General features: G+C 54.9%; 1 protein-coding gene across 1 annotated transcript; it reads right to left on the minus strand.

Annotated features, from left to right (window-relative positions):
* Positions 1-1912: 1912 nt before the first annotated feature.
* Positions 1913-48026, minus strand: ube2s (ubiquitin-conjugating enzyme E2S). Its single transcript, XM_059957543.1, has 4 exons — positions 47943-48026; positions 11478-11625; positions 3992-4182; positions 1913-3892 (listed from the first exon to the last, which is right to left on the minus strand). Exons 1-4 carry the CDS (start codon positions 47949-47951, stop codon positions 3611-3613), a joined length of 630 nt encoding a protein of 209 aa, XP_059813526.1. The 5' UTR covers positions 47952-48026; the 3' UTR covers positions 1913-3610.
* Positions 48027-72089: the final 24063 nt, after the last annotated feature.

The following is a 72089-nucleotide window of genomic DNA, read 5'->3' on the forward strand; positions in this document are numbered from 1 at the left end:
CAGGGTGTGGTAACGGAATGAGGACTGTGGGACAACAGAAGGATCTGGGAATTCACTGAAAATGGGTTGTTCAGAAAGGTTCTGGCACGTTGTCCGTCAGAAATCAAAGTACTGAGTACAGGAAATGGTGTTATCTTGAAGTTGTACAAGACATTGGTGAGGCCTATTTGGACCCGGTCTTGGTCAGCTATCTATAGAAAAAGTGTAAATACAGTTGAAAGAGTAGAGTGAAAGTTTATAAGGATATTGGCGGGTCCGGAGAACCTGAGTTATGAGGAAAGATCGAGCAGGTCAGGACTTTATTCCCTGGAACATAGAAGATTTAGGGAAGATTTGATACAGGGATACAAATTTAATGGGTTTAGATAGAGTGAATGCACTGTGAACAGTTCGTCTCCATACACCAGAAGAACCATGCAGTTCCCATCTCCATATCCCCCTGGGTCAAACCACACCCGGATCACCGTGCACAGTTCCCATCTCCATATCCCTGGGTCAGACCCACACTGGGATCACCGTGCACAGTTCCCATCTCCATATCCCTGGGTCAAACCACACCCGGATCACCGTGCACAGTTCCCATCTCCATATCCCCCTGGGTCAGACCACACCGGGATCACCGTGCACAGTTCCCATCTCCATATCCCCCTGGGTCAAACCACACCGGGATCACCGTGCACAGTTCACATCTCCATATCCCCCTGGGTCAAACCACACCGGGATCACCGTGCACAGTTCCCATCTCCATATCCCCCTGGGTCAAACCACACCGGGATCACCGTGCACAGTTCCTGTCTCCATATCCCTGGGTCAGACCCACACCGGGATCACCGTGCACAGTTCCCATCTCCATATCCCTGGGTCAGACCCACACCGGGATCACCGTGCACAGTTCCCATCTCCATATCCCCCTGGGTCAAACCACACCGGTAGCACCGTGCACAGTTCCCATCTCCATATCCCCCTGGGTCAAACCACACCGGGATCACCGTGCACAGTTCCCATCTCCATATCCCCCTGGGTCAAACCCACACCGGGATCACCGTGCACAGTTCCTGTCTCCATATCCCTGGATCAGACCCACACCGGGAGCACCGTGAACAGTTCCCATCTCCATATCCCCCTGGGTCAGACCCACACCGGGATCACCGTGCACAGTTCCCATCTCCGTATCCCCCTGGGTCCGACCCACACCGGGATCACCGTGCACAGTTCCTGTCTCCATATCCCTGGGTCAGACCCACACCGGGAGCACCGTGCACAGTTCCGATCTCCATATCCCTTAGTCAGACCCACACCGAGATCACCGTGCACAGTTCCCATCTCCATATCCCTGGGTCAGACCCACACCGGGAGCACTGTGCACAGTTCCTGTCTCCATATCCCCCTGGGTCAGACCCACACCGTGAGCATCGTGCACAGTTCCTGTCTCCATATCCCTGGGTCAGACCCACACTGGGATCACCGTGCACAGTTCCTGTCTCCATATCCCTGGGTCAGACCCACACTGGGATCACCGTGCACAGTTCCCTTCTCCATATCCCCCTGGGTCAGACCCACACCGGGATCACCGTGCACAGTTCCCGTCTCCATATCCCCGGGTCAGACCCACACCGGGAGCACCGTGCACAGTTCCTGTCTCCATATCCCCCTGGGTCAGACACACACCAGGAGCACTGTGCACAGTTCCCATCTCCATAACCCCCCAGGTCAGACCCACACCGGGAGCACCGTGCACAGTTCCCATCTCCGTCTCCCTGGGTCAGACCCACACCGGGAGCATCGTGCACAGTTCCCGTCTCCATATCCCTGGGTCAGACCCACACCGGGAGCACCGCCCCAGAGGCGGGGGGAGAGAAAAGTCTTGGTGTACCCTGACCACACAGACAAAAATACCTTGCAGCAGATAATGTTTAATATAAACAGAATGTATCCATTTCTTTATTTACAGGTGCAGAGAGGGGAATTGGGAATGAGGAAGAACCTGACTGTAGAACTGCCCCTCCGGGGGGCTGTTAGCTCCGGAACAAGTCACTGACTAGGATGTGGAATGAGAACAAACCAGAATGTGAGATGAGATGGGACATGGTCACTGGGGAAATGTCTCTGTATCCCAGGGTCAGACACAAAGTGAATCTCCCTCCACACCGTCACATCACACACTCCCGGGGTCAGACAGAGTGAATCTCCCTCCCCACAGTCCCATCACACACTCCCGGGGTCAGACAAAGTGAATCTCCCTCCACACCGTCCCATCACACACTCCTGGGGTCAGACAGAGTGAATCTCCCTCCCCACTGTCTCATCACACACTCCCGGGGTCAGACACAGAGCGAATCTCCCTCCACACTGTCCCATCACACACTCCCGGGGTCAGACACAGAGTGAATCTCCCTCCCCACTGTTCCATCACACACTCCCGGGGTCAGACACAGAGCGAATCTCCCTCCACACCGTCACATCACACACTCCCCGGGTCAGACACAGAGTGAATCTCCCTCCACACCGTCCCATCACACACTCCTGGGGTCAGACACAGAGTGAATCTCCCTCCACACCGTCCCATCACACACTCCTGGGGTCAGACACAGAGTGATTCTCCCTCCACACCGTCCCATCACACACTCCCGGGGTCAGACACAGAGTGAATCTCTCCACACCGTCCCATCACACACTCCCGGGGACAGACACAGAGTGAATCTCCCTCCACACTGTCCCATCACACACTCCCGGGGTCAGACACAGAGTGAATCTCCCTCCAAACCGTCCCATCACACACTCCCGGGGTCAGACACAGAGTGAATCTCTCCACACCGTCCCATCACACACTCCCGGGGTCAGACACAGAGTGAATCTCCCTCCAGACATTCCTGGGCACAAAGGAGGGAGTCAGAGAGGGAAGGGAGGGATAGGGGAGAGAGTGAGGTGGGAGACAGGTCAGTGGGATTGGAGGATGTAGGATGATGAAGAGCTGGAGAGGGTTGGTAAAAGGAAGCAAGGGAAGAAAGTTGAGAGTTAATAATGAAATGCACGAGATGGCAAGAGGGGGCACAAATGAAATTGTGAGTATGGGTTGCAGTTGAGATGCCCAGGACGGGTGAGTGTCCTGGGGGTGGGGGGTTGGGGGTGGCATCTGTAATAACTTATGTAGAGTGGTCAGACCTTTTAATTCTTGGGTGGGTGGGGAGAGGAACTTGAGGGGTGGGGTGTGAACTTTGTATTTTTGTTACAAAAGCAAACGAGGCAACCATATCTTCTGCTCCAGCTCTCCCCGTGGGTCAAACGGATGCCCAGGCTGACGGAGAATGGTGAGCCGCAGGGTCCTGGAGCTCAACAGCTGGGGCCTGGTAGGACACCGCACCGTCCTGGAGCCAGTCTCTGCAGGGAGGGCTCCCGGTGCCCTGCAGTCAGTACCGTGTAGTTGCTGGGGGTGCTGCAGGCTCCTTGGGTGTCTCAGTTGCTGGTTGAAGAGAGCGGCCACAGTGCCCGGCTTGAAGGGGTGCCGCAGGGTCCTAGTGCCCAGTAGCCAGGTGGTCGTGTCCAATGGTGTGAGGATTACCTTAGTGCCTGGCGACCCGTGGGGACGGAGAGAGGGTGGAGATTGCAGGTTCTAGAGACGACGGAGTGCCCGCTTCTTCTCACCCTTCTTCTTGGGGGGCTTCTTATCACCGGCATGCTTTTTGGGGAGGGGCCCATCAGGGGGTCGGGGCTGGGGTGAAGCGGATGAGGAAGGTGGCAGAGGGGAGGGGTCATTGTCACGGGCGCGGGCGTGAATCTCGGTCAGCAGACGGGCACGCGATGCGTACTCGCTGTACTCCTCCAGCAGCAGACGACCAGCTTCCTCATTGAGGGCTGACTCCGGGTTGGGCTGGATCAGCAGGCACTTGATGGTCTGGAGCAGACAGAAATAGGAGGGTGGGGTTAGTAGAGGGAGCTGTTGTGGACCAGGCAACCTCCCCCCCCACCCCACACCTCACAGACAGACACCCACCAGCAGCACGTGGCGAATGCCCAGCTCCGGTCTCCAGTCCCGCTGCAGGACATTGACGCAGATCTCTCCGCTGGGGCTGACGTTGGGGTGGAAGATGCGGGTGATAAAGAAGGCCTTGGGAGGGCGGGCAGGGAAGTCCTTGCCCAGCACCAGCTTCATTCGGAAAAGGCCTCCTGCGTAGGGTGTCCCATCTGTGGGGAGAATAGAAGGAGAGTGCCTTTATAAACAGAATCCGCTGCACTTGCCTACAGGCCAGGAGTGTGAGGGACTAAAAACAAACCCTCAAGACACTGCATTGCCTAGCTGAATGAAGATGGATGACCCTGGTGTGCTTTCTTTACGCACGCGCCAGGATTTTGTGCGAACCTCAGGCCCGACAGGTCTGACTAGCCATTCCATTCCTGTCCATTCCCCAGTTTCTTCCCCCACACTCACAATGGACGAGGGGGAATCTACAGCGGTCAATTAACCCAGTGACACCAGCCAAGATCCCCATCTTCTCATATTTGACACTTATCCCTCTGAACCTTTCCTCTCTGGCACAACCCTCTGCCCTTGGTTCCCTGTTAAATCCCTCACTCCTCCCATGTGCCGCCTGGTTCCTGACTGCCGAGGCTGTGTGCATTCACCACGTCTGTGTGGTTTTGAACACCTCCGTAACGTCTCCTATGCGCCGAAATAAAGTCCCAAGCTGGCAATGTGTTCAAAGAATACTCTCCAACTTCTCCCTTAGAGCAGGGAGACCGAAGCTGACTGTGGTAGGGGTGTGTGTGTCTGGATAGAGAATATGTATGTATATAGGACCGGTTATACTGTTGCTCTGTCAAGCATTCTGGGTATCCTATGTTGATGCAGGAATTTATGTTGAACCTAGTGGGGTGTTAATGCAAATGACACACTTCTCTGTAGTTTTCCACTTATATGTGAAATGTAAATACACAGCTGAAATAAAACTCCACGGAGGAAGGAGTTTCCCAGCCTCACATGGAGAAACTCTTCCCACACTGTCTGAGAAGACTGTGACCTCATGCGTCCAGAGATCAGGGTTTGGCCCTCAACCCCAGTGCTCCCCCACCCAAGGGTGCTTTGGTTTTCCTCCTGGAGGACGGAATGGGGATGGGACTCCTCCCATGCTCAGAGGTGAGTATCACAGGCAGTGAATTGCCACCCTGACCCCCCAGGACATCGACGGAGCGTGACGCTGCCCCCATTCATGTGCGGCCACATTCAACTCTAACTCCACCTACGTGTTTGTAGATGAACCACCACAGTATCTCAAATAATGACAGGAAGGCCCCAGACAGCCAACTGACAGGAACCTATCCCTTTCTGTCAACAAAAGACCTCACTGAGCTCAGGAAGGGGGTGCACGCACTCCTGTCTAATTCAACGAGGATGAGGTCGAGTGGGTTCAAGACTTCAAGTTCCTCAGTGTGAAGTCAGCAGCTGGAGACGCTCATGGAGTGAGTACCATTTTGGATTCGCTCCATAACCTTTACTTTTTTTAACCTTTGATCACCCTTATTCAGCTTATTTTTACCTATATCGAAAGTTTCTTTATTCTTTTTTTTGGATTTACTGCCAAGAGTTTGTTGTGAACTTTTGAAGATATGCAAACAGAAATGTCTCTCAGGTCTAAGGGACGGGATCCCGGACGTAATCCGAACAGTAACGGAAAAAAGCAGGCTCTGACACAACAAACACAATTAACTTTTGAATTGTTTATGGAGGTTTTGGATAAAAAATTTACTGAACTAAAACAATTTTTTAAAGAAGATATAAAGGCTTTTCAAGAGTACATGGTTAAGACGGATTTAGTTATTAAACAGCAACAAGCTCTTATTGCGTCTCTGCAAGAAGAAGCTCGGAAGTGAGACTTGACTATTGGAAAACTGCAACAGGATTTAATTTCGACCATTAAGCTGATGGAAGCCCTTAAAGCCAAGAGTGACGATTTTGAGAATCGGTCCAGAAGACAGAACTTACGTATACTTGGTCTTCCAGACCGTTGATGGCTGAATGTTATGAGAAAAATCTGAAATCTGCGCTTCTATACCCTGCGAAGCTTCGAATTTCTCCGTCGAATCCTCCACGACAGGTTTTCATTTCAACTTCAGAAGTGAGAAAATATCTGGAGGAGAACTTCCCTACTGCTACAGACACTAGTCTTTAATAAATGAATGATTCTGATCGTTCTCGATGGTTCTGATGGTTCTCGATCTCTTAAACCAGAATTATAATCTGGTTATTGGTGTAGGTTCATCCTACACTTTATACTTAAGTTAAAGTGTGTTTGCGTCATGTTAATTGTTTTGCCTTATTCACTTTAATCATTTAACTACATACTTGTCTATTAACTTTGTTCCTTCGAAGGTATATTTTTAATTCTTTGAAGGTAAATTTTTCCTTGATTAAGATGGTGGTTTTTTGGAAAAGATTTTTGGTTTTGCTTAAGATGGCATTATGTTTATATTTTTCGCGTTTCTTTCGTACAATGCATCGCTTATCTTAGCAAATATTTTTTGTTTTGTCTGGGCTAGAGCCCGAGTTATAATTGTTTTTTAGTGATTATATTTTTATTCTTTTTACAACTAACTATACTTAGAAATATGGTTTTTATTATAGCGATTTTATTTTTAAAGTTGGGGTGATTCTTTTATATATATCCTTTTTATATGGAGTGTTCTTCAGCTGACATGGGGGTAGGATTAGTCTTACTTTTTCTCTTTTTCTCGGGGGGTGGGGGGATGGTCTGTTTTCTAATTCTTTTTTTTTGTACCAGTTTGTGTTAGTTTTTTTATTTGGGCTGTTTTTGAACTTCAAATATGTCTGTGTTGTCGTCACTTCCGGGTCTTCTCTTTACTTTTGTTCCTCTTCCGGGTGCATGAGTTTATAAGTTGGTTAACCCTTTCTATACCAAAGGGTTGATTATAGAATTATGGCTCAGACCATTAATTTTGTGTCTTGGAATACTAATGGTTTAAATCATCCAATTAAACGAAAGAAGATTTTCAAAGTATTCCAAAGACTTAATGCTCATATCATTTTTGTACAAGAAACTCATGTGAGGAGGGAGGACAAATTTCGTTTTTTTAGATTTTGGCGGGGTCAACAGTATCACGCAAATTCGAATGCTAAAGTAAAAGGAGTTTCAATTTTTATTGACTCCTCTATTTCATTTGTTCAACATGATATTTTTTCAGATCCGAATGGCAGATTTTTGTTAATTACGGGTTTACTTTGTAATAAAAAGGTTGCTTTGGTTAATGTTTATGCTCCAAATGTGGATTGTCCTGACTTTTTTAAGTCTTTATTTACTTCTTTACCCAATCTAAACGAATATAAGTTAATAATGGGTGGTGACTTTAATTGTTGTTTAAATCCTCTGATGGATAAATCTTTATCTATTCAGACTTTACCTAATAAGTCGGCCACTTGTATTAACTCTTTTTTGACTGACAATGGAGTTTTTGATATTTGGAGATTCCGGTATCCTAAAGACAAAGAGTTTTCTTTTTTCTCACATGTTTATCACTCTTATTCAAGAATTGATTATTTTTTTTGTAGACTCTTGTTTTATTCCATTGGTAATCGGTTGTAACTATGATATTATAGTTATCTCTGATCATGCTCCGTTATTACTTTCTATGAAATTTACGGATACAGCTTCTAATGCCAGACAATGGCGATTTGACTCTACCTTGTTGCAAGACTCTGACTTTATAAAATTTATGGAGGAGCAGATCGACTTCTTCTTTTCAACTAATTCTACAGATGATATTTCCTGCGGAACACTTTGGGACACTTTTAAAGCTTATATACGTGGACAGACTATTTCTTATTCTGCTGGTTTGAGGAAACGTATCAAGATGGAAACTCTTTTATTGGTTGATAAAATTAAAGAGATTGATAAGAAATATTCGATTGCTCCTAGTAAGGAGCTTTACAAACAAAGGGTTGAACTTCAAATGGAACATAGTTTATTACTTACATCCTCGATTGAAAATCAATTAATGAAAACTAAATCTGATTTTTATATACATAGTGATAAATCTGGTAAACTGTTAGCTGGTCAATTGAAGGATGCTCTGGTTAAACGTCAAATCACTAAGATTGGTCAGCAGAATGGGAATCTGACAGTTAATCATGATGAGATAAATAAGGCATTTCAAGATTTCTATACCTCCCTGTATCAATCTGAATTTCCTCAAGATTATAATACCATGTCTGATTTTCTTGGAAAATTAAATTTTCCAAGGTTATCATCTGATGATCTTTTGATATTGGATACTCCTATTGTGGATGTAGAAATTAAGGGGGCTATTTCCTCAATGAATTCTGGGAAAGCACCGGGTCCAGATGGTTATACAGTTGAATTTTTAAAATTTTTTTCCGCTACTCTTTCCCCTTGGTTAGGTAAGGTTTTTGAGGAGGCCATTAGATTAGGGAATTTGCCACAATCTTTTTATAGAGCTTCCATTTCTCTAATATTGAAGTAAGATAAAGACCCTACTAATTGTGCTTCTTATAGACCTATATCTTTATTGAATGTAGACTCCAAGATTTTTTCTAAGTTACTGGCATCTAGATTGGAGAAGGTATTACCCAAAATTATTTCAGATGATCAAACTGGCTTTATTAAAAATCGTTATTTTTTTTTAACATTAGGAGATTGTTGAATATTGTTTATACTCCCTCACATGATACTTCAGAATGCGTGATTTCATTAGATGCAGAGAAAGCATTTGACAGAGTTGAATGGCCTTACTTATTTAATGTGTTGGAGAAGTTTAATTTTAGTCCGATATTTATATCAAGGATTAAATTGATTTATCATACTCCAGTAGCCTCAGTGGTTACCAATAATCAAAGATCTCCCTTTTTTCGCCTATTTCGGGGCACTAGACAAGGATGTCCTCTTAGTCCATTACTATTTAACATTGCCTTAGAACCTTTGGCAATTGCCATCAGACAATCACAGGATATTTTGGGTATTAATCATGGGACAGATATTCATAAGTTATCTTTGTATGCAGATGATTTATTATTATTCATTTCTAACCCGGAGAAATCTATTCCAGTAGTTTTATCATTATTGGCTCAATTTAGTGAGTTTTCTGGGTATAAGTTAAATCTTAATAAAAGTGAATTGTTTCCATTGAATAAACGGGTCCCAATTTATGGAAATTTACCCTTTAAATTAGTTAATGACTCTTTTACTTATTTAGGGATCAAAATCACAAAAAACCATAAAGATTTGTTTAGATTTAATTTTTTACCCTTAATTGATCAGATTAAAGGTTTGTTTACTAAGTGGTCACCTTTGTCTCTATCCCTAATAGGTAGGATTAATGCTATTAAGATGGTTATTTTACCTAAGTTTTTATATATTTTTCAAGCGATACCAATTTTTATCCCGAAATCTTTTTTTTACTAATGTTGACTCTAAAATTTCTTCATATATATGGCAGTATAAAAATCCCAGGTTAGGTAAAACATATTTACAGAAGACAAAAAAGAAAGGCGGGTTAGCATTACCTAATTTCAGATTTTACTATTGGGCAGCTAATATTAGATATTTGTTATGCTGGTTGAAAGATGGGGGTGGATCTTTTGGCCCTTGTTGGGTGAGTTTAGAAACTAAATCGGTATCAGCTTATGCTTTGGGTTCTATTTTAGGGACTTCTCTCCCTTTTGCTCTTTCTAAATTGCCGAAACGAATTGACAACCCGATAGTTAAACATACATTGCGTATATGGTTTCAATTTCGGAGATTTTTTGGGTTGACTCAATTCGTTTTAAATAGTCCTATTGTATCTAATTGTTTTTTTCACCCTTCCATTATAGATCAAGCTTATTCAGCTTGGAAAACTAAGGGATTACTAAGATTTTCTGATTTATTTTTAGATAATTGTTTCATGTCTTTTGAACAATTATCCAACAAATATAACTTGCCGAGATTTCATTTTTTTAGATATTTACAGATTAGACATTTTTTAAGTTCTGTACTCTCTACGTTTCCAAATTTTGTGCCTTCAGATACTTTGGAGAGTTTATTTGAATTAGACCCTTTTCAAAAAGGGCTTATTTCAAAACTTTATAATATAATTATGAAGATACGTTCAGAGCCTCTTTATAAGACTAAATAGGATTGGGAAAGAGAGCTTAGTTTTAGTATTTCTAGTGAGAATTGGGATAGAATTCTTCAATTAGTTAATACATCATCGTTATGTGCCAAACATTCACTAATACAATTTAAGGTCGTACATAGGGCCCAGATGTCCAAGGATAAATTAGCTCATTTTTACTCTCATATAAGTCCTATTTGTGATAGATGTCATTCTGAAATTGCGTCTTTAACTCACATGTTTTGGTCGTGTTCATTTTTGGAGAAATATTGGAAAGATATTTTTGATATTATTTCTGCGGTTTTGAATATTGATTTACAACCTCATCCTATTACCGCAATTTTTGGTTTACCAATGTTAGATTCACAGCATTTATCTTCTTCAGCCCGTCGAATGATTGCATTTCTAACTCTGATGGCTAGAAGATCTATATTGTTGAATTGGAAAGAAATTGATCCTCCCACTATGGTTCTCTCAAACTATGTTATGTTTAAATTTAGAAAAAATTAGAAGTGGTACTTTTGAGACTTCTATTAAATTTGAAAAGTTATGGAGACCATTTATTCAACATTTTCATATGATGTAATATGACCCTGTGCCAAGTTCATTTGATTTCCCAGTTTTCAGCTTATGTATTTTGAGAGGACCGGAAGTGACGGCATTGATGAATACTTATTTTTGTGAGATATTATAAACAGCCCGTTTTTTTTTCCTTCTTTTTTGTTTTTTTTCTTTTATATTACTTATTAGATTAGATTAGCTAGTTCAGCATTATATAAATTTTTTTTTTGTTTTTTTTTTCTTTTTTCTGTTTTTTTTTATATTATACATTATGAAATATTTAGATTTACTATGTCCATACATATATCTTATGGCTTATGTTTTGGTAAACTCATTTATATTGTAACTATTATGTATGTTTTTTTTTCATATGTAATGGAATGTGTATGTTGGTAATTTCTTTATCAATATATCATCTGTATTCTGTCCATATTACTAATATTAATAAAAAGATTTAGAAAGTTCCTCAGTGTGGACATCTCTAACAGTCTGTCCTGCCCAACCACATAGACTTCCCAGCCACCAACACCCCTACTTCCTCAGCACGTCCCCATCGACCCTCACCGATGCCCCACAGAAAGCATCTGATCCGGAAGCGTCACAGCTCGGAACGGCAACTGCCCCGCCTGGGACCGCAGGAAACCGCAGAGAGTTGTGGACACACAGCTCAGCACAGCACGGAAAACAGTCTCCCCTCCATGGACTCCGTCCACACTTTCCAATGTCTCAGTAAAACAGCCAGCGTGATCAAATACCCCACCCACACCGGACATTCTCTCGTCTTCTCATATCCCTACCTGGCCCCTCAATGGTTGCCTGTAGGTCTGTGATGTCCTCCTCATTGGTGAAAATCTTGATCCCCTCCGGGGGCTCCGCAGACAGCGTGGATACCTCCTTCCACACCTGCCGGATGATATGCGGAGGGAGGTTCTCAACATTGGCATTCTGAGAGCAGGAAGAGAGGCAGGGTTAGGACAGCAGCGTGCTGGAGCGCAGTATCTCAATTCCACAGCTCAACCTAAAACAATCCCAAAGAAATCCCAGTACCCCACTCTCTGCCCACAGTCCTGTGCCAATCCCAAACTAATCAATACCCACTCTCTGCCCACAGTCCTGTGCCAATCCCAAACTAATCAATACCCACTCTCTGCCCAGTCCTGTGCCAATCCCAAATTAATCAATACCCACTCTCTGCCAATCCCAAACTAATCAATACCCACTCTCTGCCCACAGTCCTGTGCCAATCCCAAACTAATCAATACCAACTCTCTGCCAATCCCAAACTAATCAATACCCACTCTCTGCCCACAGTCCTGTGCCAATCCCAAACTAATCAATACCCACTCTCTGCCCAGTCCTGTGCCAATCCCAAACTAATCAATACCCACTCTCTGCCCAGTCCTGTGCCAATCCCAAACTAATCAATACCCACTCTCTGCCCAGTCCTGTGCCAACTCCAAACTAATCAATACCCACTCTCTGCCCACAGTCCTGTGCCAATCCCAAACTAATCAATACCCACTCTCTGCCCAGTCCTGTGCCAATCCCAAACTAATCAATACCCACTCTCTGCCCAGTCCTGTGCCAATCCCAAACTAATCAATACCCACTCTCTGCCCAGTCCTGTGCCAATCCCAAACTAATCAATACCCACTCTCTGCCCAGTCCTGTGCCAACCCCAAACTAATCAATACCCACTCTCTGCCCACAGTCCTGTGCCAACCCCAAACTAATCAATACCCACTCTCTGCCCACAGTCCTGTGCCAACCCCAAACTAATCAATACCCACTCTCTGCCCAGTCCTGTGCCAATCCCAAACTAATCAATACCCACTCTCTGCCCACAGTCCTGTGCCAACCCCAAACTAATCAATACCCACTCTCTGCCCACAGTCCTGTGCCAACCCCAAACTAATCAATACCCACTCTCTGCCCACAGTCCTGTGCCAACCCCAAACTAATCAATACCCACTCTCTGCCAATCCCAAACTAATCAATACCCACAGTCCTGTGCCAACCCCAAACTAATCAATACCCACTCTCTGCCCACAGTCCTGTGCCAATCCAAAACTAATCAATACCCACTCTCTGCCAATCCCAAACTAATCAATACCCACTCTCTGCCCACAGTCCTGTGCCAACCCCAAACTAATCAATACCCACTCTCTGCCCACAGTCCTGTGCCAATCCTAAACTAATCAATACCCACTCTCTGCCCACAGTCCTGTGCCAATCCCAAACTAATCAATACCCACTCTCTACCCAGTCCTGTGCCAATCCCAAACTAATCAATACCCACTCTCTGCCAATCCCAAACTAATCAATACCCACTCTCTGCCCACAGTCCTGTGCCAATCCCAAACTAATCAATACCCACTCTCTGCCCACAGTCCTGTGCCAATCCCAAACTAATCAATACCCACTCTCTGCCCAGTCCTGTGCCAATCCCAAACTAATCAATACCCACTCTCTGCCCAGTCCTGTGCCAATCCCAAACTAATCAATACCCACTCTCTGCCCAGTCCTGTGCCAACCCCAAACTAATCAATACCCACTCTCTGCCCACAGTCCTGTGCCAATCCAAAACTAATCAATACCCACTCTCTGCCAATCCCAAACTAATCAATACCCACTCTCTGCCCACAGTCCTGTGCCAATCCCAAACTAATCAATACCCACTCTCTGCCCAGTCCTGTGCCAATCCCAAACTAATCAATACCCACTCTCTGCCCAGTCCTGTGCCAATCCCAAACTAATCAATACCCACTCTCTGCCCACAGTCCTGTGCCAACCCCAAACTAATCAATACCCACTCTCTGCCCACAGTCCTGTGCCAACCCCAAACTAATCAATACCCACTCTCTGCCCACAGTCCTGTGCCAACCCCAAACTAATCAATACCCACTCTCTGCCCACAGTCCTGTGCCAACCCCAAACTAATCAATACCCACTCTCTGCCCAGTCCTGTGCCAATCCCAAACTAATCAATACCCACTCTCTGCCCACAGTCCTGTGCCAACCCCAAACTAATCAATACCCACTCTCTGCCCAGTCCCGTGCCAATCCCAAACTAATCAATACCCACTCTCTGCCCAGTCCTGTGCCAATCCAAAACTAATCAATACCCACTCTCTGCCAATCCCAAACTAATCAATACCCACTCTCTGCCCACAGTCCTGTGCCAACCCCAAACTAATCAATACCCACTCTCTGCCCAGTCCTGTGCCAATCCCAAACTAATCAATACCCACTCTCTGCCCACAGTCCTGTGCCAACCCCAAACTAATCAATACCCACTCTCTGCCCACAGTCCTGTGCCAATCCCAAACTAATCAATACCCACTCTCTGCCCAGTCCTGTGCCAATCCAAAACTAATCAATACCCACTCTCTGCCCAGTCCTGTGCCAATCCCAAACTAATCAATACCCACTCTCTGCCCACAGTCCTGTGCCAACCCCAAACTAATCAATACCCACTCTCTGCCCACAGTCCTGTGCCAATCCCAAACTAATCAATACCCACTCTCTGCCCACAGTCCTGTGACAACCCCAAACTAATCAATACCCACTCTCTGCCAATCCCAAACTAATCAATACCCACAGTCCTGTGCCAACCCCAAACTAATCAATACCCACTCTCTGCCCACAGTCCTGTGCCAACCCCAAACTAATCAATACCCACTCTCTGCCCACAGTCCTGTGCCAATCCCAAACTAATCAATACCCACTCTCTGCCCAGTCCTGTGCCAATCCCAAACTAATCAATACCCACTCTCTGCCCAGTCCTGTGCCAACCCCAAACTAATCAATACCCACTCTCTGCCCACAGTCCTGTGCCAATCCAAAACTAATCAATACCCACTCTCTGCCAATCCCAAACTAATCAATACCCACTCTCTGCCCACAGTCCTGTGCCAATCCCAAACTAATCAATACCCACTCTCTGCCCAGTCCTGTGCCAATCCCAAACTAATCAATACCCACTCTCTGCCCAGTCCTGTGCCAATCCCAAACTAATCAATACCCACTCTCTGCCCACAGTCCTGTGCCAACCCCAAACTAATCAATACCCACTCTCTGCCCACAGTCCTGTGCCAACCCCAAACTAATCAATACCCACTCTCTGCCCACAGTCCTGTGCCAACCCCAAACTAATCAATACCCACTCTCTGCCCACAGTCCTGTGCCAACCCCAAACTAATCAATACCCACTCTCTGCCCAGTCCTGTGCCAATCCCAAACTAATCAATACCCACTCTCTGCCCACAGTCCTGTGCCAACCCCAAACTAATCAATACCCACTCTCTGCCCAGTCCCGTGCCAATCCCAAACTAATCAATACCCACTCTCTGCCCAGTCCTGTGCCAATCCAAAACTAATCAATACCCACTCTCTGCCAATCCCAAACTAATCAATACCCACTCTCTGCCCACAGTCCTGTGCCAACCCCAAACTAATCAATACCCACTCTCTGCCCACAGTCCTGTGCCAATCCCAAACTAATCAATACCCACTCTCTGCCCAGTCCTGTGCCAATCCAAAACTAATCAATACCCACTCTCTGCCCAGTCCTGTGCCAATCCCAAACTAATCAATACCCACTCTCTGCCCACAGTCCTGTGCCAACCCCAAACTAATCAATACCCACTCTCTGCCCACAGTCCTGTGCCAATCCCAAACTAATCAATACCCACTCTCTGCCCACAGTCCTGTGACAACCCCAAACTAATCAATACCCACTCTCTGCCCAGTCCTGTGCCAACCCCAAACTAATCAATACCCACTCTCTGCCCACAGTCCTGTGCCAATCCTAAACTAATCAATACCCACTCTCTGCCCAGTCCTGTGCCAATCCAAAACTAATCAATACCCACTCTCTGCCAATCCCAAACTAATCAATACCCACTCTCTGCCCAGTCCTGTGCCAATCCCAAACTAATCAATACCCACTCTCTGCCCACAGTCCTGTGCCAATCCCAAACTAATCAATACCCACTCTCTGCCCAGTCCTGTGCCAATCCAAAACTAATCAATACCCACTCTCTGCCCAGTCCTGTGCCAATCCCAAACTAATCAATACCCACTCTCTGCCCACAGTCCTGTGCCAACCCCAAACTAATCAATACCCACTCTCTGCCCACAGTCCTGTGCCAATCCCAAACTAATCAATACCCACTCTCTGCCCACAGTCCTGTGACAACCCCAAACTAATCAATACCCACTCTCTGCCCAGTCCTGTGCCAACCCCAAACTAATCAATACCCACTCTCTGCCCACAGTCCTGTGCCAATCCTAAACTAATCAATACCCACTCTCTGCCCAGTCCTGTGCCAATCCAAAACTAATCAATACCCACTCTCTGCCAATCCCAAACTAATCAATACCCACTCTCTGCCCACAGTCCTGTGCCAACCCCAAACTAATCAATACCCACTCTCTGCCCAGTCCTGTGCCAATCCCAAACTAATCAATACCCACTCTCTGCCCACAGTCCTGTGCCAACCCCAAACTAATCAATACCCACTCTCTGCCCACAGTCCTGTGCCAATCCCAAACTAATTAATACCCACTCTCTGCCCAGTCCTGTGCCAATCCAAAACTAATCAATACCCACTCTCTGCCAATCCCAAACTAATCAATACCCACAGTCCTGTGCCAACCCCAAACTAATCAATACCCACTCTCTGCCCACAGTCCTGTGCCAACCCCAAACTAATCAATACCCACTCTCTGCCCACAGTCCTGTGCCAATCCCAAACTAATCAATACCCACTCTCTGCCCAGTCCTGTGCCAATCCCAAACTAATCAATACCCACTCTCTGCCCAGTCCTGTGCCAATCACAAGCTAATTCCAATATCGTGCGGTCTGCCGCAGTCTCTTCTGCCTACACATTGCCCATCTGCTCCCTGCACATCTTTGTACATGTCTCAGACTCTTAAAAACGTTTATTGTATCTGCCTCCACCACCACCCTAGACAGTGCAAAGTACAGGCTGTCTACTCTATCTGTGCCTCTCATAATCATATAAACTTCTATCAGATCTCCTCTCAGCCTCTATCACTCCAGAGAACAACCCTGCCCTCAGATCTTGAGCCCTTCTATGCTGTCTCTCTGCAATCTCCACATCGGTGATGGATGTGATGGCAGATGAGGACCTCAACACAATAGCTATCACTAGACAGGTAGTGCTGAGCAAATGTTTGTTTCTAAAGGTAGACAAGTCCTGATGGAATTCATCCCAGGAAAGAAATGGCAGATGAACAATTTACCAATATTCTCTGGACTCTGGGCAGGTTCCGGCAGATTGGAGGACGGCGATTGTTCAGAAATAGGGATGTAGGCAAAAGGTAGGTGCCACATAGAAGACTTATCCGTAAGACAAGGAAGGGTGATGTATTAGTATGGATAGAGGATTGGTTAACCAATAGAAAACAGAGAGTTGGGGTGATATATTAGCATGGATAGAGGATTGGTTAACCAATAGAAAGCAGAGAGTTGGGGTGATATATTAGCATGGATAGAGGATTGGTTAACCAATAGAAAGCAGAGAGTTGAGGTGATGTATTAGTATGGATAGAGGATTGGTTAACCAATAGAAAGCAGAGAGTTGGGGTGATGTATTAGCATGGATAGAGGATTGGTTAACCAATAGAAAGCAGAAAGTTGAGGTGATGTATTAGCATGGATAGAGGACTGGTTAACCAATAGAAAGCAGAGAGTTGGGGTGATGTATTAGCATGGATAGAGGACTGGTTAACCAAAAGAAAGCAGAGAGTTGGGGTGATGTATTAGCATGGATAGAGGATTGGTTAACCAACAGAAAGCAGAGAGTTGGGGTGATGTATTAGCATGGATAGAGGGATTGGTTAACCAATAGAAAGCAGAGAGTTGGGGTGATGTATTAGCATGGATAGAGGATTGGTTAACCAATAGAAAGCAGAGAGTTGTGGTGATGTATTAGCATGGATAGAGGGATTGGTTAACCAATAGAAAGCAGAGAGTTGGGGTGATGTATTAGCATGGATAGAGGGATTGGTTAACCAATAGAAAGCAGAGAGTTGGGGTGATGTATTAGCATGGATAGAGGGATTGGTTAACCAATAGAAAGCAGAGAGTTGGGGTGATATATTAGCATGGATAGAGGATTGGTTAACCAATAGAAAGCAGAGAGTTGAGGTGATGTATTAGCATGGATAGAGGACTGGTTAACCAATAGAAAGCAGAGAGTTGGGGTGATGTATTAGCATGGATAGAGGACTGGTTAACCAAAAGAAAGCAGAGAGTTGGGGTGATGTATTAGCATGGATAGAGGGATTGGTTAACCAATAGAAAGCAGAGAGTTGGGGTGATGTATTAGCATGGATAGAGGATTGGTTAACCAATAGAAAGCAGAGAGTTGTGGTGATGTATTAGCATGGATAGAGGATTGGTTAACCAATAGAAAGCAGAGAGTTGGGGTGATGTATTAGCATGGATAGAGGATTGGTTAACCAATAGAAAGCAGAGAGTTGGGGTGATGTGTTAGCATGGATAGAGGATTGGTTAACCAATAGAAAGCAGAGAGTTGGGATACATGGGTGTTACTCTTTTGGCAATCAGTGGTGAGCGATGTGTCACAGGGGTCGGAGCTGGGCCAGCAACTGCTCACGATACTCATTAACGATCTGAAAGAGGGGACCGAGGGTAGTGAGTCTGAGTTTGCCAAATTGAGTGGAAAAGCAAATTGTACAGAGGATATGGAGAGTCTGCAGAGGGATATAGATGGGTTAAGTGAATAGGAAGGGTCTGGCAGATGGAGTTGTAAACGTTAGTAAATGCGAGGTCATCCACTCTGGAGGGAAAAATGGAAGATGATTATTATTTAAATGGTGAAAGATTGCAGCATGCTGCTGTGCAGAGGGACTTGTGCATGAATCACAGAAGTTTGGTTTGCGGGTGCAGCGGGTTATCAAGAAGGCAAATGGGACATTGGCCTTCATTGCTGGGGGGGATTGAATTGAAGAGCAGGGAGGTTATGCTGCAACTATACAGGGTACTGGTGAGACCGCACCTGGAGTACTGTGTGCAGTTCCGGTCTCCGTACTAGAGGAAGGATATACTGGCTTTGGAGGCGGTGCAGAGGAGGTTCACCAGGTTGATTCCAGAGATGAGGGGGTTAGTCTATGAAGAGAGATTGAGTCGACTGGAACTGTACTCACTGGAATTCAGAAGGATGAGAGGAAATCTTATAGAAACTTATAAAATTGTGAAAGGGATAGATAAGATAGAGGCAGGAAAGTTATTTCCACAGGGAGGTGAGAACCTCAAGATTCGGGGAAGCAGATTGAGGACAGAGATGAGGAGGAACTGTTTTTCCCAGAGTGGGGAATCTGTGGAATTCCCTGCCCAATAAAGCAGTGAAGGCTACCCCAGTAAATGTACTTATGACAGGGTTGGATAGATTTTTCCATAGTTGGGGAAAGGCAGGTAGGTGGAGATGAGTCCATGGTCAGATCAGCCATGAACGGCAGAGCAGGATCGACGAGGCCAGATGCTCTAATGTGATGGAGAAAATTCCTGAGATGTACCTCCTCCCCTTGCAGGGAAGAAATTCGCCCCATCTCTTTGAATTTACAGCACAGCACAGGCCATTTTGCCCACAATGTTGTGCCAAGCTTTTAACCTAATCAAAGATCAAACTAACCCTTCTCCTACACAGCAGGCCAGGCAGCATCTATAGGGAGAAGCACTGTCGACGTTTCGGGCCGAGACCCTTCTCTCCTACACAGCCCCACACACAGAATGCTGGTGGAACACAGCAACCAGGCAGCATCTACAGGGAGAAGCCCTGTCGACGTTTCGGGCCGAGACCCTTCGTCAGGACTAACTGAAAGGAAAGATAGTAAGAGATTTGAAAGTAGTGGGGGGAGGGGGAAATGCGAAACGATAGAAGACCGGAGGGGGTAGGATGAAGCTAAGAGCTGGAAAGGTGATTGGCAAAAGTGATACAGAGCTGGAGAAGGGAAAGGATCATGGGACGGGAGGCCTAGGGAGAAAGAAAGGGGAAGGGGAGCACCAGAGGGAGATGGAGAACAGGCAGAGTGATCCCACCCCCATCCCGTCTTCTCCTATCATTTCGCATTTCCCCCTCTCCCTCCTACTTTCAAATCTCTTACTATCTTTCTTTTCAGATAGTCCTGATGAAGGGTCTCGGCCCGAAACGTCAACAGTGATTCTGCTTATCGATGCTGCCAGGCCTGCTGTGTTCCACCAGCATTTTGTATGTTTTGCCTGAATTTCCAGCAGCTACAGATTTCCTCGTGTTTGCTCCTACACAGCCCTCCCATTTTCTATCATCCAAGTATTTAAGAGTTACTTAAATGTTCCTAATGTACCTGCCTCTACCATCGCCCTAGGCAGGGTTCCACACACCTACCACTCTCTAACTAGCCCCATGCTTTCCTCCATTTCCACCCTGTCTCGGCAAGAGTCATGAGTGACCATAGACATCTTCTGCCCATCACTGAGGGAGGGTAGCATTTCACAGTGAGTGACCCAGGTTCAATACCCGCTGCCTACTTTCTCTCTGCTTAGTTGTAACTGGGCAGTAATCTAAAGGCTGCTGTGCCTCCAAGTCAAAGATTAAATCCACCCTTCAGTCCTTTGCAGCCACACAAAAGTCTGCCGATTAGCCAGGCAGGAGGGACAGGGTAGTGAGGGAGACCCTCCCACAGATCCCCACACCTCAGAGTCCCTCCCCAAGTCCTCCTTCCAGATCCCCAGCCACTTCTTCCTACCCACATCTCCCTCCTGCTGATACTTCAGGGTCCCGGGTTCCCGCATCTCCCTCCTGCTGATACCTCAGGGTCCCGTTCCCTCATCTCTCTCCTGCTGATACCCCAGGGTCCCGAGTTCCCTCATCTCTCTCCTGCTGATACCTCAGGGTCCCGAGTTCCCTCATCTCCCTCCTGCTGATACCTCAGGGTCCCGTTCCCTCATCTCTCTCCTGCTGATACCTCAGGGTCCCGAGTTCCCTCATCTCTCTCCTGCTGATACCTCAGGGTCCCGAGTTCCCTCATCTCCCTCCAGCTGATACCTCAGGGTCCCAGGTCCCCGCATCTCCCTCCTCTGGGGATCGGGGCTTCCTCCCTCCAACCGCTGCCTCCACCTCCTATCCACCCGCTGCCTCCCCACTACACTCTCTCACCCCTCCACCTCCTATCCACCCTCTGCCTCCCCATTACACTCTCTCACCCCTCCACCTCCTATCCACCCTCTGCCTCCCCATTACACTCTCTCATCCCTCCACCTCCTATCCACCCGCTGCCTCCCCATTACACTCTCTCATCCCTCCACCTCCTATCCACCCGCTGCCTCCCCACTACACTCTCTCATCCCTCCACCTCCTATCCACCCGCTGCCTCCCCACTACACTCTCTCACCCCTCCACCTATCCACCCGCTGCCTCCCCACTACACTCTCACCCCTCCACCTCCTATCCACCCGCTGCCTCCCCACTACACTCTCTCACCCCTCCACCTATCCACCCGCTACCTCCCCACTACACTCTCTCACCCCTCCACCTCCTATCCACCCGCTGCCTCCCCACTACACTCTCACCCCTCCACCTCCTATCCACCCTCTGCCTCCCCACTACACTCTCTCACCCCCCGGGCTCCCTCCACCTCCTATCCAGCCGCTGCCTCCCCACTACACTCTCTCACCACCCGGGCTCCCTCCACCTCCTATCCAGCCGCTGCCTCCCCACTACACTCTCTCACCACCCGGGCTCCCTCCACCTCCTATCCACCCTCTGCCTCCCCACTACACTCTCTCACCACCCGGGCTCCCTCCACCTCCTATCCACCCTCTGCCTCCCCACTACACTCTCTCACCACCCGGGCTCCCTCCACCTCCTATCCACCCTCTGCCTCCCCACTACACTCTCTCAACACCCGGGCTCCCTCCACCTCCTATCCACCCGCTGCCTCCCCACTACACTCTCTCACCCCTCCACCTATCCACCCTCTGCCTCCCCACTACACTCTCTCACCACCCGGGCTCCCTCCACCTCCTATCCACCCTCTGCCTCCCCACTACACTCTCTCACCACCCGGGCTCCCTCCACCTCCTATCCACCCTCTGCCTCCCCACTACACTCTCTCACCACCCGGGCTCCCTCCACCTCCTATCCAGCCGCTGCCTCCCCACTACACTCTCTCACCACCCGGGCTCCCTCCACCTCCTATCCACCCTCTGCCTCCCCACTACACTCTCTCACCACCCGGGCTCCCTCCACCTCCTATCCACCCTCTGCCTCCCCACTACACTCTCTCACCACCCGGGCTCCCTCCACCTCCTATCCACCCTCTGCCTCCCCACTACACTCTCTCACCACCCGGGCGCCCTCCACCTCCTATCCACCCTCTGCCTCCCCACTACACTCTCTCACCCCCCGGGCTCCCTCCACCTCCTATCCACCCGCTGCCTCCCCACTACACTCTCTCACCAACCGGGCTCCCTCCACCTCCTATCCACCCTCTGCCTCCCCACTACACTCTCTCACCACCCGGGCTCCCTCCACCTCCTATCCAGCCGCTGCCTCCCCACTACACTCTCTCACCACCCGGGCTCCCTCCACCTCCTATCCACCCTCTGCCTCCCCACTACACTCTCTCATCCCTCCACCTCCTATCCAGCCGCTGCCTCCCCACTACACTCTCTCACCACCCGGGCTCCCTCCACCTCCTATCCACCCTCTGCCTCCCCACTACACTCTCTCACCACCCGGGCTCCCTCCACCTCCTATCCACCCTCTGCCTCCCCACTACACTCTCTCATCCCTCCACCTCCTATCCAGCCGCTGCCTCCCCATTACACTCTCTCACCACCCGGGCTCCCTCCACCTCCTATCCAGCCGCTGCCTCCCCACTACACTCTCTCACCACCCGGGCTCCCTCCACCTCCTATCCACCCTCTGCCTCCCCACTACACTCTCTCATCCCTCCACCTCCTATCCAGCCGCTGCCTCCCCATTACACTCTCTCACCACCCGGGCTCCCTCCACCTCCTATCCAGCCGCTGCCTCCCCACTACACTCTCTCACCACCCGGGCTCCCTCCACCTCCTATCCACCCTCTGCCTCCCCACTACACTCTCTCACCACCCGGGCTCCCTCCACCTCCTATCCAGCCGCTGCCTCCCCACTACACTCTATCACCACCCGGGCTCCCTCCACCTCCTATCCAGCCGCTGCCTCCCCACTACACTCTCTCACCACCCGGGCTCCCTCCACCTCCTATCCACCCTCTGCCTCCCCACTACACTCTCTCACCCCCCGGGCTCCCTCCACCTCCTATCCACCCTCTGCCTCCCCACTACACTCTCTCACCACCCGGGCTCCCTCCACCTCCTATCCACCCTCTGCCTCCCCACTACACTCTCTCACCACCCGGGCTCCCTCCACCTCCTATCCACCCTCTGCCTCCCCACTACACTCTCTCACCACCCGGGCTCCCTCCACCTCCTATCCACCCTCTGCCTCCCCACTACACTCTCTCACCACCCGGGCTCCCTCCACCTCCTATCCACCCTCTGCCTCCCCACTACACTCTCTCACCCCCCGGGCTCCCTCCACCTCCTATCCACCCTCTGCCTCCCCACTACACTCTCTCATCCCTCCACCTCCTATCCACCCTCTGCCTCCCCATTACACTCTCTCATCCCTCCACCTCCTATCCAGCCGCTGCCTCCCCACTACACTCTCTCATCCCCCGGGCTCCCTCCACCTCCTATCCACCCTCTGCCTCCCCACTACATTCTCTCACCACCCGGGCTCCCTCCACCTCCTATCCACCCTCTGCCTCCCCACTACACTCTCTCATCCCTCCACCTCCTATCCAGCCGCTGCCTCCCCACTACACTCTCTCACCACCCGGGCTCCCTCCACCTCCTATCCACCCTCTGCCTCCCCACTACACTCTCTCATCCCTCCACCTCCTATCCAGCCGCTGCCTCCCCATTACACTCTCTCACCACCCGGGCTCCCTCCACCTCCTATCCACCCTCTGCCTCCCCACTACACTCTCTCATCCCTCCACCTCCTATCCAGCCGCTGCCTCCCCACTACACTCTCTCACCACCCGGGCTCCCTCCACCTCCTATCCACCCTCTGCCTCCCCACTACACTCTCTCACCACCCGGGCTCCCTCCACCTCCTATCCACCCTCTGCCTCCCCACTACACTCTCTCACCCCCCGGGCTCCCTCCACCTCCTATCCACCCGCTGCCTCCCCACTACACTCTCTCACCCCACCTCCTATCCACCCGCTGCCTCCCCACTACACTCTCTCACCACCCGGGCTCCCTCCACCTCCTATCCACCCTCTGCCTCCCCACTACACTCTCTCATCCCTCCACCTCCTATCCAGCCGCTGCCTCCCCACTACACTCTCTCACCACCCGGGCTCCCTCCACCTCCTATCCACCCTCTGCCTCCCCACTACACTCTCTCATCCCTCCACCTCCTATCCAGCCGCTGCCTCCCCATTACACTCTCTCACCACCCGGGCTCCCTCCACCTCCTATCCACCCTCTGCCTCCCCACTACACTCTCTCATCCCTCCACCTCCTATCCAGCCGCTGCCTCCCCACTACACTCTCTCACCACCCGGGCTCCCTCCACCTCCTATCCACCCTCTGCCTCCCCACTACACTCTCTCACCACCCGGGCTCCCTCCACCTCCTATCCACCCTCTGCCTCCCCACTACACTCTCTCATCCCTCCACCTCCTATCCAGCCGCTGCCTCCCCACTACACTCTATCACCACCCGGGCTCCCTCCACCTCCTATCCAGCCGCTGCCTCCCCACTACACTCTCTCACCACCCGGGCTCCCTCCACCTCCTATCCACCCTCTGCCTCCCCACTACACTCTCTCACCACCCGGGCTCCCTCCACCTCCTATCCACCCTCTGCCTCCCCACTACACTCTCTCACCACCCGGGCTCCCTCCACCTCCTATCCACCCTCTGCCTCCCCACTACACTCTCTCACCACCCGGGCTCCCTCCACCTCCTATCCACCCTCTGCCTCCCCACTACACTCTCTCACCCCCCGGGCTCCCTCCACCTCCTATCCACCCGCTGCCTCCCCACTACACTCTCTCACCACCCGGGCTCCCTCCACCTCCTATCCACCCTCTGCCTCCCCACTACACTCTCTCACCACCCGGGCTCCCTCCACCTCCTATCCACCCTCTGCCTCCCCACTACACTCTCTCACCACCCGGGCTCCCTCCACCTCCTATCCACCCTCTGCCTCCCCACTACACTCTCTCACCACCCGGGCTCCCTCCACCTCCTATCCACCCTCTGCCTCCCCACTACACTCTCTCACCACCCGGGCTCCCTCCACCTCCTATCCACCCTCTGCCTCCCCACTACACTCTCTCACCCCCCGGGCTCCCTCCACCTCCTATCCACCCTCTGCCTCCCCACTACACTCTCTCACCCCTCCACCTCCTATCCACCCGCTGCCTCCCCACTACACTCTCACCCCTCCACCTCCTATCCACCCTCTGCCTCCCCACTACACTCTCTCACCCCCCGGGCTCCCTCCACCTCCTATCCAGCCGCTGCCTCCCCACTACACTCTCTCACCACCCGGGCTCCCTCCACCTCCTATCCAGCCGCTGCCTCCCCACTACGCTCTCTCACCACCCGGGCTCCCTCCACCTCCTATCCACCCTCTGCCTCCCCACTACACTCACTCACCACCCGGGCTCCCTCCACCTCCTATCCACCCTCTGCCTCCCCACTACACTCTCTCACCACCCGGGCTCCCTCCACCTCCTATCCACCCTCTGCCTCCCCACTACACTCTCTCAACACCCGGGCTCCCTCCACCTCCTATCCACCCGCTGCCTCCCCACTACACTCTCTCACCCCTCCACCTATCCACCCTCTGCCTCCCCACTACACTCTCTCACCACCCGGGCTCCCTCCACCTCCTATCCACCCTCTGCCTCCCCACTACACTCTCTCACCACCCGGGCTCCCTCCACCTCCTATCCACCCTCTGCCTCCCCACTACACTCTCTCACCACCCGGGCTCCCTCCACCTCCTATCCAGCCGCTGCCTCCCCACTACACTCTCTCACCACCCGGGCTCCCTCCACCTCCTATCCACCCTCTGCCTCCCCACTACACTCTCTCACCACCCGGGCTCCCTCCACCTCCTATCCACCCTCTGCCTCCCCACTACACTCTCTCACCACCCGGGCTCCCTCCACCTCCTATCCACCCTCTGCCTCCCCACTACACTCTCTCACCACCCGGGCGCCCTCCACCTCCTATCCACCCTCTGCCTCCCCACTACACTCTCTCACCCCCCGGGCTCCCTCCACCTCCTATCCACCCGCTGCCTCCCCACTACACTCTCTCACCAACCGGGCTCCCTCCACCTCCTATCCACCCTCTGCCTCCCCACTACACTCTCTCACCACCCGGGCTCCCTCCACCTCCTATCCAGCCGCTGCCTCCCCACTACACTCTCTCACCACCCGGGCTCCCTCCACCTCCTATCCACCCTCTGCCTCCCCACTACACTCTCTCATCCCTCCACCTCCTATCCAGCCGCTGCCTCCCCACTACACTCTCTCACCACCCGGGCTCCCTCCACCTCCTATCCACCCTCTGCCTCCCCACTACACTCTCTCACCACCCGGGCTCCCTCCACCTCCTATCCACCCTCTGCCTCCCCACTACACTCTCTCATCCCTCCACCTCCTATCCAGCCGCTGCCTCCCCACTACACTCTCTCACCACCCGGGCTCCCTCCACCTCCTATCCAGCCGCTGCCTCCCCACTACACTCTATCACCACCCGGGCTCCCTCCACCTCCTATCCAGCCGCTGCCTCCCCACTACACTCTCTCACCACCCGGGCTCCCTCCACCTCCTATCCACCCTCTGCCTCCCCACTACACTCTCTCACCCCACCTCCTATCCACCCTCTGCCTCCCCACTACACTCTCTCACCACCCGGGCTCCCTCCACCTCCTATCCAGCCGCTGCCTCCCCACTACACTCTCTCACCACCCGGGCTCCCTCCACCTCCTATCCACCCTCTGCCTCCCCACTACACTCTCTCACCCCCCGGGCTCCCTCCACCTCCTATCCACCCTCTGCCTCCCCACTACACTCTCTCACCACCCGGGCTCCCTCCACCTCCTATCCACCCTCTGCCTCCCCACTACACTCTCTCACCACCCGGGCTCCCTCCACCTCCTATCCACCCTCTGCCTCCCCACTACACTCTCTCACCACCCGGGCTCCCTCCACCTCCTATCCACCCTCTGCCTCCCCACTACACTCTCTCACCACCCGGGCTCCCTCCACCTCCTATCCACCCTCTGCCTCCCCACTACACTCTCTCACCCCCCGGGCTCCCTCCACCTCCTATCCACCCTCTGCCTCCCCACTACACTCTCTCATCCCTCCACCTCCTATCCACCCTCTGCCTCCCCATTACACTCTCTCATCCCTCCACCTCCTATCCAGCCGCTGCCTCCCCACTACACTCTCTCATCCCCCGGGCTCCCTCCACCTCCTATCCACCCTCTGCCTCCCCACTACATTCTCTCACCACCCGGGCTCCCTCCACCTCCTATCCACCCTCTGCCTCCCCACTACACTCTCTCATCCCTCCACCTCCTATCCAGCCGCTGCCTCCCCACTACACTCTCTCACCACCCGGGCTCCCTCCACCTCCTATCCACCCTCTGCCTCCCCACTACACTCTCTCATCCCTCCACCTCCTATCCAGCCGCTGCCTCCCCATTACACTCTCTCACCACCCGGGCTCCCTCCACCTCCTATCCACCCTCTGCCTCCCCACTACACTCTCTCATCCCTCCACCTCCTATCCAGCCGCTGCCTCCCCACTACACTCTCTCACCACCCGGGCTCCCTCCACCTCCTATCCAGCCGCTGCCTCCCCACTACACTGTATCACCACCCGGGCTCCCTCCACCTCCTATCCAGCCGCTGCCTCCCCACTACACTCTCTCACCACCCGGGCTCCCTCCACCTCCTATCCACCCTCTGCCTCCCCACTACACTCTCTCACCACCCGGGCTCCCTCCACCTCCTATCCACCCTCTGCCTCCCCACTACACTCTCTCACCACCCGGGCTCCCTCCACCTCCTATCCACCCTCTGCCTCCCCACTACACTCTCTCACCCCCCGGGCTCCCTCCACCTCCTATCCACCCGCTGCCTCCCCACTACACTCTCTCACCACCCGGGCTCCCTCCACCTCCTATCCACCCTCTGCCTCCCCACTACACTCTCTCACCACCCGGGCTCCCTCCACCTCCTATCCACCCTCTGCCTCCCCACTACACTCTCTCACCACCCGGGCTCCCTCCACCTCCTATCCACCCTCTGCCTCCCCACTACACTCTCTCACCCCCCGGGCTCCCTCCACCTCCTATCCACCCGCTGCCTCCCCACTACACTCTCTCACCCCACCTCCTATCCACCCGCTGCCTCCCCACTACACTCTCTCACCACCCGGGCTCCCTCCACCTCCTATCCACCCTCTGCCTCCCCACTACACTCTCTCATCCCTCCACCTCCTATCCAGCCGCTGCCTCCCCACTACACTCTCTCACCACCCGGGCTCCCTCCACCTCCTATCCACCCTCTGCCTCCCCACTACACTCTCTCATCCCTCCACCTCCTATCCAGCCGCTGCCTCCCCATTACACTCTCTCACCACCCGGGCTCCCTCCACCTCCTATCCACCCTCTGCCTCCCCACTACACTCTCTCATCCCTCCACCTCCTATCCAGCCGCTGCCTCCCCACTACACTCTCTCACCACCCGGGCTCCCTCCACCTCCTATCCACCCTCTGCCTCCCCACTACACTCTCTCACCACCCGGGCTCCCTCCACCTCCTATCCACCCTCTGCCTCCCCACTACACTCTCTCATCCCTCCACCTCCTATCCAGCCGCTGCCTCCCCACTACACTCTATCACCACCCGGGCTCCCTCCACCTCCTATCCAGCCGCTGCCTCCCCACTACACTCTCTCACCACCCGGGCTCCCTCCACCTCCTATCCACCCTCTGCCTCCCCACTACACTCTCTCACCACCCGGGCTCCCTCCACCTCCTATCCACCCTCTGCCTCCCCACTACACTCTCTCACCACCCGGGCTCCCTCCACCTCCTATCCACCCTCTGCCTCCCCACTACACTCTCTCACCACCCGGGCTCCCTCCACCTCCTATCCACCCTCTGCCTCCCCACTACACTCTCTCACCCCCCGGGCTCCCTCCACCTCCTATCCACCCTCTGCCTAACCACTACACTCTCTCATCCCCCGGGCTCCCTCCACCTCCTATCCACCCTCTGCCTCCCCACTACATTCTCTCACCACCCGGGCTCCCTCCACCTCCTATCCACCCTCTGCCTCCCCACTACACTCTCTCATCCCTCCACCTCCTATCCAGCCGCTGCCTCCCCACTACACTCTCTCACCACCCGGGCTCCCTCCACCTCCTATCCACCCTCTGCCTCCCCACTACACTCTCTCATCCCTCCACCTCCTATCCAGCCGCTGCCTCCCCACTACACTCTCTCACCACCCGGGCTCCCTCCACCTCCTATCCACCCTCTGCCTCCCCACTACACTCTCTCACCACCCGGGCTCCCTCCACCTCCTATCCACCCTCTGCCTCCCCACTACACTCTCTCACCACCCGGGCTCCCTCCACCTCCTATCCACCCTCTGCCTCCCCACTACACTCTCTCAACACCCGGGCTCCCTCCACCTCCTATCCACCCGCTGCCTCCCCACTACACTCTCTCACCCCTCCACCTATCCACCCTCTGCCTCCCCACTACACTCTCTCACCACCCGGGCTCCCTCCACCTCCTATCCACCCTCTGCCTCCCCACTACACCCTCTCACCACCCGGGCTCCCTCCACCTCCTATCCACCCTCTGCCTCCCCACTACACTCTCTCACCACCCGGGCTCCCTCCACCTCCTATCCAGCCGCTGCCTCCCCACTACACTCTCTCACCACCCGGGCTCCCTCCACCTCCTATCCACCCTCTGCCTCCCCACTACACTCTCTCACCACCCGGGCTCCCTCCACCTCCTATCCACCCTCTGCCTCCCCACTACACTCTCTCACCACCCGGGCTCCCTCCACCTCCTATCCACCCTCTGCCTCCCCACTACACTCTCTCACCACCCGGGCGCCCTCCACCTCCTATCCACCCTCTGCCTCCCCACTACACTCTCTCACCCCCCGGGCTCCCTCCACCTCCTATCCACCCGCTGCCTCCCCACTACACTCTCTCACCAACCGGGCTCCCTCCACCTCCTATCCACCCTCTGCCTCCCCACTACACTCTCTCACCACCCGGGCTCCCTCCACCTCCTATCCAGCCGCTGCCTCCCCACTACACTCTCTCACCACCCGGGCTCCCTCCACCTCCTATCCACCCTCTGCCTCCCCACTACACTCTCTCATCCCTCCACCTCCTATCCAGCCGCTGCCTCCCCACTACACTCTCTCACCACCCGGGCTCCCTCCACCTCCTATCCACCCTCTGCCTCCCCACTACACTCTCTCACCACCCGGGCTCCCTCCACCTCCTATCCACCCTCTGCCTCCCCACTACACTCTCTCATCCCTCCACCTCCTATCCAGCCGCTGCCTCCCCACTACACTCTCTCACCACCCGGGCTCCCTCCACCTCCTATCCAGCCGCTGCCTCCCCACTACACTCTATCACCACCCGGGCTCCCTCCACCTCCTATCCAGCCGCTGCCTCCCCACTACACTCTCTCACCACCCGGGCTCCCTCCACCTCCTATCCACCCTCTGCCTCCCCACTACACTCTCTCACCCCCCGGGCTCCCTCCACCTCCTATCCACCCTCTGCCTCCCCACTACACTCTCTCACCACCCGGGCTCCCTCCACCTCCTATCCACCCTCTGCCTCCCCACTACACTCTCTCACCACCCGGGCTCCCTCCACCTCCTATCCACCCTCTGCCTCCCCACTACACTCTCTCACCACCCGGGCTCCCTCCACCTCCTATCCACCCTCTGCCTCCCCACTACACTCTCTCACCACCCGGGCTCCCTCCACCTCCTATCCACCCTCTGCCTCCCCACTACACTCTCTCACCCCCCGGGCTCCCTCCACCTCCTATCCACCCTCTGCCTCCCCACTACACTCTCTCATCCCTCCACCTCCTATCCACCCTCTGCCTCCCCATTACACTCTCTCATCCCTCCACCTCCTATCCAGCCGCTGCCTCCCCACTACACTCTCTCATCCCCCGGGCTCCCTCCACCTCCTATCCACCCTCTGCCTCCCCACTACATTCTCTCACCACCCGGGCTCCCTCCACCTCCTATCCACCCTCTGCCTCCCCACTACACTCTCTCATCCCTCCACCTCCTATCCAGCCGCTGCCTCCCCACTACACTCTCTCACCACCCGGGCTCCCTCCACCTCCTATCCACCCTCTGCCTCCCCACTACACTCTCTCATCCCTCCACCTCCTATCCAGCCGCTGCCTCCCCATTACACTCTCTCACCACCCGGGCTCCCTCCACCTCCTATCCACCCTCTGCCTCCCCACTACACTCTCTCATCCCTCCACCTCCTATCCAGCCGCTGCCTCCCCACTACACTCTCTCACCACCCGGGCTCCCTCCACCTCCTATCCACCCTCTGCCTCCCCACTACACTCTCTCACCACCCGGGCTCCCTCCACCTCCTATCCACCCTCTGCCTCCCCACTACACTCTCTCACCACCCGGGCTCCCTCCACCTCCTATCCACCCTCTGCCTCCCCACTACACTCTCTCACCACCCGGGCTCCCTCCACCTCCTATCCACCCTCTGCCTCCCCACTACACTCTCTCACCACCCGGGCTCCCTCCACCTCCTATCCACCCTCTGCCTCCCCACTACACTCTCTCATCCCTCCACCTCCTATCCAGCCGCTGCCTCCCCACTACACTCTCTCACCACCCGGGCTCCCTCCACCTCCTATCCACCCTCTGCCTCCCCACTACACTCTCTCACCACCCGGGCTCCCTCCACCTCCTATCCACCCTCTGCCTCCCCACTACACTCTCTCATCCCTCCACCTCCTATCCAGCCGCTGCCTCCCCACTACACTCTATCACCACCCGGGCTCCCTCCACCTCCTATCCAGCCGCTGCCTCCCCACTACACTCTCTCACCACCCGGGCTCCCTCCACCTCCTATCCACCCTCTGCCTCCCCACTACACTCTCTCACCACCCGGGCTCCCTCCACCTCCTATCCACCCTCTGCCTCCCCACTACACTCTCTCACCACCCGGGCTCCCTCCACCTCCTATCCACCCTCTGCCTCCCCACTACACTCTCTCACCACCCGGGCTCCCTCCACCTCCTATCCACCCTCTGCCTCCCCACTACACTCTCTCACCCCCCGGGCTCCCTCCACCTCCTATCCACCCTCTGCCTCCCCACTACACTCTCTCATCCCCCGGGCTCCCTCCACCTCCTATCCACCCTCTGCCTCCCCACTACATTCTCTCACCACCCGGGCTCCCTCCACCTCCTATCCACCCTCTGCCTCCCCACTACACTCTCTCATCCCTCCACCTCCTATCCAGCCGCTGCCTCCCCACTACACTCTCTCACCACCCGGGCTCCCTCCACCTCCTATCCACCCTCTGCCTCCCCACTACACTCTCTCATCCCTCCACCTCCTATCCAGCCGCTGCCTCCCCACTACACTCTCTCACCACCCGGGCTCCCTCCACCTCCTATCCACCCTCTGCCTCCCCACTACACTCTCTCACCACCCGGGCTCCCTCCACCTCCTATCCACCCTCTGCCTCCCCACTACACTCTCTCACCACCCGGGCTCCCTCCACCTCCTATCCACCCTCTGCCTCCCCACTACACTCTCTCAACACCCGGGCTCCCTCCACCTCCTATCCACCCGCTGCCTCCCCACTACACTCTCTCACCCCTCCACCTATCCACCCTCTGCCTCCCCACTACACTCTCTCACCACCCGGGCTCCCTCCACCTCCTATCCACCCTCTGCCTCCCCACTACACTCTCTCACCACCCGGGCTCCCTCCACCTCCTATCCACCCTCTGCCTCCCCACTACACTCTCTCACCACCCGGGCTCCCTCCACCTCCTATCCAGCCGCTGCCTCCCCACTACACTCTCTCACCACCCGGGCTCCCTCCACCTCCTATCCACCCTCTGCCTCCCCACTACACTCTCTCACCACCCGGGCTCCCTCCACCTCCTATCCACCCTCTGCCTCCCCACTACACTCTCTCACCACCCGGGCTCCCTCCACCTCCTATCCACCCTCTGCCTCCCCACTACACTCTCTCACCACCCGGGCGCCCTCCACCTCCTATCCACCCTCTGCCTCCCCACTACACTCTCTCACCCCCCGGGCTCCCTCCACCTCCTATCCACCCGCTGCCTCCCCACTACACTCTCTCACCAACCGGGCTCCCTCCACCTCCTATCCACCCTCTGCCTCCCCACTACACTCTCTCACCACCCGGGCTCCCTCCACCTCCTATCCAGCCGCTGCCTCCCCACTACACTCTCTCACCACCCGGGCTCCCTCCACCTCCTATCCACCCTCTGCCTCCCCACTACACTCTCTCATCCCTCCACCTCCTATCCAGCCGCTGCCTCCCCACTACACTCTCTCACCACCCGGGCTCCCTCCACCTCCTATCCACCCTCTGCCTCCCCACTACACTCTCTCACCACCCGGGCTCCCTCCACCTCCTATCCACCCTCTGCCTCCCCACTACACTCTCTCATCCCTCCACCTCCTATCCAGCCGCTGCCTCCCCACTACACTCTCTCACCACCCGGGCTCCCTCCACCTCCTATCCAGCCGCTGCCTCCCCACTACACTCTATCACCACCCGGGCTCCCTCCACCTCCTATCCAGCCGCTGCCTCCCCACTACACTCTCTCACCACCCGGGCTCCCTCCACCTCCTATCCACCCTCTGCCTCCCCACTACACTCTCTCACCCCCCGGGCTCCCTCCACCTCCTATCCACCCTCTGCCTCCCCACTACACTCTCTCACCACCCGGGCTCCCTCCACCTCCTATCCACCCTCTGCCTCCCCACTACACTCTCTCACCACCCGGGCTCCCTCCACCTCCTATCCACCCTCTGCCTCCCCACTACACTCTCTCACCACCCGGGCTCCCTCCACCTCCTATCCACCCTCTGCCTCCCCACTACACTCTCTCACCACCCGGGCTCCCTCCACCTCCTATCCACCCTCTGCCTCCCCACTACACTCTCTCACCCCCCGGGCTCCCTCCACCTCCTATCCACCCTCTGCCTCCCCACTACACTCTCTCATCCCTCCACCTCCTATCCACCCTCTGCCTCCCCATTACACTCTCTCATCCCTCCACCTCCTATCCAGCCGCTGCCTCCCCACTACACTCTCTCATCCCCCGGGCTCCCTCCACCTCCTATCCACCCTCTGCCTCCCCACTACATTCTCTCACCACCCGGGCTCCCTCCACCTCCTATCCACCCTCTGCCTCCCCACTACACTCTCTCATCCCTCCACCTCCTATCCAGCCGCTGCCTCCCCACTACACTCTATCACCACCCGGGCTCCCTCCACCTCCTATCCAGCCGCTGCCTCCCCACTACACTCTCTCACCACCCGGGCTCCCTCCACCTCCTATCCACCCTCTGCCTCCCCACTACACTCTCTCACCACCCGGGCTCCCTCCACCTCCTATCCACCCTCTGCCTCCCCACTACACTCTCTCACCACCCGGGCTCCCTCCACCTCCTATCCACCCTCTGCCTCCCCACTACACTCTCTCACCACCCGGGCTCCCTCCACCTCCTATCCACCCTCTGCCTCCCCACTACACTCTCTCACCCCCCGGGCTCCCTCCACCTCCTATCCACCCTCTGCCTCCCCACTACACTCTCTCATCCCCCGGGCTCCCTCCACCTCCTATCCACCCTCTGCCTCCCCACTACATTCTCTCACCACCCGGGCTCCCTCCACCTCCTATCCACCCTCTGCCTCCCCACTACACTCTCTCATCCCTCCACCTCCTATCCAGCCGCTGCCTCCCCACTACACTCTCTCACCACCCGGGCTCCCTCCACCTCCTATCCACCCTCTGCCTCCCCACTACACTCTCTCACCACCCGGGCTCCCTCCACCTCCTATCCACCCTCTGCCTCCCCACTACACTCTCTCACCCCCCGGGCTCCCTCCACCTCCTATCCACCCTCTGCCTCCCCACTACACTCTCTCATCCCTCACCTCCTATCCACCCTCTGCCTCCCCATTACACTCTCTCATCCCTCCACCTCCTATCCAGCCGCTGCCTCCCCACTACACTCTCTCACCCCTCCACCTCCTATCCACCCGCTGCCTCCCACTACACTCTCTCATCCCTCCACCTCCTATCCACCCTCTGCCTCCCCACTACACTCTCTCACCCCTCCACCTCCTATCCACCCTCTGCCTCCCCACTACACTCTCTCATCCCTCCACCTCCTATCCAGCCGCTGCTCCCCACTACACTCTCTCACCACCCGGGCTCCCTCCACCTCCTATCCAGCCGCTGCCTCCCACTACACTCTATCACCACCCGGGCTCCCTCCACCTCCTATCCAGCCGCTGCCTCCCACTACACTCTCTCACCACCCGGGCTCCCTCCACCTCCTATCCACCCTCTGCCTCCCACTACACTCTCTCACCACCCGGGCTCCCTCCACCTCCTATCCACCCTCTGCCTCCCCACTACACTCTCTCACCACCCGGGCTCCCTCCACCTCCTATCCACCCTCTGCCTCCCCACTACACTCTCTCACCACCCGGGCTCCCTCCACCTCCTATCCACCCTCTGCCTCCCCACTACACTCTCTCACCACCCGGGCTCCCTCACCTCCTATCCACCCTCTGCCTCCCCACTACACTCTCTCACCCCCCGGGCTCCCTCCACCTCCTATCCACCCTCTGCCTCCCCACTACACTCTCTCATCCTCCACCTCCTATCCACCCTCTGCCTCCCCATTACACTCTCTCATCCTCCACCTCCTATCCAGCCGCTGCCTCCCACTACACTCTCTCATCCCCGGGCTCCTCCACCTCCTATCCACCCTCTGCCTCCCCACTACATTCTCTCACCACCCGGGCTCCCTCCACCTCCTATCCACCCTCTGCCTCCCCACTACACTCTCTCATCCCTCCACCTCCTATCCAGCCGCTGCCTCCCACTACACTCTCTCACCACCCGGGCTCCCTCCACCTCCTATCCACCCTCTGCCTCCCCACTACACTCTCTCATCCCTCCACCTCCTATCCAGCCGCTGCCTCCCCATTACACTCTCTCACCACCCGGGCTCCCTCCACCTCCTATCCACCCTCTGCCTCCCCACTACACTCTCTCATCCTCCACCTCCTATCCAGCCGCTGCCTCCCCACTACACTCTCTCACCACCCGGGCTCCCTCCACCTCCTATCCAGCGCTGCCTCCCCACTACACTCTATCACCACCCGGGCTCCCTCCACCTCCTATCCAGCCGCTGCCTCCCCACTACACTCTCTCACCACCCGGGCTCCCTCCACCTCCTATCCACCCTCTGCCTCCCCACTACACTCTCTCACCACCCGGGCTCCCTCCACCTCCTATCCACCCTCTGCCTCCCCACTACACTCTCTCACCACCCGGGCTCCCTCCACCTCCTATCCACCCTCTGCCTCCCCACTACACTCTCTCACCACCCGGGCTCCCTCCACCTCCTATCACCCTCTGCCTCCCCACTACACTCTCTCACCCCCCGGGCTCCCTCCACCTCCTATCCACCCGCTGCCTCCCCACTACACTCTCTCACCACCCGGGCTCCCTCCACCTCCTATCCACCCTCTGCCTCCCCACTACACTCTCTCACCACCCGGGCTCCCTCCACCTCCTATCCACCCTCTGCCTCCCCACTACACTCTCTCACCACCCGGGCTCCCTCCACCTCCTATCCACCCTCTGCCTCCCCACTACACTCTCTCACCCCCCGGGCTCCCTCCACCTCCTATCCACCCGCTGCCTCCCCACTACACTCTCTCACCCCACCTCCTATCCACCCGCTGCCTCCCCACTACACTCTCTCACCACCCGGGCTCCCTCCACCTCCTATCCACCCTCTGCCTCCCACTACACTCTCTCATCCCTCCACCTCCTATCCAGCCGCTGCCTCCCCACTACACTCTCTCACCACCCGGGCTCCCTCCACCTCCTATCCACCCTCTGCCTCCCCACTACACTCTCTCATCCCTCCACCTCCTATCCAGCCGCTGCCTCCCCATTACACTCTCTCACCACCCGGGCTCCCTCCACCTCCTATCCACCCTCTGCCTCCCCACTACACTCTCTCATCCCTCCACCTCCTATCCAGCCGCTGCCTCCCCACTACACTCTCTCACCACCCGGCTCCCTCCACCTCCTATCCACCCTCTGCCTCCCCACTACACTCTCTCACCACCCGGGCTCCCTCCACCTCCTATCCACCCTCTGCCTCCCCACTACACTCTCTCATCCCTCCACCTCCTATCCAGCCGCTGCCTCCCCACTACACTCTATCACCACCCGGGCTCCTCCACCTCCTATCCAGCCGCTGCCTCCCCACTACACTCTCTCACCACCCGGCTCCCTCCACCTCCTATCCACCCTCTGCCTCCCCACTACACTCTCTCACCACCCGGGCTCCCTCCACCTCCTATCCACCCTCTGCCTCCCCACTACACTCTCTCACCACCCGGGCTCCCTCCACCTCCTATCCACCCTCTGCCTCCCCACTACACTCTCTCACCACCCGGGCTCCCTCCACCTCCTATCCACCCTCTGCCTCCCCACTACACTCTCTCACCCCCCGGGCTCCCTCCACCTCCTATCCACCCGCTGCCTCCCCACTACACTCTCTCACCACCCGGGCTCCCTCCACCTCCTATCCACCCTCTGCCTCCCCACTACACTCTCTCACCACCCGGGCTCCCTCCACCTCCTATCCACCCTCTGCCTCCCCACTACACTCTCTCACCACCCGGGCTCCCTCCACCTCCTATCCACCCTCTGCCTCCCCACTACACTCTCTCACCACCCGGGCTCCCTCCACCTCCTATCCACCCTCTGCCTCCCCACTACACTCTCTCACCACCCGGGCTCCCTCCACCTCCTATCCACCCTCTGCCTCCCCACTACACTCTCTCACCCCCCGGGCTCCCTCCACCTCCTATCCACCCTCTGCCTCCCCACTACACTCTCTCATCCCTCCACCTCCTATCCACCCTCTGCCTCCCCATTACACTCTCTCATCCTCCACCTCCTATCCAGCCGCTGCCTCCCCACTACACTCTCTCACCCTCCACCTCCTATCCACCCGCTGCCTCCCCACTACACTCTCTCATCCCTCCACCTCCTATCCACCCTCTGCCTCCCCACTACACTCTCTCACCCCTCCACCTCCTATCCACCCTCTGCCTCCCACTACACTCTCTCATCCCTCCACCTCCTATCCAGCCGCTGCCTCCCCACTACACTCTCTCACCACCCGGGCTCCCTCCACCTCCTATCCAGCCGCTGCCTCCCCACTACACTCTATCACCACCCGGGCTCCCTCCACCTCCTATCCAGCCGCTGCCTCCCCACTACACTCTCTCACCACCCGGGCTCCCTCCACCTCCTATCCACCCTCTGCCTCCCCACTACACTCTCTCACCACCCGGGCTCCCTCCACCTCCTATCCACCCTCTGCCTCCCCACTACACTCTCTCACCACCCGGGCTCCTCCACCTCCTATCCACCCTCTGCCTCCCCACTACACTCTCTCACCACCCGGGCTCCCTCCACCTCCTATCCACCCTCTGCCTCCCCACTACACTCTCTCACCACCCGGGCTCCCTCCACCTCCTATCCACCCTCTGCCTCCCCACTACACTCTCTCACCACCCGGGCTCCCTCCACCTCCTATCCACCCTCTGCCTCCCCACTACACTCTCTCACCACCCGGGCTCCCTCCACCTCCTATCCACCCTCTGCCTCCCCACTACACTCTCTCACCCCCCGGGCTCCCTCCACCTCCTATCCAGCCGCTGCCTCCCCACTACACTCTCTCACCACCCGGGCTCCCTCCACCTCCTATCCACCCTCTGCCTCCCCACTACACTCTCTCACCACCCGGGCTCCCTCCACCTCCTATCCACCCTCTGCCTCCCCACTACACTCTCTCACCACCCGGGCTCCCTCCACCTCCTATCCACCCTCTGCCTCCCCACTACACTCTCTCACCACCCGGGCTCCCTCCACCTCCTATCCACCCTCTGCCTCCCCACTACACTCTCTCACCACCCGGGCTCCCTCCACCTCCTATCCACCCTCTGCCTCCCCACTACACTCTCTCACCACCCGGGCTCCCTCCACCTCCTATCCACCCTCTGCCTCCCCACTACACTCTCTCACCACCCGGGCTCCCTCCACCTCCTATCCACCCTCTGCCTCCCCACTACACTCTCTCACCACCCGGGCTCCCTCCACCTCCTATCCACCCTCTGCCTCCCCACTACACTCTCTCACCACCCGGGCTCCCTCCACCTCCTATCCACCCTCTGCCTCCCCACTACACTCTCTCACCACCCGGGCTCCCTCCACCTCCTATCCACCCTCTGCCTCCCCACTACACTCTCTCACCACCCGGGCTCCCTCCACCTCCTATCCACCCTCTGCCTCCCCACTACACTCTCTCACCACCCGGGCTCCCTCCACCTCCTATCCACCCTCTGCCTCCCCACTACACTCTCTCACCACCCGGGCTCCCTCCACCTCCTATCCACCCTCTGCCTCCCCACTACACTCTCTCACCACCCGGGCTCCCTCCACCTCCTATCCACCCTCTGCCTCCCCACTACACTCTCTCACCACCCGGGCTCCCTCCACCTCCTATCCACCCTCTGCCTCCCCACTACACTCTCTCACCACCCGGGCTCCCTCCACCTCCTATCCACCCTCTGCCTCCCCACTACACTCTCTCACCACCCGGGCTCCCTCCACCTCCTATCCACCCTCTGCCTCCCCACTACACTCTCTCACCACCCGGGCTCCCTCCACCTCCTATCCACCCTCTGCCTCCCCACTACACTCTCTCACCACCCGGGCTCCCTCCACCTCCTATCCACCCTCTGCCTCCCCACTACACTCTCTCATCCCTCCACCTCCTATCCAGCCGCTGCCTCCCCACTACACTCTCTCACCACCCGGGCTCCCTCCACCTCCTATCCACCCTCTGCCTCCCCACTACACTCTCTCACCACCCGGGCTCCCTCCACCTCCTATCCAGCCGCTGCCTCCCCACTACACTCTATCACCACCCGGGCTCCCTCCACCTCCTATCCAGCCGCTGCCTCCCCACTACACTCTCTCACCACCCGGGCTCCCTCCACCTCCTATCCACCCTCTGCCTCCCCACTACACTCTCTCACCACCCGGGCTCCCTCCACCTCCTATCCACCCTCTGCCTCCCCACTACACTCTCTCACCACCCGGGCTCCCTCCACCTCCTATCCACCCTCTGCCTCCCCACTACACTCTCTCACCACCCGGGCTCCCTCCACCTCCTATCCACCCGCTGCCTCCCCACTACACTCTCTCACCACCCGGGCTCCCTCCACCTCCTATCCACCCTCTGCCTCCCCACTACACTCTCTCATCCCTCCACCTCCTATCCAGCCGCTGCCTCCCCACTACACTCTCTCACCACCCGGGCTCCCTCCACCTCCTATCCACCCTCTGCCTCCCCACTACACTCTCTCATCCCTCCACCTCCTATCCAGCCGCTGCCTCCCCATTACACTCTCTCACCACCCGGGCTCCCTCCACCTCCTATCCACCCTCTGCCTCCCCACTACACTCTCTCATCCCTCCACCTCCTATCCAGCCGCTGCCTCCCCACTACACTCTATCACCACCCGGGCTCCCTCCACCTCCTATCCAGCCGCTGCCTCCCCACTACACTCTCTCACCACCCGGGCTCCCTCCACCTCCTATCCACCCTCTGCCTCCCCACTACACTCTCTCACCACCCGGGCTCCCTCCACCTCCTATCCACCCTCTGCCTCCCCACTACACTCTCTCACCACCCGGGCTCCCTCCACCTCCTATCCACCCTCTGCCTCCCCACTACACTCTCTCACCACCCGGGCTCCCTCCACCTCCTATCCACCCTCTGCCTCCCCACTACACTCTCTCACCACCCGGGCTCCCTCCACCTCCTATCCACCCTCTGCCTCCCCACTACACTCTCTCACCACCCGGGCTCCCTCCACCTCCTATCCACCCTCTGCCTCCCCACTACACTCTCTCACCACCCGGGCTCCCTCCACCTCCTATCCACCCTCTGCCCACTACACTCTCTCACCACCCGGGCTCCCTCCACCTCCTATCCACCCTCTGCCTCCCCACTACACTCTCTCACCCCCCGGGCTCCCTCCACCTCCTATCCACCCTCTGCCTCCCCACTACACTCTCTCATCCCTCCACCTCCTATCCACCCTCTGCCTCCCCATTACACTCTCTCATCCCTCCACCTCCTATCCAGCCGCTGCCTCCCCACTACACTCTCTCACCCCTCCACCTCCTATCCACCCGCTGCCTCCCCACTACACTCTCTCATCCCTCCACCTCCTATCCACCCTCTGCCTCCCCACTACACTCTCTCACCCCTCCACCTCCTATCCACCCTCTGCCTCCCCACTACACTCTCTCATCCCTCCACCTCCTATCCAGCCGCTGCCTCCCCACTACACTCTCTCACCACCCGGGCTCCCTCCACCTCCTATCCAGCCGCTGCCTCCCCACTACACTCTCTCACCACCCGGGCTCCCTCCACCTCCTATCCAGCCGCTGCCTCCCCACTACACTCTCTCACCACCCGGGCTCCCTCCACCTCCTATCCACCCTCTGCCTCCCCACTACACTCTCTCACCACCCGGGCTCCCTCCACCTCCTATCCACCCTCTGCCTCCCCACTACACTCTCTCACCACCCGGGCTCCCTCCACCTCCTATCCACCCTCTGCCTCCCCACTACACTCTCTCACCACCCGGGCTCCCTCCACCTCCTATCCACCCTCTGCCTCCCCACTACACTCTCTCATCCCTCCACCTCCTATCCACCCTCTGCCTCCCCATTACACTCTCTCATCCCTCCACCTCCTATCCAGCCGCTGCCTCCCCACTACACTCTCTCACCCCTCCACCTCCTATCCACCCGCTGCCTCCCCACTACACTCTCTCATCCCTCCACCTCCTATCCACCCTCTGCCTCCCCACTACACTCTCTCACCCCTCCACCTCCTATCCACCCTCTGCCTCCCCACTACACTCTCTCATCCCTCCACCTCCTATCCAGCCGCTGCCTCCCCACTACACTCTCTCACCACCCGGGCTCCCTCCACCTCCTATCCACCCTCTGCCTCCCCACTACACTCTCTCACCACCCGGGCTCCCTCCACCTCCTATCCACCCTCTGCCTCCCCACTACACTCTCTCATCCCTCCACCTCCTATCCAGCCGCTGCCTCCCCACTACACTCTATCACCACCCGGGCTCCCTCCACCTCCTATCCAGCCGCTGCCTCCCCACTACACTCTCTCACCACCCGGGCTCCCTCCACCTCCTATCCACCCTCTGCCTCCCCACTACACTCTCTCACCACCCGGGCTCCCTCCACCTCCTATCCACCCTCTGCCTCCCCACTACACTCTCTCACCACCCGGGCTCCCTCCACCTCCTATCCACCCTCTGCCTCCCCACTACACTCTCTCACCACCCGGGCTCCCTCCACCTCCTATCCACCCTCTGCCTCCCCACTACACTCTCTCACCACCCGGGCTCCCTCCACCTCCTATCCACCCTCTGCCTCCCCACTACACTCTCTCACCACCCGGGCTCCCTCCACCTCCTATCCAGCCGCTGCCTCCCCACTACACTCTCTCACCACCCGGGCTCCCTCCACCTCCTATCCAGCCGCTGCCTCCCCACTACACTCTATCACCACCCGGGCTCCCTCCACCTCCTATCCAGCCGCTGCCTCCCCACTACACTCTCTCACCACCCGGGCTCCCTCCACCTCCTATCCACCCTCTGCCTCCCCACTACACTCTCTCACCACCCGGGCTCCCTCCACCTCCTATCCACCCTCTGCCTCCCCACTACACTCTCTCACCACCCGGGCTCCCTCCACCTCCTATCCACCCTCTGCCTCCCCACTACACTCTCTCACCACCCGGGCTCCCTCCACCTCCTATCCACCCTCTGCCTCCCCACTACACTCTCTCACCACCCGGGCTCCCTCCACCTCCTATCCACCCTCTGCCTCCCCACTACACTCTCTCACCACCCGGGCTCCCTCCACCTCCTATCCACCCTCTGCCTCCCCACTACACTCTCTCACCCCCCGGGCTCCCTCCACCTCCTATCCACCCTCTGCCTCCCCACTACACTCTCTCATCCCTCCACCTCCTATCCACCCTCTGCCTCCCCATTACACTCTCTCATCCCTCCACCTCCTATCCAGCCGCTGCCTCCCCACTACACTCTCTCATCCCCCGGGCTCCCTCCACCTCCTATCCACCCTCTGCCTCCCCACTACATTCTCTCACCACCCGGGCTCCCTCCACCTCCTATCCACCCTCTGCCTCCCCACTACACTCTCTCACCCCCCGGGCTCCCTCCACCTCCTATCCACCCGCTGCCTCCCCACTACACTCTCTCACCCCACCTCCTATCCACCCGCTGCCTCCCCACTACACTCTCTCACCACCCGGGCTCCCTCCACCTCCTATCCACCCTCTGCCTCCCCACTACACTCTCTCATCCCTCCACCTCCTATCCAGCCGCTGCCTCCCCACTACACTCTCTCACCACCCGGGCTCCCTCCACCTCCTATCCACCCTCTGCCTCCCCACTACACTCTCTCATCCCTCCACCTCCTATCCAGCCGCTGCCTCCCCATTACACTCTCTCACCACCCGGGCTCCCTCCACCTCCTATCCACCCTCTGCCTCCCCACTACACTCTCTCATCCCTCCACCTCCTATCCAGCCGCTGCCTCCCCACTACACTCTCTCACCACCCGGGCTCCCTCCACCTCCTATCCAGCCGCTGCCTCCCCACTACACTCTATCACCACCCGGGCTCCCTCCACCTCCTATCCAGCCGCTGCCTCCCCACTACACTCTCTCACCACCCGGGCTCCCTCCACCTCCTATCCACCCTCTGCCTCCCCACTACACTCTCTCACCACCCGGGCTCCCTCCACCTCCTATCCACCCTCTGCCTCCCCACTACACTCTCTCAACACCCGGGCTCCCTCCACCTCCTATCCACCCTCTGCCTCCCCACTACACTCTCTCAACACCCGGGCTCCCTCCACCTCCTATCCACCCTCTGCCTCCCCACTACACTCTCTCACCACCCGGGCTCCCTCCACCTCCTATCCACCCTCTGCCTCCCCACTACACTCTCTCACCCCCCGGGCTCCCTCCACCTCCTATCCACCCGCTGCCTCCCCACTACACTCTCTCACCACCCGGGCTCCCTCCACCTCCTATCCACCCTCTGCCTCCCCACTACACTCTCTCACCACCCGGGCTCCCTCCACCTCCTATCCACCCTCTGCCTCCCCACTACACTCTCTCACCACCCGGGCTCCCTCCACCTCCTATCCACCCTCTGCCTCCCCACTACACTCTCTCACCACCCGGGCTCCCTCCACCTCCTATCCACCCTCTGCCTCCCCACTACACTCTCTCACCACCCGGGCTCCCTCCACCTCCTATCCACCCTCTGCCTCCCCACTACACTCTCTCACCCCCCGGGCTCCCTCCACCTCCTATCCACCCTCTGCCTCCCCACTACACTCTCTCACCACCCGGGCTCCCTCCACCTCCTATCCACCCTCTGCCTCCCCACTACACTCTCTCACCACCCGGGCTCCCTCCACCTCCTATCCACCCTCTGCCTCCCCACTACACTCTCTCACCACCCGGGCTCCCTCCACCTCCTATCCACCCTCTGCCTCCCCACTACACTCTCTCACCACCCGGGCTCCCTCCACCTCCTATCCACCCTCTGCCTCCCCACTACACTCTCTCACCACCCGGGCTCCCTCCACCTCCTATCCACCCTCTGCCTCCCCACTACACTCTCTCACCACCCGGGCTCCCTCCACCTCCTATCCACCCTCTGCCTCCCCACTACACTCTCTCACCCCCCGGGCTCCCTCCACCTCCTATCCACCCTCTGCCTCCCCACTACACTCTCTCACCACCCGGGCTCCCTCCACCTCCTATCCACCCTCTGCCTCCCCACTACACTCTCTCACCACCCGGGCTCCCTCCACCTCCTATCCAGCCGCTGCCTCCCCACTACACTCTCTCACCACCCGGGCTCCCTCCACCTCCTATCCACCCTCTGCCTCCCCACTACACTCTCTCACCACCCGGGCTCCCTCCACCTCCTATCCAGCCGCTGCCTCCCCACTACATTCTCTCACCACCCGGGCTCCCTCCACCTCCTATCCAGCCGCTGCCTCCCCACTACACTCTCTCACCACCCGGGCTCCCTCCACCTCCTATCCACCCGCTGCCTCCCCACTACACTCTCTCACCCCTCCACCTCCTATCCACCCTCTGCCTCCCCACTACACTCTCTCACCCCCCGGGCTCCCTCCACCTCTTATCCACCCGCTGCCTCCCCACTACACTCTCTCATCCCCCGGGCTCCCTCCACCTCCTATCCACCCTCTGCCTCCCCACTACATTCTCTCACCCCCCGGGCTCCCTCCACCTCCTATCCACCCGCTGCCTCCCCACTACACTCTCTCACCACCCGGGCTCCCTCCACCTCCTATCCAGCCGCTGCCTCCCCACTACACTCTCTCACCACCCGGGCTACCTCCACCTCCTATCCACCCGCTGCCTCCCCACTACACTCTCTCACCCCTCCACCTCCTATCCACCCTCTGCCTCCCCACTACACTCTCTCACCAACCGGGCTCCCTCCACCTCCTATCCACCCTCTGCCTCCCCACTACACTCTCTCACCAACCGGGCTCCCTCCACCTCCTATCCACCCTCTGCCTCCCCACTACACTCTCTCACCAACCGGGCTCCCTCCACCTCCTATCCACCCTCTGCCTCCCCACTACACTCTCTCACCAACCGGGCTCCCTCCACCTCCTATCCACCCTCTGCCTCCCCACTACACTCTCTCACCACCCGGGCTCCCTCCACCTCCTATCCACCCTCTGCCTCCCCACTACACTCTCTCACCACCCGGGCTCCCTCCACCTCCTATCCACCCTCTGCCTCCCCACTACACTCTCTCACCCCCCGGGCTCCCTCCACCTCCTATCCACCCTCTGCCTCCCCACTACACTCTCTCACCACCCGGGCTCCCTCCACCTCCTATCCACCCTCTGCCTCCCCACTACACTCTCTCACCACCCGGGCTCCCTCCACCTCCTATCCACCCTCTGCCTCCCCACTACACTCTCTCACCACCCGGGCTCCCTCCACCTCCTATCCACCCTCTGCCTCCCCACTACACTCTCTCACCACCCGGGCTCCCTCCACCTCCTATCCACCCTCTGCCTCCCCACTACACTCTCTCACCACCCGGGCTCCCTCCACCTCCTATCCACCCTCTGCCTCCCCACTACACTCTCTCACCACCCGGGCTCCCTCCACCTCCTATCCACCCTCTGCCTCCCCACTACACTCTCTCACCACCCGGGCTCCCTCCACCTCCTATCCACCCTCTGCCTCCCCACTACACTCTCTCATCCCCCGGGCTCCCTCCACCTCCTATCCACCCTCTGCCTCCCCACTACACTCTCTCACCAACCGGGCTCCCTCCACCTCCTATCCACCCTCTGCCTCCCCACTACACTCTCTCACCAACCGGGCTCCCTCCACCTCCTATCCACCCTCTGCCTCCCCACTACACTCTCTCACCAACCGGGCTCCCTCCACCTCCTATCCACCCTCTGCCTCCCCACTACACTCTCTCACCAACCGGGCTCCCTCCACCTCCTATCCACCCTCTGCCTCCCCACTACACTCTCTCACCACCCGGGCTCCCTCCACCTCCTATCCACCCTCTGCCTCCCCACTACACTCTCTCACCACCCGGGCTCCCTCCACCTCCTATCCACCCTCTGCCTCCCCACTACACTCTCTCACCCCCCGGGCTCCCTCCACCTCCTATCCACCCTCTGCCTCCCCACTACACTCTCTCACCACCCGGGCTCCCTCCACCTCCTATCCACCCTCTGCCTCCCCACTACACTCTCTCACCACCCGGGCTCCCTCCACCTCCTATCCACCCTCTGCCTCCCCACTACACTCTCTCACCACCCGGGCTCCCTCCACCTCCTATCCACCCTCTGCCTCCCCACTACACTCTCTCACCCCTCCACCTCCTATCCACCCTCTGCCTCCCCACTACACTCTCTCACCACCCGGGCTCCCTCCACCTCCTATCCACCCTCTGCCTCCCCACTACACTCTCTCACCACCCGGGCTCCCTCCACCTCCTATCCACCCTCTGCCTCCCCACTACACTCTCTCATCCCCCGGGCTCCCTCCACCTCCTATCCACCCTCTGCCTCCCCACTACACTCTCTCACCACCCGGGCTCCCTCCACCTCCTATCCACCCTCTGCCTCCCCACTACACTCTCTCACCACCCGGGCTCCCTCCACCTCCTATCCACCCTCTGCCTCCCCACTACACTCTCTCACCACCCGGGCTCCCTCCACCTCCTATCCACCCTCTGCCTCCCCACGACACTCTCTCACCACCCGGGCTCCCTCCACCTCCTATCCACCCTCTGCCTACCCACTACACTCTCTCACCACCCGGGCTCCCTCCACCTCCTATCCAGCCGCTGCCTCCCTCCCGGGGCGACACCCGGGACCGGGACGCTGACTATCCGCCCGCTGCCTCCCTCCCGGGACGACACCCGGGACCGGGACGCTGACTATCCGCCCGCTGCCTCCCTCCCGGGGCGACACCCGGGACCGGGACGCTGACTATCCGCCCGCTGCCTCCCTCCCGGGGCGACACCCGGGACCGGGACGCTCACTAGGCCGCACTCACCGCCGCCATCCTGGCTCCACCGCCTCTCGCTGCCACTCCGGCCAATCACCGCCCACTCCCGCCCTCCTTTCCGCCCGGCCAACCATCATCGGCTCCCGCTCGCCAATCAGGCCCCTTGCAAGGCCGCCAACCAGTCACAGGTCGCCATTCTGACTCCGCCAATCAATACCCTTCCAGCCTCTTCCTACCAATGAACAAATCCTGCGTTCCTTCGCCACCCCACCAACCAATCAGTGTTTCCTAAACATTAACCTCTCCCCCTCCTCCAATGCGCTCAGCCACTCCGCCACCTTCTGCCAATCAACGCCGTCGGCGGGGCTGATGTTAACGCCGCGTGCTGATTGGGCGCTTTTCAAATTTCGGCACGTTAACTGCCGGCCAACCGCCGCGGCGAGGGAATGACTTCCGGTGAGAATCCTGACCAATCAGAGACCGGGGATGGAGGCTGATTGACAGGTGAAGAGGGTTCGGTCGCCCAAACACCATAAACCGATAGCAAATACACGAGGAAATCTGCAGATGCTGGAAATTCAAACATATAAGAAAATAAAAGCTTCCGTTCTCTTAATGGACGCCTAATTTTGATAGCAAATGCGCAATGACGCTGGCATTCGATTATACCCGTTCCTTTCCATGGGGTTTCCTGTTGTTTAGCCCCTCTCAGACAAAGTTTCTGACCTTCGCCCCATGACCTCTCAGACAAAGATTCTGACCTTCGCCCCATGACCTCTCAGACAAAGTTTCTGACCTTCGCCCCATGACCTCTCAGACAAAGTTTCTGACCTTCGCCCCAGGACCTCTCAGACAAAGTTTCTGACCTTCGCCCCAGGACCTCTCAGACAAAGTTTCTGACCTTCGCCCCAGGACCTCTCAGACAAAGTTTCTGACCTTCGCCCCATGACCTCTCAGACAAAGTTTCTGACCTTCGCCCCAGGACCTCTCAGACAAAGTTTCTGACCTTCGCCCCAGGACCTCTCAGACAAAGTTTCTGACCTTCGCCCCAGGACCTCTCAGACAAAGTTTCTGACCTTCGCCCCATGACCTCTCAGACAAAGTTTCTGACCTTCGCCCCATGACCTCTCAAAGTTTCTGACCTTCGCCCCATGACCTCTCAGACAAAGTTTCTGACCTTCGCCCCAGGACCTCTCAGACAAAGTTTCTGACCTTCGCCCCAGGACCTCTCAGACAAAGTTTCTGACCTTCGCCCCAGGACCTCTCAGACAAAGTTTCTGACCTTCGCCCCAGGACCTCTCAGACAAAGTTTCTGACCTTCGCCCCATGACCTCTCAGACAAAGTTTCTGACCTTCGCCCCATGACCTCTCAGACAAAGTTTCTGACCTTCGCCCCAGGACCTCTCAGACAAAGTTTCTGACCTTCGCCCCATGACCTCTCAGACAAAGTTTCTGACCTTCGCCCCATGACCTCTCAGACAAAGTTTCTGACCTTCGCCCCAGGACCTCTCAGACAAAGTTTCTGACCTTCGCCCCAGGACCTCTCAGACAAAGTTTCTGACCTTCGCCCCATGACCTCTCAAAGTTTCTGACCTTCGCCCCAGGACCTCTCAGACAAAGTTTCTGACCTTCGCCCCATGACCTCTCAGACAAAGTTTCTGACCTTCGCCCCATGACCTCTCAGACAAAGTTTCTGACCTTCGCCCCAGGACCTCTCAGACAAAGTTTCTGACCTTCGCCCCAGGACCTCTCAAAGTTTCTGACCTTCGCCCCAGGACCTCTCAGACAAAGTTTCTGACCTTCGCCCCATGACCTCTCAGACAAAGTTTCTGACCTTCGCCCCAGGACCTCTCAGACAAAGTTTCTGACCTTCGCCCCAGGACCTCTCAGACAAAGTTTCTGACCTTCGCCCCAAGACCTCTCAGACAAAGTTTCTGACCTTCGCCCCAGGACCTCTCAGACAAAGTTTCTGACCTTCGCCCCAGGACCTCTCAGACAAAGTTTCTGACCTTTGCCCCATGCCCTCTGATGGGGTGCATGACCTCTCAAAGTTTCTGACCTTCGCCCCATGACATCTCAGACAAAGTTTTTGACCTTCGCCCCATGCCCTCTTATGGGGTGCATGACCTCTCAGACAAAGTTTCTGACCTTCGCCCCATGACCTGTCAGACAAAATTTCTGACCTTCGCCCCGTGCCCTCTGATGGGGTGCATGACCTCTCCAAGTTTCTGACCTTCGCCCCATGACATCTCAGACAAAGTTTCTGACCTTCGCCCCATGCCCTCAGTCATCAAGAACCTATCAACCTCCACTTTAAATACTGACTTGTCCTCCACGTCAGCCTCTGGCTAAAGAAATGCCCTCTGGTTTCCGGTTTAAATATGTGTTCCTCTCTCCTAAGTTGATGGGTGAAACCTGAAGGGGGAGAAGGGAAGCTAATTGGTGAAAGACATACAGGGCTGCAGAAAGAGGAGAGGGCAGATGGCCATGGGAGAAAGGGGGCAGGAATTCCGGAGGATGGCACTGAGCAGGCAAGGAGATAAGGTGAGGGGGTGAAAGGATGGGGAATCACAAAGGAGAGGGGCAGCATTACCAGAAATTCAAGAAATCAATGTTTATGCCATCAGGTTGGAGGCTAACCAATGTAAGGTGTTGTTGCTCTAACCCTCATCCAATGAACATGTCGAAATGAGAAGCGGAATATTTCAGTTTAATGTGGCCACTGGGAGACCCTGCTTCTTCTGGGAGACGGAGCGTAGGTGCTGAGCGAAACGGTCTCCCTGTCCGTGTCCAATACGCAGGAGGCCACACCAGGAGCACTGGACACAGTGTATGACCCCAACAGACTCACAGGTGAAGAGGCTGCTCCTCTTCCCCTCACCCCCACCTTTTCTTTCTTCCGTGCTCTCCTATCAGACTCCCCTTTCTCCAGCCCTGTATTGCCTTCACCATCAACTCCCAGCTCTTCACTTCATTCTGCGGTTCCCCGCCGCCCCGTTTCTCAAATCACCGAGTGCTTGTCTCGCCCCTCCCCCACCTTTTAAATCTCATTTTGTCTCTAGTCCTGCCGAAGCATTGACTGTTTACTCTTTTCTGTAGATGCTCCTGGCCTGCTGAGTTCCTCCAGCATTTTGTGTGTGATAATAATAATAATAATAATATATAAATAAATGTTATCTGAAGAGTCATTAAAAGGGAGTCCATAGCTTGGGGAGTGAAGTTATCACCAGTGCCCGATGGTTGAGAGGTAATACCTGTACCTGAGCATTGTGGAGATCCTGCAGCTCTCTGCCTCCTTCCTGAAGGGAGCCTGGCCTGGACGGTGAGGGTCTCTGATGATGGATGCTGCTTTCCTGCGACAGCATTTCATGCAGATCTTGTCAATAGTGGGGAGGGCTTCACACGTAAACATGAGGAAATCTGCAGATGCTGGAATTTCAAGCAACACACACAAAGTGCTGGTGGAAACACCGCAGGCCCGGCAAGATCTATAGGAAGAAGCATTTTGTGTGTGATGGACTGGGCTGTATCCACCACCCACAAACCTGTGCCGAACATGTCCTTACCTGAGAAATTAACTAGGCTTACCCATAGCCCTCTATTTTTCTGAGCTCCATGTACCTGTCTAGGAGTCTCTTAAAAGACCCTATCGTATCCGCCTCCACTGGCAGCCCTTTCCGCACAGTCACCACTCTCTGTGTAACAAACTCCTCTGCACTGTTTCTATGGGTTCCACGTCCTTCCTGTAGTGAGGCGACCAGAACTGAGCTCAGTACTCCAAGTGGGGTCTGACCGGGGTCCTATGTAGCTGCAACATTATCTCTCGGCTCCGAAACGCAATCCCACGATTGCTGAAGGCCAATGCACAGTCTGCCTGCACAGCAGCTTTGAGTGTCCTATGGACTCGGACCCCAAGATCCCTCTGATCCTCCACACTGCCAAGAGTCTTACCATCAATACTATATTCTGCCATCATATTTGACCTACCAAAATGAACCATCTCACACTTATCTGGGATGAACTCCATCTGCCACTTTTCAGCCCAGTTTTGCATCCTATCAATGCCCCACTGTAACCTCTGACAGCCCTCCACACTATCCACAACACCCCCAACCTGTGTGTCATCAGCAAACATACTAACACATCCCCCCACTTCCTCATCCAGGTCATTTATAAAAATCATGAAGAGTCCCTCTGTTCCACAACACTCCCCAGGGTCCCCGTCTACCTGTGACTCCACTGTCAGGAACCGTGTCCCCGTCTCCCCGGGTCCCTCTGTTCCACAACACTCCCCAGGGTCCCCGTCTACCTGTGACTCCGCTGTCAGGAACCGTGTCCCCGTCCCCCTGGGTCCCTCTGTTCCACAACACTCCCCAGGGTCCCGTCTACCTGTGACTCCACTGTCAGGAACCGTGTCCCCGTCCCCCTGGGTCCCTCTGTTCCACAACACTCCCCAGGGTACCCGTCTACCTGTGACTCCACTGTCAGGAACTGTGTCCCTGTCCCCCCGGGTCCCTCTGTTCCACAACAATCCCCAGGGTCCCCGTCTACCTGTGACTCCACTGTCAGGAACCGTGTCCCCGTCCCCCCGGGTCCCTCTGTTCCACAACACTCCCTAGGGTCCCCGTCTACCTGTGACTCCACTGTCAGGAACCGTGTCCCCGTCCCTCTGGGTCCCTCTGTTCCACAACAATCCCCAGGGTCCCCGTCTACCTGTGACTCCACTGTCAGGAACCATGTCCCCATCCCCTTGGGTCCCTCTGTTCCACAACACTCCCCAGGGTCCCCGTCTACCTGTGACTCCACTGTCAGGGAACCATGTCTCCGTCCCCCTGGGTCCCTCTGTTCCACAACACTCCCCAGGGTCCCCGTCTACCTGTGACTCCACTGTCAGGGACTGTGTCCCCGTCCCCCTGGGTCCCTCTGTTGCACAACACTCCCCAGGGTCCCCGTCTACCTGTGACTCCACTGTCAGGGAACCATGTCCCCGTCCCCCTGGGTCCCTCTGTTCCACAACTCTCCCCAGGGTCCCCGTCTACCTGTGACTCCACTGTTAGGAACCGTGTCCAACGTCAGTCGTGGGGAAGATGCTTGAGTCCATTATTAAGGACGAAATAGTGGCACATCTAGATGGCAGTAATACGATTAGGCCGAGCCAGCATGGATTTACCAAGGGCAAATCATGCTTGACTAATCTGTTGGAGTTTTTTGAGGGTGTAACAAGGATGTTAGATGAGGGTAAGCCAGTGGATGTTGTGTACCTAGATTTTCAGAAGGCATTCGATAAGGTGCCACATAGGAGATTGGTGAGTAAAATCAGAGCTCATGGCATTGGGGGCAGGGTTTCAACATGGATAGAAAACTGGTTGGCAGATAGAAAGCAAAGGGTAGCAGTGAATGGGTGTTTCTCGGACTGGCTGGAGGTGACTAGTGGGGTACCACAGGGCTCTGTATTGGGACCACAGCTCTTTACGATTTATGTCAATGATTTAGATGAGGGCATCGAAAACTATATCAGCAATTTTGCTGACGATACTAAACTGGGTGGCAGTGTGACATGAGAAGAGGACGTTAGGAGAATACAGGGAGACTTGGATAGGCTGGGTGAGTGGGCAGATACTTGGCAGATGTCATTCAATGTGAATAAATGTGAAGTTATCCACTTTGGAAGCAGGAACAAGAGGGCAGAGTATTGTCTGAACGGTGTGGAGTTAGGTAAGGGAGAAATGCAAAGAGACCTAGGAGTCCTAGTTCACCAGTCAATGAAGGTGAATGAGCAAGTGCAACAGGCAGTGAAGAGGGCAAATGGAATGTTGGCCTTTGTTACAAGGGGATTTGAGTACAAGAGCAAGGATGTCCTTTTGCATTTGTACAGGGCCCTGGTGAGACCACACCTGGAATATTGTGTACAGTTTTGGTCTCCAGGTTTAAGGAAGGACATTCTGGCAATTGAGGAAGTGCAGCGTAGATTCACTAGGTTGATTCCTGGGATGGCAGGGCTGTCTTACGCAGAGAGATTGGAAAGATTGGGCTTGTACACACTGGAATTGAGGAGATTGAGAGGGGATCTGATTGAAACATTTAAGATAATTAAAGGATTTGATAGGATTGAGGCAGGAAATATGTTCCAGATGTTGGGAGAGTCCAGTACCAGAGGGCATGGATTGAGAATAAGAGGTCAGTTATTTAAAACAGAGTTGAGGAAGAGCTTCTGCTCCCAGAGAGTTGTGGAGGTGTGGAATGCACTGCCTCGGAAGACGGTGGAGGCCAATTCTCTGGATGCTTTCAAGAAGGAACTAGATAGATATCTGATGGATAGGGGAATCAAGGGATATGGGGACAAGGCAGGGACTGGGTATTGATAGTGAATGATCAGCCATGATCTCAGAATGGCGGTGCAGACTCGAGGGGCCGAATGGTCTACTTCTGCACCTATTGTCTATTGTCTATTGACTCCACTGTCAGGAACCGTGTCCCCGTCCCCCTGGATCGCTCTGTTCCACAACAGTCCCCAGGGGCCCCGTCTACCTGTGATTCCACTGTCAGGAACCGTGTCCCCGTCCCCCTGGGACCCTCTGTTCCACAACAGTCCCCAGGGTTCCCGTCTACCTGTGACTCCACTGTCAGGGAACCGTGTCCCTGTACCCCTGGGTCCCTCTGTTCCACAACACTCCCCAGCGTCCCCGTCTACCTGCGACTCCACTGTCAGGAACCGTGTCCCCGTCCCCCTGGGTCCCTCTGTTCCACAACACTCCCCAGGGTCCCCGTCTACCTGTGATTCCACTGTCAGGAACCGTGTCCCCGTCCCCCTGGGTCCCTCTGTTCCACAACACTCCCCAGGGGTCCCGCCTACCTGTGACTCCACTGTCAGGAACCGTGTCTCCGTCCCCCTGGGTCCCTCTGTTCCACAACACTCCCCAGGGTCCCGTCTACCTGTGACTCCACTGTCAGGAACCGTGTCCCAGTCCCCCGTGGTACCTCCGTTCCACAACACTCCCCAGGGTCCCCGTCTACCTGTGACTCCACTGTCAGGGAACCATGTCCCCGTCCCCCTGGGTCCCTCTATTCCACAACACTCCCCAGGGTCCCGTATACCTGTGACTCCACTGTCAGGAACCGTGTCCAAGTCCCCCTGGGTCCCTCTGTTCCACAACACTCCCCAGGGTCCCCGTCTACCTGAGAGTCCACTGACAAGGAACCGTGTCCCCGTCCCCCTGGGTCCCTCTGTTCCACAACTCTCCCCAGGGTCCCGTCTACCTGTGACTCCACTGTCAGGAACCGTGTCCCCGTCCCCCTGGATCGCTCTGTTCCACAACAGTCCCCAGGGTCCCCGTCTACCTGTGATTCCACTGTCAGGAACCGTGTCCCCGTCCCCCTGGGACCCTCTGTTCCACAACAGTCCCCAGGGTTCCCGTCTACCTGTGACTCCACTGTCAGGGAACCGTGTCCCTGTACCCCTGGGTCCCTCTGTTCCACAACACTCCCCAGGGTCCCCGTCTACCTGTGACTCCACTGTCAGGAACCGTGTCCCCGTCCCCTTGGGTCCCTCTGTTCCACAACACTCCCCAGGGTCCCAGTCTACCTGTGACTCCACTGTCAGGAACCGTGTCCCCGTCCCACTGGGTCCCTCCGTTCCACAACACTCCCCAGGGTCTCCGTCTACCTGTGACTCCACTGTCAGGAACCGTGTCCCTGTACCCCTGTGTCCCTCTGTTCCACAACACTCCCCAGGGTCCCAGTCTACCTGTGACTCCACTGTCAGGAACCGTGTCGCCGTCCCCTGGGTCCCTCTTTTCCACAACACTCCCCAGGGGCCCCGTCTACCTGTGACTCCACTGTCAGGAACCGTGTCCCCGTCCCTCTGGGTCCCTCTGTTCCACAACACTCCCCAGGGGCCCGTCTACCTGTGACTCCACTGTCAGGAACCGTGTCCCCGTCCCCCTGGGTCCCTCTGTTCCACAACACTCCCCAGGGTCCCCGTCTACCTGTGACTCCACTGTCAGGAACCGTGTCCCTGTACCCCAGGGTCCCTCTGTTCCACAACAATCCCAAGGGTCCCCGTCTACCTGTGACTCCACTGTCAGGAACCGTGTCTCCGTCCCCCTGGGTCCGTTTGTTCCACAACACTCCCCAGGGTCCCCATCTACCTGTGACTCCACTGTCAGGAACCCTGTCCCCGTCCCTCTGGGTCCCTCCATTCCACAACACTCCCCAGAGTCCCCGTCTACCTCTGAATCCACTGTCAGGGAACCGTGTCCCTGTACACCTGGGTCCCTCTGTTCCACAACACCCCCAGGGTCCCCGTCTACCTGTGACTCCACTGTCAGGAACCCTGTCCCCGTCCCCCTGTGTCCCTCCATACCACAACACTCCCCAGGGGCCCCGTCTACCTGTGACTCCACTGTCAGGAACCGTGTCCCCGTCTTCCTGGGTCCCTCCATTCCACAACACTCCCCAGGGGCCCCGTCTACCTGTGACTCCACTGTCAGGAACCGTGTCCCCGTCTTCCTGGGTCCCTCCATTCCACAACACTCCCCAGGGTCCCCATCTATCTGTGACTCCACTGTCAGGGACCGTGTCCCCGTCTTCCTGGGTCCCTCCGTTCCACAGCACTCCCCAGGGTCCCCATCTACCTGTGACTCCACTGTCAGGGACCGTGTCCCCGTCTTCCTGGGTCCCTCCGTTCCACAACACTCCCCAGGGTCCCCGTCTACCTCTGACTCCACTGACAGCAACCATGTCCCCGTCCCCCTGGGTCCCTCTGTTCCACAACACTCCCCAGGGGCCCCGTCTACCTGTGACTCCACTGTCAGGGACCGTGTCCCCGTCTTCCTGGGTCCCTCCATTCCACAACACTCCCCAGGGTCCCCGTCTACCTGTGACTCCACTGTCAGGGAACCGTGTCCCCGTCCCCCTCGGTCCCTCTGTTCCACAACACTCCCCAGGATCCCGGTCTACCTGTGACTCCACTGTCAGGAACCGTGTCTCCGTCCCCCTGGGTCCCTCTGTTCCACAACACTCCCCAGGGTCCCCGTCTACCTGTGACTCCACTGTCAGGGAACCATGTCCCCGTCCCCCTGGATCCCTCTATTCCACAACACTCCCCAGGGTCCCGTCTACCTGTGACTCCACTGTCAGGAACCGTGTCCCAGTCCCCCTGGGTCCCTCTGTTCCACAACACTCCCCAGGGTCCCCGTCTACCTGTGACTCCACTGTCAGGAACCGTGTCCCCGTCCCCCTGGATCCCTCTGTTCCACAACTATCCCCAGGGTCCCGTCTACCTGTGACTCCACTGTCAGGAACCGTGTCCCAGTCCCCCTGGGTCCCTCTGTTCCACAACACTCCCCAGGGTCCCCGTCTACCTGTGACTCCACTGTCAGGAACCGTGTCCCCGTCCCCCTGGATCCCTCTGTTCCACAACTATCCCCAGGGTCCCGTCTACCTGTGACTCCACTGTCAGGAACCGTGTCCCCGTCCCCCTGGATCGCTCTGTTACACAACAGACCCAGGGTCCCCGTCTACCTGTGATTCCACTGTCAGGAACCGTGTCCCCGTCCCCCTGGGACCCTCTGTTCCACAACAGTCCCCAGGGTCCCCGTCTGCCTGTGATTCCACAGTCAGGAACTGTGTCCCCGTCCCCCTGGGTCCCTCTGTTCCACAACACTCCCCAGGGTCCCCGTCTACCTGTGACTCCACAGTCAGGAACAGTCCCCGTCCCCCTGGGTCCCTCTGTTCCAAAACACTCCCCAGGGTCCCCGTCTACCTGTGACTCCACTGTCAGGAACCGTGTCCCTGTACCCCTGGGTCCCTCTGTTCCACAACACTCCCCAGGGTCCCCGTCTACCTGTGACTCCACTGTCAGGAACCGTGTCCCCGTCCCGCTGAGTCCCTCCGTTCCACAACACTCCCCAGGGTCCCCGTCTACCTGTGACTCCTCTGTCAGGGAACCGTGTCCCTGTACCCCTGGGTCCCTCTGTTCCACAACACTCCCCAGGGTCCCCGTCTACCTGTGACTCCACTGTCAGGAACCGTGTCCCTGTACCCCAGGGTCCCTCTGTTCCACAACACTCCCCAGGGTCCCAGTCTACCTGTGACTCCACTGTCAGGAACCGTGACCCCGTCTTCCTGGGTCCCTCCGTTCCACAACACTCCCCAGGGTCCCCGTCTACCTGTGACTCCACTGTCAGGGACCGTGTCCCCGTCTTCCTGGGTCCCTCCATTCCACAACACTCCCCGGGATCCCCGTCTACCTGTGAAAGTCCCCCAGTACGATAAGACAGCTTCTACCCCGCTGTTATCAGACTATTGAACGGTCCCCCAGTACGAGAAGACAGCTTCTACCCCGCTGTTATCAGACTATTGAACAGTCCCCCAGTACAATAAGACAGCTTCTACCCCGCTGTTATCAGACTATTGAACAGTCCCCCAGTACGATGAGACAGCTTCTACCCCGCTGTTATCAGACTATTGAATGGTCCCCCAGTACGATAAGACAGCTTCTACCCCGCTGTTATCAGACTATTGAACGGTCCCCCAGTACGATCAGACAGCTTCTACCCCCGTTATCAGACTATTGAACGGTCCCCCAGTACAATAAGACAGCTTCTACCCCGCTGTTATCAGACTATTGAACAGTCCCCCAGTACGATAAGACAGCTTCTACCCCCCTGTTATCAGACTATTGAACGGTCCCCCAGTACAATAAGACAGCTTCTACCCCGCTGTTATCAGACTATTGAACGGTCCCCCAGTACGATGAGACAGCTTCTACCCCCCCTGTATTCAGACTATTGAACAGTCCCCCAGTACGATAAGACAGCTTCTACCCCGCTGTTATCAGACAATTGAACGGTCCCCCAGTACGATAAGACAGCTTCTACCCCCCTGTTATCAGACTATTGAACAGTCCCCCAGTACAATAAGACAGCTTCTACCCCGCTGTTATCAGACTATTGAACGGTCCACAGTACGATAAAACAGCTTCTACCCCGCTGTTATCAGACTATTGAACGGTCCCCCAGTACAATAAGACAGCTTCTACCCCGCTGTTATCAGACTATTGAACAGACCCCCAGTACGATAAGACAGCTTCTACCCCGCTGTTATCAGACTATTGAACGGTCCCCCAGTACGATAAGACAGCTTCTACGCCGCTGTTATCAGACTATTGAACGGTCCCCCAGTACGATAAGACAGCTTCTACCCCCGTTATCAGACTATTGAACGGTCCCCCAGTACGATAAGACAGCTTCTACCCCGCTGTTATCACTCTATTGAAAGGTCCCCCAGTACGATAAGACAGCTTCTACCCCGCTGTTATCAGACAATTGAACGGTCCCCCAGTACGATAAGACAGCTTCTACCCCGCTGTTATCAGACAATTGAAAGGTCCCCCAGTACGATAAGACAGCTTCTACCCCGCTGTTATCAGACTATTAGACGGACCCCCAGTACGATAAGACATTCTACCCCACTGTTATCAGACTATTGAATGGTCCCCCAGTACGATAAGACAGCTTCTACCCCGCTGTTATCAGTCTATTGAAATGTCCCCCAGTACGATAAGACAGCTTCTACCCCGCTGTTATCAGTCTATTGAAATGTCCCCCAGTACGATAAGACGGCTTCTACCCCGCTGTTATCAGTCTATTGAAATGTCCCCCAGTACAATAAGACAGCTTCTACCCCGCTGTTATCAGACTATTGAACGGTCCCCCAGTACGATAAGACAGCTTCTACCCCGCTGTTATCAGACTATTGAACGGTCCCCCAGTACGATAAGACAGCTTCTACCCCGCTGTTATCGGACTATTTAACGGTCCCCAGTACGATAAGACAGCTTCTACCCCGCTGTTATCAGATTATTGAACAGTCCCGCAGTACAATAAGACAGCTTCTACCCCCCTGTTATCAGACTATTGAACAGCCCCCCCACTACGATAAGACAGCTTCTACCCCCCTGTTATCAGACTATTGAACAGTCCCCCAGTACAATAAGACAGCTTCTACCCCGCTGTTATCAGACTATTGAACGGTCCCCCAGTACGATAAGACAGCTTCTACCCCCCTGTTATCAGACTATTGAACAGACCCCCAGTACGATGAGACAGCTTCTACCCCGCTGTTATCACTCTATTGAAAGGTCCCCCAGTACGATAAGACAGCTTCTACCCCGCTGTTATCAGACAATTGAACGGTCCCCCAGTACGATAAGACAGCTTCTACCCCGCTGTTATCAGACAATTGAAAGGTCCCCCAGTACGATAAGACAGCTTCCATCCCGCTGTTATCAGACTATTAAACGGACCCCCAGTACGATAAGACATTCTACCCCACTGTTATCAGACTATTGAACGGTCCCCCAGTACGATAAGACAGCTTCTACCCCGCTGTTATCAGTCTATTGAAAGGTTCCCCAGTACGATAAGACAGCTTCTACCCCGCTGTTATCAGACTATTGAACGGTACCCCAGTACGATAACACAGCTTCTACCCCGCTGTTATCAGTCTATTGAAAGGTCCCCCAGTACGATAAGACAGCTTCTACCCCGCTGTTATCAGACTATTGAACGGACCCCCAGTACGATAAGACATTCTACCCCACTGTTATCAGACTATTGAATGGTCCCCCAGTACGATAAGACAGCTTCTACCCAGCTGTTACCAGACTATTGAACGGTCCCCCTGTACGATAAGACAGCTTCTACCCCGCTGTTATCAGACTATTGAACGGTCCCTCAGTACGATAAGACAGCTTCTACGCCGCTGTTATCAGACTATTGAATGGTCCCCCAGTACGATAAGACAGCTTCTACCCCGCTGTTCTCAGACTATTGAACGGACCCCCAGTACGATAAGACATTCTACCCTGCTGTTATCAGACTATTGAACGGACCCCCAGTACGATAAGACATTCTACCCCGCTGTTATCAGACTATTGAATGGTCCCCCAGTACGATAAGACAGCTTCTACCCAGCTGTTACCAGACTATTGAACGGTCCCCCTGTACGATAAGACAGCCTCTACCCCGCTGTTATCAGACTATTGAACGGTCCCTCAGTACGATAAGACAGCTTCTACCCCGCTGTTATCAGACTATTGAACGGTCCCCCTGTACGATAAGACAGCTTCTACCCCGCTGTTATCAGACTATTGAACGGTCCCTCAGTACGATAAGACAGCTTCTACCCCGCTGTTCTCAGACTATTGAACGGACCCCCAGTACGATAAGACATTCTACCCCACTGTTATCAGACTATTGAACGGTCCCTCAGTACGATAAGACAGCTTCTACCCCGCTGTTATCAGACTATTCAACGGACCCCCAGTACGATAAGACATTCTACCCCGCTGTTATCAGACTATTGAACGGTCCCCCAATACGATAAGACAGCTTCTACCCCGCTGTTATCAGATGATTGAACGGTCCCCCAGTACGATAAGACAGCTTCTACCCCGCTGTTATCAGACTATTGAACGGTCCCCCAGTACGATAAGACAGCTTCTACCCCGCAGTTATCAGATGATTGAACGGTCCCCCAGTACGATAAGACAGCTTCTACCCCGCTGTTATCAGATGATTGAACGGTCCCCCAGTACGATAAGACAGCTTCTACCCCGCTGTTATCAGACTATTGAACGGTCCCCCAGTACGATAAGACAGCTTCTACCCCGCTGTTATCAGACTATTGAACGGTCCCCCAGTACGATAAGACAGCTTCTATCCCGCTGTTATCAGACTATTAAACGGCCCCCCCAGTACGTTAAGACAGCTTATACCCCGCTGTTATCAGACTATTGAATGGTCCCCCAGTACGATAAGACAGCTTCTACCCCGCTGTCATCAGACTATTGAATGGTCCCCCAGTACGATAAGACAGCTTCTACCCCGCTGTCATCAGACTATTGAATGGTCCCCCAGTACGATAAGACAGTTTCTACCCTGCTGTTATCAGACTATTGAACGGTCCCCGAGTACGATAAGACAGCTTCTACCCCCCCGTTATCGGACTATTGAACGTTCCCCCAATACGATAAGACAGCTTCTACCCCGCTGTTATCAGACTATTCAACGATCCCCCAGTACGAGAAGACAGCTTGGACCCCGCTGTTATCAGACTATTGAACGGTCCCCCAGTACGATAAGACAGCTTCTACCCCGCTGTTATCAGACTATTGAATGGTCCCCCAGTACAATAAGACAGCTTCTACCCCGCTGTTATCAGACTATTGAACAGTCCCCCAGTACGATAAGACAGCTTCTACCCCCCTGTTATCAGACTATTGAACGGTCCCCCAGTACAATAAGACAGCTTCTACCCCGCTGTTATCAGACTATTGAACGGTCCCCCAGTACGATAAGACAGCTTCTACCCCCCCTGTATTCAGACTATTGAACGGTCCCCCAGTACAATAAGACAGCTTCTACCCCCCCTGTATTCAGACTATTGAACAGTCCCCCAGTACGATAAGACAGCTTCTACCCCGCTGTTATCAGACAATTGCACGGTCCCCCAGTACGATGAGACAGCTTCTACCCCCCTGTTATCAGACTATTGAACAGTCCCCCAGTACAATAAGACAGCTTCTACCCCGCTGTTATCAGACTATTGAACGGTCCACAGTACGATAAAACAGCTTCTACCCCGCTGTTATCAGACTATTGAACGGTCCCCCAGTATGATAAGACAGCTTCTACGCCGCTGTTATCAGACTATTGAACAGTCCCCCAGTACGATAAGACAGCTTCTACCCCCCTGTTATCAGACTATTGAACAGTCCCCCAGTACAATAAGACAGCTTCTACCCCGCTGTTATCAGACTATTAAACGGTCCCCCAGTACGATAAGTCAGCTTCTACCCCCGTTATCAGACTATTGAACGGTCCCCCAGTACGATAAGACAGCTTCTACCACGCTGTTATCACTCTATTCAAAGGTCCCCCAGTACGATAAGACAGCTTCTACCCCGCTGTTATCAGACAATTGAACGGTCCCCCAGTACGATAAGACAGCTTCTACCCCGCTGTTATCAGACAATTGAAAGGTCCCCCAGTACGATAAGACAGCTTCTACCCCGCTGTTATCAGACAATTGAAAGGTCCCCCAGTACGATAAGACAGCTTCTACCCCGCTGTTATCAGACTATTGAACGGTTCACCAGTACAATAAGACAGCTTCTACCCCGCTGTTATCAGACTATTGAACGGACCCCAGTACGACAATACAGCTTCTACCCCACTGTTATCAGACGATTGAACGGTCCCCCAGTACGATAAGACAGCTTCTACCCCGCTGTTATCAGACTATTGAACGGTCCCCCAGTACGATAAGACAGCTTCTACCCCGCTGTTATCAGACTATTGAACGGTCCCCCAGTACGATAAGACAGATTCTACCCCGCTGTTATCAGACTATTGAACGGTCCCCCAGTACGATAAGACAGCTTCTACCCCCTTGTTATCAGACTATTGAACGGTCCCCCAGTACAATAAGACAGCTTCTACCCCGCTGTTATCAGACTATTGAACAGTCCCCCAGTACAATAAGACAGCTTCTACCCCGCTGTTATCAGACTATTGAACGGTCCCCCAGTACGATAAGAGAGCTTCTACCCCGCTGTTATCAGTCTATTGAAAGGTCCCCCAGTACGATAAGACAGCTTCTACCCCGCTGTTATCAGACAATTGAACGGTCCCCCAGTACGATAAGACAGCTTCTACCCCGCTGTTATCAGCCTATTGAAAGGTCCCCCAGTACGATAAGACAGCTTCTACCCCGCAGTTATCAGTCTATTGAAAGGTCCCCCAGTACGATAAGACAGCTTCTACCCCGCTGTTATCAGCCTATTGAAAGGTCCCCCAGTACGATAAGACAGCTTCTACCCCGCTGTTATCAGACTATTGAACGGACCCCCAGTACGATAAGACATTCTACCCCACTGTTATCAGACTATTGAATGGTCCCCCAGTACGATAAGACAGCTTCTACCCCGCTGTTATCAGTCTATTGAACGGTCCCCCAGTACGATAAGACAGCTTCTACCCCCGTTATCAGACTATTGAACGGTCCCCCAGTACGATAAGACAGCTTCTACCCCGCTGTTATCAGACTATTGAACGGTCCCCCTGTATGATAAGACAGCTTCTACCCCGCTGTTATCAGACAATTGAACGGTCCCCCAGTACGATAAGACAGCTTCTACCCCGCTGTTATCAGTCTATTGAAAGGTCCCCCAGTACGATAAGACATTCTACCCCGCTGTTATCCGACTATTGAACGGACCCCTAGTACGATAAGACATTCTACCCCACTGTTATCAGACTATTGAACGGTCCCTCAGTACGATAAGACAGCTTCTACCCTGCTGTTATCAGACTATTCAACGGACCCCCAGTACGATAAGACATTCTACCCGGCTGTTATCAGACTATTGAACGGTCCCCCAGTACGATAAGACAGCTTCTACCCCGCTGTTATCAGACTATTGAACGGTCCCCCAGTACGATAAGACAGCTTCTACCCCGCTGTAATCAGACTATTGAACGGTCCCCCAGTACGAGAAGACAGCTTCTACCCCGCTGTTATCAGACTATTGAACGGTCCCCCAGTACGAGAAGACAGCTTCTACCCCGCTGTTATCAGACTATTGAACGGTCTCCAAGTACGATAAGACAGCTTCTACCCCGCTGTTACCAGACTATTGAACGGTCCCCCAGTACGATAAGACAGCTTCTACCCCGCTGTTATCAGATGATTGAACGGTCCCCCAGTACGATAAGACAGTTTCTACCCCGCTGTTATCAGACTATTGAACGGTCCCCCAGTACGATAAGACAGCTTCTACCCCGCTGTTATCAGATGATTGAACGGTCCCCCAGTACGATAAGACAGCTTCTACCCCGCTGTTATCAGACAATTGAAAGGTCCCCCAGTACGATAAGACAGCTTCTACCCCGCTGTTATCAGACTATTAGACGGACCCCCAGTACGATAAGACATTCTACCCCACTGTTATCAGACTATTGAATGGTCCCCCAGTACGATAAGACAGCTTCTACCCCGCTGTTATCAGTCTATTGAAATGTCCCCCAGTACGATAAGACAGCTTCTACCCCGCTGTTATCAGTCTATTGAAATGTCCCCCAGTACGATAAGACGGCTTCTACCCCGCTGTTATCAGTCTATTGAAATGTCCCCCAGTACAATAAGACAGCTTCTACCCCGCTGTTATCAGACTATTGAACGGTCCCCCAGTACGATAAGACAGCTTCTACCCCGCTGTTATCAGACTATTGAACGGTCCCCCAGTACGATAAGACAGCTTCTACCCCGCTGTTATCGGACTATTTAACGGTCCCCAGTACGATAAGACAGCTTCTACCCCGCTGTTATCAGATTATTGAACAGTCCCGCAGTACAATAAGACAGCTTCTACCCCCCTGTTATCAGACTATTGAACAGCCCCCCCACTACGATAAGACAGCTTCTACGCCCCTGTTATCAGACTATTGAACAGTCCCCCAGTACAATAAGACAGCTTCTACCCCGCTGTTATCAGACTATTGAACGGTCCCCCAGTACGATAAGACAGCTTCTACCCCCCTGTTATCAGACTATTGAACAGACCCCCAGTACGATGAGACAGCTTCTACCCCGCTGTTATCACTCTATTGAAAGGTCCCCCAGTACGATAAGACAGCTTCTACCCCGCTGTTATCAGGCTATTGAACGGACCCCCAGTACGATAAGACATTCTACCCCACTGTTATCAGACTATTGAAAGGTCCCCCAGTACGATAAGACAGCTTCCATCCCGCTGTTATCAGACTATTAAACGGACCCCCAGTACGATAAGACATTCTACCCCACTGTTATCAGACTATTGAACGGTCCCCCAGTACGATAAGACAGCTTCTACCCCGCTGTTATCAGTCTATTGAAAGGTTCCCCAGTACGATAAGACAGCTTCTACCCCGCTGTTATCAGACTATTGAACGGTACCCCAGTACGATAACACAGCTTCTACCCCGCTGTTATCAGTCTATTGAAAGGTCCCCCAGTACGATAAGACAGCTTCTACCCCGCTGTTATCAGACTATTGAACGGACCCCCAGTACGATAAGACATTCTACCCCACTGTTATCAGACTATTGAATGGTCCCCCAGTACGATAAGACAGCTTCTACCCAGCTGTTACCAGACTATTGAACGGTCCCCCTGTACGATAAGACAGCTTCTACCCCGCTGTTATCAGACTATTGAACGGTCCCTCAGTACGATAAGACAGCTTCTACGCCGCTGTTATCAGACTATTGAACGGTCCCCCAGTACGATAAGACAGCTTCTACCCCGCTGTTCTCAGACTATTGAACGGACCCCCAGTACGATAAGACATTCTACCCTGCTGTTATCAGACTATTGAACGGACCCCCAGTACGATAAGACATTCTACCCCGCTGTTATCAGACTATTGAATGGTCCCCCAGTACGATAAGACAGCTTCTACCCAGCTGTTAACAGACTATTGAACGGTCCCCCTGTACGATAAGACAGCTTCTACCCCGCTGTTATCAGACTATTGAACGGTCCCTCAGTACGATAAGACAGCTTCTACCCCGCTGTTATCAGACTATTGAACGGTCCCCCTGTACGATAAGACAGCTTCTACCCCGCTGTTATCAGACTATTGAACGGTCCCTCAGTACGATAAGACAGCTTCTACCCCGCTGTTCTCAGACTATTGAACGGACCCCCAGTACGATAAGACATTCTACCCCACTGTTATCAGACTATTGAACGGTCCCTCAGTACGATAAGACAGCTTCTACCCCGCTGTTATCAGACTATTCAACGGACCCCCAGTACGATAAGACATTCTACCCCGCTGTTATCAGACTATTGAACGGTCCCCCAATACGATAAGACAGCTTCTACCCCGCTGTTATCAGATGATTGAACGGTCCCCCAGTACGATAAGACAGCTTCTACCCCGCTGTTATCAGACTATTGAACGGTCCCCCAGTACGATAAGACAGCTTCTACCCCGCAGTTATCAGATGATTGAACGGTCCCCCAGTACGATAAGACAGCTTCTACACCGCTGTTATCAGATGATTGAACGGTCCCCCAGTACGATAAGACAGCTTCTACCCCGCTGTTATCAGACTATTGAACGGTCCCCCAGTACGATAAGACAGCTTCTACCCCGCTGTTATCAGACTATTGAACGGTCCCCCAGTACGATAAGACAGCTTCTATCCCGCTGTTATCAGACTATTAAACGGCCCCCCCAGTACGTTAAGACAGCTTATACCCCGCTGTTATCAGACTATTGAATGGTCCCCCAGTACGATAAGACAGCTTCTACCCCGCTGTCATCAGACTATTGAATGGTCCCCCAGTACGATAAGACAGCTTCTACCCCGCTGTCATCAGACTATTGAATGGTCCCCCAGTACGATAAGACAGTTTCTACCCTGCTGTTATCAGACTATTGAACGGTCCCCGAGTACGATAAGACAGCTTCTACCCCCCCGTTATCGGACTATTGAACGTTCCCCCAATACGATAAGACAGCTTCTACCCCGCTGTTATCAGACTATTCAACGATCCCCCAGTACGAGAAGACAGCTTGGACCCCGCTGTTATCAGACTATTGAACGGTCCCCCAGTACGATAAGACAGCTTCTACCCCGCTGTTATCAGACTATTGAATGGTCCCCCAGTACAATAAGACAGCTTCTACCCCGCTGTTATCAGACTATTGAACAGTCCCCCAGTACGATAAGACAGCTTCTACCCCCCTGTTATCAGACTATTGAACGGTCCCCCAGTACAATAAGACAGCTTCTACCCCGCTGTTATCAGACTATTGAACGGTCCCCCAGTACGATAAGACAGCTTCTACCCCCCCTGTATTCAGACTATTGAACGGTCCCCCAGTACAATAAGACAGCTTCTACCCCCCCTGTATTCAGACTATTGAACAGTCCCCCAGTACGATAAGACAGCTTCTACCCCGCTGTTATCAGACAATTGCACGGTCCCCCAGTACGATTAGACAGCTTCTACCCCCCTGTTATCAGACTATTGAACAGTCCCCCAGTACAATAAGACAGCTTCTACCCCGCTGTTATCAGACTATTGAACGGTCCACAGTACGATAAAACAGCTTCTACCCCGCTGTTATCAGACTATTGAACGGTCCCCCAGTATGATAAGACAGCTTCTACGCCGCTGTTATCAGACTATTGAACAGTCCCCCAGTACGATAAGACAGCTTCTACCCCCCTGTTATCAGACTATTGAACAGTCCCCCAGTACAATAAGACAGCTTCTACCCCGCTGTTATCAGACTATTAAACGGTCCCCCAGTACGATAAGTCAGCTTCTACCCCCGTTATCAGACTATTGAACGGTCCCCCAGTACGATAAGACAGCTTCTACCACGCTGTTATCACTCTATTCAAAGGTCCCCCAGTACGATAAGACAGCTTCTACCCCGCTGTTATCAGACAATTGAACGGTCCCCCAGTACGATAAGACAGCTTCTACCCCGCTGTTATCAGACAATTGAAAGGTCCCCCAGTACGATAAGACAGCTTCTACCCCGCTGTTATCAGACAATTGAAAGGTCCCCCAGTACGATAAGACAGCTTCTACCCCGCTGTTATCAGACTATTGAACGGTTCACCAGTACAATAAGACAGCTTCTACCCCGCTGTTATCAGACTATTGAACGGACCCCAGTACGACAATACAGCTTCTACCCCACTGTTATCAGACGATTGAACGGTCCCCCAGTACGATAAGACAGCTTCTACCCCGCTGTTATCAGACTATTGAACGGTCCCCCAGTACGATAAGACAGCTTCTACCCCGCTGTTATCAGACTATTGAACGGTCCCCCAGTACGATAAGACAGATTCTACCCCGCTGTTATCAGACTATTGAACGGTCCCCCAGTACGATAAGACAGCTTCTACCCCCTTGTTATCAGACTATTGAACGGTCCCCCAGTACAATAAGACAGCTTCTACCCCGCTGTTATCAGACTACTGAACAGTCCCCCAGTACAATAAGACAGCTTCTACCCCGCTGTTATCAGACTATTGAACGGTCCCCCAGTACGATAAGAGAGCTTCTACCCCGCTGTTATCAGTCTATTGAAAGGTCCCCCAGTACGATAAGACAGCTTCTACCCCGCTGTTATCAGACAATTGAACGGTCCCCCAGTACGATAAGACAGCTTCTACCCCGCTGTTATCAGCCTATTGAAAGGTCCCCCAGTACGATAAGACAGCTTCTACCCCGCAGTTATCAGTCTATTGAAAGGTCCCCCAGTACGATAAGACAGCTTCTACCCCGCTGTTATCAGCCTATTGAAAGGTCCCCCAGTACGATAAGACAGCTTCTACCCCGCTGTTATCAGACTATTGAACGGACCCCCAGTACGATAAGACATTCTACCCCACTGTTATCAGACTATTGAATGGTCCCCCAGTACGATAAGACAGCTTCTACCCCGCTGTTATCAGTCTATTGAACGGTCCCCCAGTACGATAAGACAGCTTCTACCCCCGTTATCAGACTATTGAACGGTCCCCCAGTACGATAAGACAGCTTCTACCCCGCTGTTATCAGACTATTGAACGGTCCCCCTGTATGATAAGACAGCTTCTACCCCGCTGTTATCAGACAATTGAACGGTCCCCCAGTACGATAAGACAGCTTCTACCCCGCTGTTATCAGTCTATTGAAAGGTCCCCCAGTACGATAAGACATTCTACCCCGCTGTTATCCGACTATTGAACGGACCCCTAGTACGATAAGACATTCTACCCCACTGTTATCAGACTATTGAACGGTCCCTCAGTACGATAAGACAGCTTCTACCCTGCTGTTATCAGACTATTCAACGGACCCCCAGTACGATAAGACATTCTACCCGGCTGTTATCAGACTATTGAACGGTCCCCCAGTACGATAAGACAGCTTCTACCCCGCTGTTATCAGACTATTGAACGGTCCCCCAGTACGATAAGACAGCTTCTACCCCGCTGTAATCAGACTATTGAACGGTCCCCCAGTACGAGAAGACAGCTTCTACCCCGCTGTTATCAGACTATTGAACGGTCCCCCAGTACGAGAAGACAGCTTCTACCCCGCTGTTATCAGACTATTGAACGGTCTCCAAGTACGATAAGACAGCTTCTACCCCGCTGTTACCAGACTATTGAACGGTCCCCCAGTACGATAAGACAGCTTCTACCCCGCTGTTATCAGATGATTGAACGGTCCCCCAGTACGATAAGACAGTTTCTACCCCGCTGTTATCAGACTATTGAACGGTCCCCCAGTACGATAAGACAGCTTCTACCCCGCTGTTATCAGATGATTGAACGGTCCCCCAGTACGATAAGACAGCTTCTACCCCGCTGTTATCAGATGATTGAACGGTCCCCCAGTACGATAAGACAGCTTTTACCCCGCTGTTATCAGACTATTGAACGGTCCCCCAGTACGAGAAGACAGCTTCTACCCCGCTGTTAACAGACTATTGAACGGTCCCCCAGTACGATAAGACAGCTTCTACCCCGCTGTTATCAGAGTATTGAACGGTCCCCCAGTACGATAAGACAGCTTCTACCCCGCTGTTATCAGACTATTGAACGGCCCCCCCAGTACGATAAGACAGCTTCTACCCCGCTGTTATCATTCTATTGAACGGTCCCCCAGTACGATAAGACAGCTTCTACCCCGCTGTTATCAGACTATTGAACGGTCCCCATTACGATAAGACAGCTTCTACCCCGCTGTTATCAGACTATTGAACGGTCCCCAGTACGATAAGACAGCTTCTACCCCGCTGTTATCAGACTATTGAACGGTCCCCCAGTACGATAAGACAGCTTCTACCCCGCTGTTATCAGACTATTGAACGGTCCCCCAGTACGATAAGACAGCTTCTACCCCGCTGTTATCAGACAATTGAACGGTCCCCCAGTACGATAAGACAGCTTCTACCCCGCTGTTATCAGCCTATTGAAAGGTCCCCCAGTACGATAAGACAGCTTCTACCCCGCTGTTATCAGACTATTGAACGGTCCCCCAGTACGATAAGACATTCTACCCCACTGTTATCCGACTATTGAACGGTCCCCCAGTACGATAAGACATTCTACCCCACTGTTATCAGACTATTGAATGGTCCCCCAGTACGATAAGACAGCTTCTACCCCGCTGTTATCAGTCTATTGAACGGTCCCCCAGTACGATCAGACAGCTTCTACCCCCGTTATCAGACTATTGAACGGTCCCGCAGTACGATAAGTCAGCTTCTACCCCCCTGTTATCAGACTATTGAACAGTCCCCCAGTACAATAAGACAGCTTCTACCCCGCTGTTATCAGACTATTGAATGGTCCCCCTGTATGATAAGACAGCTTCTACCCCGCTGTTATCAGACAATTGAACGGTCCCCCAGTACAATAAGACAGCTTCTACCCCGCTGTTATCAGTCTATTGAAAGGTCCCCCGGTACGATAAGACATTCTACCCCGCTGTTATCCGACTATTGAACGGACCCCTAGTACGATAAGACATTCTACCCCACTGTTATCAGACTATTGAACGGTCCCTCAGTACGATAAGACAGCTTCTACCCTGCTGTTATCAGACTATTCAACGGACCCCCAGTACGATAAGACATTCTACCCGGCTGTTATCAGACTATTGAACGGTCCCCCAGTACGGTAAGACAGCTTCTACCCTGCTGTTATCAGACTATTGAACGGTCCCCCAGTACGAGAAGACAGCTTCTACCCCGCTGTTACCAGACTATTGAACGGTCTCCAAGTACGATAAGACAGCTTCTACCCCGCTGTTATCAGACTATTGAACGGTCCCCCAGTACGAGAAGACAGCTTCTACCCCGCTGTTATCAGACTATTGAACGGTCTCCAAGTACGAGAAGACAGCTTCTACCCCGCTGTTATCAGACTATTGAACGGTCCCCCAGTACGATAAGACAGCTTCTACCCCGCTGTTATCAGACTATTGAACGGTCCCCCAGTACGATAAGACAGCTTCTACCCCGCTGTTATCAGATGATTGAACGGTCCCCCAGTACGATAAGACAGCTTCTACCCCGCTGTTATCAGATGATTGATCAGTCCCCCAGTACGATAAGAC

The sequence above is a fragment of the Hypanus sabinus genome (genome assembly GCF_030144855.1).
Source record: "Hypanus sabinus isolate sHypSab1 chromosome 24 unlocalized genomic scaffold, sHypSab1.hap1 SUPER_24_unloc_13, whole genome shotgun sequence".
Taxonomy (NCBI): Eukaryota; Metazoa; Chordata; class Chondrichthyes; order Myliobatiformes; family Dasyatidae; genus Hypanus; species Hypanus sabinus.

What these genes read in the sequence shown, in the direction of transcription:
- ube2s (XM_059957543.1), bottom strand. An exon ending in GGCAACCATTGAGGGGCCAG is followed by an intron (nt 4,183 to 11,477) that starts GTAGGGATATGA and finishes TTCTCCCCACAG; the next exon opens with ATGGGACACCCTACGCAGGA. An exon ending in GCATTCGCCACGTGCTGCTG is followed by an intron (nt 3,893 to 3,991) that starts GTGGGTGTCTGT and finishes TGTCTGCTCCAG; the next exon opens with ACCATCAAGTGCCTGCTGAT.